The sequence below is a fragment of the Capsicum annuum genome, chromosome 3 (genome assembly GCF_002878395.1).
Source record: "Capsicum annuum cultivar UCD-10X-F1 chromosome 3, UCD10Xv1.1, whole genome shotgun sequence".
NCBI lineage: Eukaryota > Viridiplantae > Streptophyta > Magnoliopsida > Solanales > Solanaceae > Capsicum > Capsicum annuum.
The window spans coordinates 173,970,671-174,042,759 of NC_061113.1; the positions used below are offsets into that span (position 1 = coordinate 173,970,671).

Genomic DNA, 72,089 nt, shown 5'->3' on the forward strand with positions numbered 1-72,089 from the left:
GGGTTATTGAAAGTATTAGAACAGAGACGTCATCGGCAAGAACTTAATTTGAGGGAAACTAGAGTACGACTATGTTTTCTTGCCCACTTTTTATACAAGTTTGAATCCCTCAGCCATGGTTCTATAAGCACAATCATGGTCGAGAAGGATTCAAACAAGTTCAAATACTATTTCATCGCATTCGAGCCTTCCATCCGTGAATATACCTATTTGAGGAATATCATTATCGTTGATGGCGCACATCTTTATGGAAAATACCAGGTAGTTTTTTGTCCATCATAGAATAATACACAAATAACCAAATCTACCTCATTGCATATTGTATGGTGGAAAAGGAGAACGATGCATCTTGGACCTTTATTTTTACAAACTAAAGTCTACTGCATGCATCATCTCCAACTAATATAGAAGCATAGACAATGGGACCTAAAAGTATTATTCCCACACCCACCATGCACTTTTCATGAGGCATCTTAACAAAAATATCCAAGAAAATTATCACGATTCAAATTTTCTTCATGTGTGCTACAACGCAACCAATGCATATAATTTGGAAGAGTTTACCTATCGCTTCACGAAGTTCCAAGATAAATGCCCTGAGGCAGCTACTTTTATCGAGTATGACATTGGATTTGATAAGTAAAGTAGGGAACACCTTTAAACCAATAAATTTAATGTCATGACCATGAACATTGCTTAGTCTCTTAACTCAATATTGAGGGATTGATATGCCCAAATTACAACTTTCTTATGAAAGTGTAAGCAGTTGTCATCAAATATAGAACCCAACTAGATTGGGGTCGAATCCCACAAGGAATACTGTGTTAACCAAGTTATATGACTATTAATAAACTATTGATCAAAGGTTTCCAGATGTAATAGGGGAGACAGTTTCTTGCTGCTCACTTTATTTTAGTAACTAATAGCAGAGATTTCAATATTTCAAATTATGATATGGAAAGACCTGAGTTGTGTTCACTATGAGTATTGACACCTAACTTGAATTAGTTATAGCTTAAGATACACATGACATGTAGGAACAATAGATTATCATTATCAAAGATCTATCTAACTATCTTTCGACCTATTTAGATATTAGATTACCTAATTTTCTCAAACTTAGGGAATCTCTCTACATAACATGATTTCATCTCAAGTTGACTAACCTTGTTAAAGCATGACTCATTAGATGGAACTTAAACAATTCCAAATTCTCGTTGATAATTTACTTCCTTTTAAATTGATTTCTTAGTTCAAGAAAACCAATCATAAGGTACCACCTATTGTTTTCAAACAACAGATAACATTCATAATAGAAGAATTATCAAGACATTCCTACAGTCCTTTAAATCTTAATCAACTAACAACGTTATCGGGCAAAACTCATAGATCCGACAATTTAGGTAATGGAAGTTAAGTCCTCATAATATAAAAAAAAACAACAGATATTAGATTCAACATTCCGAAAGTATTACTTACAAACGATAAGAATTGAAGATTGTTCTTTCTTCTAATCCAAATAAGGATTCCAAAACCAAAATAATAATCTCCAAAAAGACACAAAATCGAAAATTCAGAGAGGACTATTAAAAAGCTGTTGTTTTGCATAAGTTCAAGATGCCTAAGAAAACCTAAGAATTTTCCATTTACACTCCTAGTATTCAGAATTTGAAATTTAAATTCCAGATTATGCACATCATAGCTGACGACCATTCTGACGGCTTATCAGATGATTGACGACTTATCAGACCAAGTCGCCAACCACTCTTCTAAATTTCTGTTTGCTTCCTATGGCTGACGACTTCTTCGGATGGCCCGTCAACAAGTTGACGAATTATCAGATAAGTCGTCAACTTTTCTTCTTCAGTATTTACATTCTCCCAATAGTTGACAGCCTCCTGTGATGACCCGTCGAATGTTTGACGACTTATCAGACTAGTCGTCGCTTGAAATCTTCAAAACTCAATTTCTTAATCTTCTTCACCAAAAATTCATCCTTCTTAACTTAGTAATCGAAGGTTTTCATGAATCTTGAATTTCTTACAATATCATATAAAATATAATAAAAACAACAATAGTTACTTAAGAACTTACAATTATTCCGAGTTAAAAGCCTTAAATGTGCTACCACAAAGCTAGCACATCAGTGATGAAAGGGAGTACCTCGTGGCGACCATCTTCAATGTAATTTCTCAGAGATTTGCCAAAAAATTTAGAGTGTATTATGCAAAGGTGAGAAAGGGTAGTAATACTTTCATGCATATTGCTGAAAGATCATTAGGGAGAACATGACTGAGGGTGGCACATTATATGAGACCAATATAAATGAGACCAATAAAGAATCCACTATTATTGGGTATGTACATACCACCAAAGTCAATCTTTTAGAGAGGTTATCTTTTTGTGAACGTTATGACTTGAATAAAATACCACTCCCTTATGGGATGGAAGCTCTGTAATTGAAGTATTACAATAAGTATGTCTTAAGCATCTACGACGACTACTTGCCGATCTAAGAGAAAGGACCATACCTCCTTGGATACCAATAACCTATTTATGTAGCTCCTATGGAGGATGAGTGGAATATGCACTCCAAACTTTTAAACATGAAGGTTCTTCTACCCGACTACAATATGAAACTAGGGAGAAAAAAGGTTCTTTGTGTCAAGGGCATCTCCAAATCGTTCAAGTCAACTAGGAGTAGGAACAAATGGTCCTTGTGCAAAAAGTTATGCCATAAGAGAACAACATATAGTTTAAATGCAAAATAGGATGCCACTGTATTTTTATATTTTTGAAGCCACTATAATGTTTTGAAACTTTAATGCTAGTTCAGTTTTACTCGACCTCTACAAGTTTCTATTTTTGCATTATATTAATTTTTTAACAAATATGCCCTAGATCTATGCTAAATTGTGTTACATCAATGGTCAATATATAATAGATTGTTGTCATAGTCTATTTCAAAACTCTATACTACGAAAATGCAATGGCTATATTATAATCATAACGCTTGGGTAATTGTGCAAAAAAATACAACGCGACTAACCACTCGACTGAGGCGTCCTTTGATGTCTACACACCACCTCCTCGACTTACACAAACACATACGCGTCGATGAAAAATTAGATGGTAGAATACTCCTTTGGTCAGTTTAAATTACTTAGTAGTCTATTTTACACTCCATCAGCCTCAAAAAGATAATTTCACTTCCAAAATCAAAAACTGACAAGGAGGGTGTACAACTCGAGAAATCTGATGAGGGTGAAGGAAACTAGGAACCACGATCTTCTCCAACTGAGGAATAACTTCAGCTTCCTATTCTAAGTCCTCAAGACCGATTAATGCTAGCTCTAAAGGCATCTTCGATGGATGGCCCATTTTCTGTGGGCCATATTGGAGAGGCTTTGTTTGGATCTCAATGTGCTCATAACCTTCATCATCCCCATAGTTTAAACGTTTATGCATGTTTTATAATATAGTTCATTGTGGAAGCTTTCATGGTAAGTTTTGTGGAATGAAAACTTCCCTTTTTGCTATTTTTGTTGGGTTTTGTCCACCTTTCTTAATGTAGAATGCAATGAACTATCAGTATGAGTTATGAATATAAAAGTTTAAATTTCTCTATCAATTTTTCCTTTTGTTGTTATTTATTCTTTGGATTATTGCACAACGGATAATAGAGCTAAATGATAATATTGCCTAAACCCTAAAAATTTATCATAGACTGAAACATTGTATGTTTAAAAGAAGCGACAATTGAATTAACAAGATCCTATCGGAATATCTTGACAAAGAGGATCTGAAATCCAAATCATTGATTAACATAATCCTCTATACTAAACTATTGCAAAGATAGATAACAAACATTTGGTGTTTATACTAGATTTTGATGTAGGTCTATACCAGATTGTTGGCATGGTATATAATAAATTTGAAGGATCTATTAACAAGGAATATAATGACTACAAAAATAGAAAATTAAATTAAATAAAATTAAAGTAGTGCAATTAACACCCTCCAAACACTGTAAAGAAACTTGATTACATCAATTGTAAGTCCATATCAATTTTAGACATCGTCAAAAAAGTATTAGGATATGCAATGCTCCTAAATCACTAAAATCTGACAAAAAAGTGAAAAATAAATAAAATAAAATTAGTAGAATGAACATCATTCGAGCATCATAAAATAACTAAATCACATCGTATGTAAGTCCATAATAATTAGACACGTGATCATCTGAGTAATAAGAGGAGTGATGGTCGTGAGTGGTGTTAACATAAGTAATGTTTGAGAACAAGAGTTTTTTCTCTAGGCATAAGTTCGTTATGAGTAAGTTTTTCTTACTAGTACTCATATAATCAATGCATATACTTGTTTGATCATGTTTTTACTTAATGTGAATTCTCATATGATGTGATTAAGTTGTTTTAAAATGTTTGAATGGTGCTAATACTTAATAATTTAGTTGAACCTACTTTATTTTAATCTATTTTTTTTTTTCTTTTCTTGTCCATGTAGGTATACCATAAACACATACATCTATAAAAAAACATGGAACTGTATCTAGACACGAAAAAGTCTAAAGTCTTATATCGATCATATGAATTTATAATAAAGGATTGGTTTATGAGTGGTAAAATTTAATTAGATTAAAATAAATTAAACTAGCATAATTAACATAACAAAATAATGTAACAACTTAAGCACATCATATGAGAGTCTATGTTAATTGAAAACATGATAAACGAGTATTAACATTGATCATATAAATATTAGTAAAAATCTAACAACTTAAGCACATCATATGAGAGTCTATGTTAATTGAAAATATGATAAACGAGTATTAACATTGATCATATGAGTATTAATAAAAATCACTTACTCAAAACAAATTTATGCCTTGAGAAATAACTCTTATTCTCAGACAGTACATATCTTAACACTACTTGCAACCATCACTCCTCATTAGAGCTGTCAAAATGGTCTGACCCAACCAAATACAACCCAACCCTAGAGGGCTAGAGAATTAAACGGGTTAGGACGAGCTAGCCCTTTTAACTAAAAGGACTTTAAAATAGAGGCCCAACCCATCCCTAAGTGGACCATGGGTTGGGACGGATTACTCCTTTAGAAAAAATAAAAGCAACCGGAAACATGATAAACAAAAATATTGTAAGTACTAGACTATCACCAACTTCTATGGTTTCACTTTAATATGTCTTCTACTAGTTTTTAGCATGTTATAGGCATTTTACTAATAGCTTTAAGGGTTGTTATATTGGGAAAGAGTTATCCTAGGACAATTAATATCGAAATTAGTTATTTCATTATGTATACAGATAATTTATCTCATTACTATAATGTAAATGGTGTGATAAATAATACCGGTACTAACTAATACCTCTTTATTATATCTTGAATTATTTATCCCTTATACCTCACACCAAATAATCCCTTAGTTGTAGTTAGCTCATGGCATTTACCGTAATAAGCAAAGAAATGATGATTAGATACAAATTTCATAAAAAAATTCTAATATGGTTAAGATAATAAATATAGATCTACACAAAGTATCTACATAAAAGAAGAAAGATTACAACAGAAGAGAGCCTAAATTTAAAGAACAAAATATTGCATTAAGCAAAGGCAACAACTACTAAACCATCACGAGTAAAAGCAACTTTTTGAAGTTCACAACTAAAAACAACTTACCATTCATTTCAAACACACTACAAATTTTCAAAAATTAGGATCAACTAAACAATGGATAATAAAATAAGTAGCTAGTTAGAAAAGATTGACAAAATTTTAATTCCTAATAAATAAATGACCAACTTAAAAATATTTATAATTAATTTTAATGTCCCAGCCCATGGGCTGACCTCTGAGGCCGATGGGCCAGGTGAGGTTGGGGTTATAAACCTCATTTCTAAATGGACTGAAAAAACTTAGTCCAACCCCACTTAACTAAAGGATTGGGTTGGGCCGACCTCACAAGCCAAGCCCATATTGACAGATTTACTCCTCATAATACTCATTGGATCACATGTTCAATTATTGTGAATTTCTGCACCATGTGATTTAGTTACTTTAATGCTTGAAATGATGTTCATTCCACTAATTTTATTTTATTTTATTATTTTTCTACCTTTTTTGTTATATTTTAGTTATTTAGGAGCATTCCATGATTCAAATACTCATTTGATCATGACTTACAATTGTTGTAACAAAGTTATTTTACAATGTTTGGAGAGTGTTAATTACACTACTTTAATTTAATTTTATTTTAATTTTTTATTTTTATAGTTATTATATTCCTTGTTAATAGATTTGTCAAATTTATTATACATCATGACAACAGTTCAATGTAGACCTACGTTCAAACTTATTATTAATACCAAGGATTTATTACTTGTGAGAATGAGAATGGCATTAGTATATTATAAACTATTCGCATAGTCTACGATCAAAGTGCAACAGTCAAAAGTATAAGTCCTAACGGTAACTTTTGACCTTTCTAACCTTTTAATCAGTACAAAGAAAGGATCTACAATAAGAAATTAAGGTCAACTATCAATCATAGTAGACAATAAAACACCATGCAACAGGCAGATGATAAACTATTTACGGTCTATGTTGGAGCTGCAACGTTCAAAAAGTACAATGCTTCAATAATAACATTTTTTGTCAGGTCTTCTATATAAATGGACACCTTTTTGAATACGTTCATATTACTTTCTTAATCTTTCCCTCGATTTTTCTTTTTTTCTTCAACATATACAATGTCTCAGTCATCTCAATTTTCCGAAAGGGCTAACAATTGTTACTGCAAAAGTTTTGTTATCTTGAAGACATTACGAATCGATAAATTTGAATCAAAATTTTTACAATTATGCTATTGGAAAGGTAAGATTTTTATAAAATGTATTTTTATGGATTTTAAATAATAAAATATTCTAATTAGTCATTATATAATTAAAAAAAATAATGGATTTTCTTATTTTAAGTGGATTCCATCCTAATTGGTGGAATCAACCGGTATCTTAGTCTATTAACTCCTTTGCTTGTACCTGCAGAAGTAGATTGATAAATGTTATGGGTTTTATGGAGTGTCCCAACGTCTCCTTCTAGCTCTGGATTTTTAATGTCTTCCGATCGACATAGCTCTGCACACTACTGAGTTAGCTGATTTGTAGCTATAGACTTCAGTTTATCTTCATTAGTCTTTAGCTTTTCTATCTCATTACCCATACTGTCCACTTTCATTGAAAGCGTAGTTAGGGTGTTAAGTATTTTTTCTAGAGTATCTTCCTCTACTATTTCAGTCTGTGTAGCTTTGTCTTGATATGTAATCTGCAATAACATTTTTGTTAGTACTGATCACTTCAATTGTAAATGTGAAATTTAATATATTTAAAACTAGTCTCCGAATCTCTTTTGTTGTAACTGAATTTTGTATTTTCTTTGTTAACCACCAGCGTACCTGTGTATTATCTGTTCGTACAATAAATTTGTTATATACAATATATGGCTCAAATGCTAATAAACACTTATATAATGAACATAATTCTTTCCTATTTATTTCCCATTTTATTTCTGTCTCGTTGAACGTACCTGAGTAGTATCTACAATGATGTTCTATTTTTTCTGCTTCATATCGATATTTGAGTACTCCTCCGTAACTATATTCACTAGCGTTTGCTTCTACTATATATATAAATTTTCTATTTTCATCTGAAAATTATAATTTTGGTAATTCTCTACAAAGTAATTTTATTTTTTGGACTTGTTTTTTATCTTTTTCATCATAGTTATATTCTATATCCTTTTTTAATTTTTTCTGTAGTGGTTTTAAAGTTTCTGCTAATTTTGGAATATATTCTCTTACTTGGTTTACTAGTCCTAAAAATGATTGTAATTTCTTTTTTGTATCTAATTCTTCTTTTGAATTTATTATTTTTTGTACTATATGTTGTTGCATTTTTACTCCACTTTTATCTATTTGTATTCCTAAAAATTCTATCTGATTTTTCATAATTTCAGCTTTCTTTTTGCTTAGACTTATTCCCGATTTTTCTATTATATCTGTAAACTGTTCTAATAATTTTAAATGTTCTTCTTTGGTTTTTGTATATAATAATATATCATCTATGTACACTATACAATTAGATAATTGTTTAAAATAATTATCCATAAAATGTTGATATCTACCTGGTGCATTTTTATATCCAAATGGTAACACGTTCCATTCATAAAATCCTTGTGGTACCGTAAATGCGGTTAATTCTTTAGATTCTTCTTCTAGCTTTAGGTGGTAAAATCCTGATTTACAATCAAATTTGCTAAAATAATTATATCCTTGGATTTGTCGTATTTTTAATATCTTATTTGGTATTGGATAATTATATGTTATAGTTTTTGCATTTAAATTTCTATAGTCAATAACCATCCTACTTTTTCCTCTTTTTTGTTCACTATGTTTATTTACTATAAATGCTGGACTATTATGTTTACTATTACTTTTTTGTATGTATTGTTTTTCTAATAATTCATCTATGTGCATTTTAAATTCTTTTAAATCATCAAAATTATATGTTAATGGTTTTTGGGTTATTATGCTATTTTTATCTATTAATTCAATTTTTATAGTAGTTTTATGTTTTTCCCATCCTTTTAATGGATCTTCACTATATAATTGTTCTAATTTTTTCTGAATTATTTCTATTTTATTTATTGAAAATATAGTTATTTCTGTTTTATTTATTGAAAATACTACTAGTTCTATTGTATCTTCAGTATTTTTTATATTTTCTAACTTTTGTGTATTTTTTCACTTTCTTTTATCCAATCAGTTTTCTTTCTTATTTTATTATTAACTCTTTTTGCTCTTACTTTTTGTTTACATGGTGTTGTAAACCACCAGTCTGTTTTGGTTATTATATGTGGGTATAATTTATCTAAGAATGGCATTCCTAAAAGTATATCTTTTGATGTTAATTCATAATTATAAATTTCTTCTATTGTTAATATCTTATCCCATACTTGTATTTTTACATTCCTAGATTTATAAGTAATTAGGCTTCCTTCATTATTAAATCCTTTAACTATTATTGGTGTTTTTAATTTATCCCATTTGCTTTCTGGTAAGCAATTATATCTACATAAATTAGCTTCTGCTCCTGTATCTATCATTGGCGTATAATATCTACTGCAATATCCTTCTACTACTATCTTCATTAATACATATATCTTCATTTCATGTTAAGGCTCTTTTTAAGAATAACTTTTCTTTGTTATATGTTAAGGTTAATTGTGTATGTTCTATATTATATGGTTTTACTTGTTCTAACTATTTTATTCCTAATATTATATCTGCTTTTTGCATTTCTTCCTTTACTTCTAATTCTATTTTTATTTTTCTAACTCCTATTATTATTTCTTTTTCTGTTATATTTTTATTATTTATTAGACTTCTTGGTAGATCTGGGCATATATCATTGTCGGTCTTTGTTTCTTCATTTTTTACTAGATATTTTGCTATATAATTTTCTTCTTGTCCTGTATTTAAAAGTATTAGATATTCTTTTTCATTATTTAAAAGTAATATTGGTTTAAATTACTTATTGAATTTGTTTCATAACTTGTTCTTTTTGATGAGCTTGATGATTCTGGTTTTTCATTAGCTATTCTTTTCGTTGTACTTATTCTATCATTTACTATTTCTAAATTTTCTTCTGTATCTATGTCTCTATAGGTATAATCATTATAATCTATTGTTTTTACAATTTGTTCGAATGGGCTTTCTATTTGTATTTTGTTAATCTTATTTTTTTTCGTTATTTTATGTTTTGTTGTTAATACATATAAATTTTTGCATCTTGCTGTAAATATTTTACTTCCTGGGGTTAATTCTATTCCTGATATTTTCCAATATAATACTAATGATTTATCTATATTTCTATCTGTTACTGCTATTGAATAATTTGCACTTATTATAAATTTAAATTTTTGATATATTAGATTTCCTTTTACGACAGTTATTATGCTTTTTTCTATAGGTTTTATAATTCTATCATCTGCTAAGTATACTTCTATTGGTGTATCTATTCCTTCTCTAAAACATGCTTTTATTAATATCTCTGTACCTCCAAGGTGTACATATTGTATTGGATCTCCTTTACTTTTTATATCATTTATTTCTTTATTAATTATTCTTTTTGTTACTAGTGGTATACTAGCTTTTCCTTTTGCATATCTGCAGTCTATTACATGTTCTTTTTGGCATACTACATAATATTCATCTTTTTTCCTAGTAAAAATATTTTTTATTGTTGGTATTTTAAATATTTTCTCTACACTTAAATCTAATTCTTTTCCTTTTATTTCATCAAATATGTTACTATCAAATATTATTTTTTGTTCCGTTCCTTCATCATTTAAATATTCTTCCTTTGTTATTATTTTTATATCTTCTTCAGTCATTTGATTCATCTATTTCACTATCTATTTCATTATCTGTTTCATTTTCTGAAATTTCATATATACTATCTTCGCTTTCTAGTTCATAATCTATATAGTCTATCTGCATATATTCGGTATTATCTATTCTTATTTCTGATATTTGTTTATTTTTTGGATTTTTAGGTAATTTACAATCTCTAGCTAAATGTCCTAACTTTCCACAATTATAACAAGTACATTCTTTTATAGATTTCTTCTTTCTATATGGTCTTTTATGTTTATAATTTTTTACATAATATCTTTTTCTTGGTTTCTTATATTTATATTTTGATTTTTTATATTTTTTATATTTCTTATGTCTTTTTCTTTTCTTATAATATCTTTCTTCGCATCCAAATTGGGGTGCTATTTTATTTTTGCAACAAGCTAAATTTCTTATTAATGTTTTTTCCATTTTTAATTCTTCTCTATATTTTTCACATAAGTTTCTATACCATTGTTGTAAATATTTTATTCTTGCTCCTAACGTATCTACTATTTTTGCTTCTTCCCAACTTTTTATTATTTTCGAACTAAATGGCTCGGGTAATTTATTAAAATATAATTTTCTTATTTCTTTACCTTCTTCTATACTATATGCTCCTTTGTAATAATATTCTTTAAATGCGCAAGTATATTCATCTATATAACACATATTACATATTGCTAGTTTTAACATTAAATTCCTATTTGTATCTTTTTCTTCATTTTGTTCTTCTTCGATTGTTGTCGTACTACCAAATTCATCTTTTATAGCTGTTTCATATTTTTTTAATAATTCTATAGGTGTTAGTTTAGTTGTTGATGATGTTCCTTCTATAGGTTTATTAGTTCTTAGTACTTTTTTGCTATTTTCAGTTAAATTTGCAAACCATAGTTTTACTGATCCTATTAGGGTTTTTTCTATATATTCAGGTGCATCTGTTATATTTATATTATTGTCTAATAATTGTTTTATCATATATCCTATCCATAGTTGTATTGTTTTTTCTGTATCTATTACACAGTCTAGATCTAAAAAGTTATAATTTTTATTAATTATTTGTTTTGGTATATCCATTTGTCATATTCATTATATTTTTTAAACTTATTCTTATAATATATAGGTTTTCTTATTTCTGTTGTTTTAGGTATTATATTTTCATTTTCTTTTTTATCAAGAGTATTTATTTCTGTGTGGGTTTTTTTTAAGTTTTCCTCATTAATTTCTTTTTGTTTTTCATTGATTTCTAAATTTTTTGTATTTGTTAATATTTCTGTATATGTTTCACTATCTTCGGAATCATAATTGTCTGTCTCTGTCTCTTCAATATCTATATTATTTATTTCTAATTCTTCGTTTTTTATTTCTAATTTTTCCTTAAATTGATTTATCTCGTTCAATAATTTCTGTTCTCTATCTTTTTCTTCTTTTTCTTTCTGTCGTTGTTCATACAATTCTTTTAATATTTGTAGTTCTTTTTCTAATTCAGCAATCCTACTATTTTTAGTTTCTTCTATTTTTCGTATTTCTTCTGTAGTTTGTTGTTTTATTTTTTCTATTTCTTTTTTCCTATCTATCTCTTCATTTTCTTTTTCTATTCTTACCATTGCTGTCAATTTATCTTCTAATTTTAATTCTTATTTTTCTAACATTAGATATACCGCCAAATTTAAAATACTATAGAAGTTTAGAGAATTAGAAAAAAAGATTTTCTTATCACAATATTTAGAGAATCTGAATACAAGATAGATCATTTGAAAGAACTATTGAAAGATACCGAAACAAAGAGGGATCAATAGAAATTTTAAACTTTCCCATACGCCAAATAAAAATTTAAAAATTATTTTAAACACAAAGAACTTGTTAATTATCTCGTACTCTCAAATAAAATTTTTCAACTATATTTTGTTTTCTTAATTGTTTGGTTAATCATTATGTTATTGTTGATCTTGTCAGTAATATCCTTACCAAGTCCTTGAACCTTTTTCTTCATGTCGTTGTTCTCTTTTGCTGCCTCATCAGCTTTCTTCACTTTCGACGCTTTCTTCTTCTTCTTCTTCTTCTTCTTCTTCTTCTTCTTCTTCTTCTTTATGTTTCCTTGATGCCACTTCTTTTTTCTTCTTTTCTTCTTCTTTGGCCTCTTCCATTATTGCCACTTATTCCTTGTCCTCTCCTTCGCTACCACTTCTTGTTCTTTGACTTCTTCTTTTCTTCCTCTGTCGGCTTACTTTTTTCCTTCTCTATCTCTTCTTTGTTTTCTTATTTCTTTGCTTTCTTTATTCTTCTTTTTCTTCCTTATTTTCTTCTTCATCTTTTTATTCGTATTCTTTTTCTTCTTCATTCTCCTTCTCTTCTTTTTTTCCCTCCTACCTCATCAGTTTTTTATTTTGTATATTCTTCATCGATAATGGGTTTATTGAGGATCATATCCTTATTTATCTTCTCTCCAATAACTGTCTTACTATCCAGATCAACTGTCTGAAAGAGTACTTTTTTTATTTCTTCTCCTTGATGAGTCACTTTCACTGCTGAGTGTTTACTACAGACCTTCAGATCTACATTTACATGAATTCATCATCAAATTAATTTTATTAATAAACTATGAAAAAGTCTATAAAACTTAACATAAATTTTATGATAACAAACTCTTTATTATTTAAAATATAAGGCTTCTATAATAGCCAGATAAAATGTGTATAGACAAATACATATGAACAACAAGTATGTTCAAACATATTACCTTTCTTCTCTTGTTCTTTATTCTTGTTCTTTTTGATCCTCCTCACCCTCTCCTCTTCAACGAACACAATACATCCTTAATTGACTCCTTAAGATTCAACATGCGCTCTATCGAATTTTCGTCGGCCGATATGTGCACCATTGCCCTTGCCTTGTTTGTCGACACACCATGGGTAATATATCTTGACGCAAGATTTTCACCACTCAAATCTTGGTGATTGGTGTCATCCTTACTACCTTTAAAGTTATGAAAATCATGCCATGTAAATTGACCTTCAAGACATTGATAAATGCATCCTTCAAATTTTTTGTGTATTCAACAAGTTTTACATTGTATGTCTTCTTTATTTCATGAACGGTTGGAATGAGGTAAGAGTGCACAATCTATGATAAATAAATATAATTAGTAACAAATTCAGTTTTTTTAACTAGAAAATTAAAAAGAAAATTTCATGCCTTTTTACTCCTTGTTCATAAGGATAACCTTCAATAAGTCTTTCACTTTTTGAAGTGTGCCACCTTAGCAGTCTAAGAATGAGCTGAGGGTGATCCCGAAATTCTCTGTTACCTTTGCCAACTTGGGAAAAGACTTCATAGATCCAAATCTATAATCAAATAAAATATAAATAAATAAATAAAGAACGTTCAATATATAAATAATGCATAAGTAACTGGTTATCTATAATAAACTATTCAAATGATTGATCATACCTACAAAAAATACCCAAGAAAATCCATACAGAGTGTATGATGCACCATTCCTCTTAAGACATATCTCCTTTAGCCGTTAGAAATCTATCATTTTCTTGTGATACTCGAGATCGAATGACTCTTTCCATGGATACTTACAGAAGAATTAGATAAAATTGGTCATCTTGATGATGTCCACCTCAACATTGTTTCTTCATCCCTGGCAAGAAAAATTGTGTACACAAATTAGATCAAATAACACATATATTGTCATCCTTCTCCAACCTATCTCCTCCCAAAAGCTTCACCAACTTCTTTGCACCAATATTTTTTTGGTTACCCTCTTGTAAAAATCTCCACCACTCTCAATTACCCGATTGTACTTTGATTACAGGAATATTTGGAATAATTTAGCTTGCTGATCAATGCAAACTTCTACAAGTCAAAACAAGTTGGATTATCACTGATGCAAATCCATGTCTCTCGTTCTCCTTAGGGTTATCCTTTACTCTATGCAACAAGGTATAGTAAATAAGTTGTTTATTGAACTTAATAAACTTGGACAACTTCTGTAAGAACCCAAAACACAACAGCTTGAACCTAGATTTAAGATTTTGATCATCTAGAACCTTCGTAAATTTACCGTTGAGTGTCATCCTAGACTGAACAAAAATTTTAGCTGAAAAAAAACAACATCATCAGAAATAATGGTGAGGTCGAATCTCTTACCAAAAATGTACCTTACACTATGAAGCATGGAAAACGCCTCCTCATCTAACTCCTCTTTACTCGAACTTTCCTACTCAAAATGTCTCCAACTACATTCCCCAACATTTCCTTTATCAAATAACTACTACCTTTCCGACTCTTCTGCTTTAACTATTTCCCTCTTTGAATCCCTTTAGTATTCTTCTCCTTTTTTAATAATACCCATGTTAAGCAACACACATATACCTTTAGTCATATTTTAGATAAGATCTATAGTAGATCAAATAGTCTATTAAAAGAGCGATAATTTGCAACAGTAACAATGGAAAAATACAGAATCAAAACCGACAAATACCATTATAATGGAGAAGAATCATCAATTCTTGTTGATGTACAAAGGTATGGAATTTTATTTTTAACTTTTCTTGAAGTATTGTTTCATGTTTGTAATTTTATGGTCCAGATTTGCAGATCAAATTCGTTAGAGAATAAATGAAAGGTAGATTTGGTCCTACTAAGTGTGTCAACTTATTTATAACAAATCTTAATGTGCTAAATAATAAATTTTAATTATAATAAAATATGAAGAAATAATAATTTTATTGATAAATAATATATGGGTACAATTCTTGTTTTCTTGATTCTTGTCTCTTGATTTTCTTCATAATTCGAGGGTCGTTGGTAGCGTATTTTCTTGAATGTAGGAAGATTTGAATTTGATATGAATTTTATCAGTAATTCAAGGATCGTTAGTAGCATATTTCTCAAATATATAAAGATTTGGATTTGACCTCCAGAAAGGAGGTTTTTTGGTAGATCTTCTTGAAGTATATGATTATAAAGAATAGAGAGTTTTGATCTCTTTTTGTGAATATTCCATAAGTTTATGGAGTTTTGGAGATACTTGATCTCTTTGTGAATATTCCATGTTGAGTAACAGATCTGTCTTTTCAAGAAAATATTTACCCCTTTATATAAGTATAATTTAGGATTTTAGGTTAGAGTAGCCTCCAAGAACTCCAACAAAAATTAGATTCGTCTTGTAGAGTCCCACATATTCTCTGTAATTAACAAAAAGATAAATTGCTATTCCTCTAGGTGTGTTCTTGAAGTGAAGCATCCTTTTAAGTAATCCAATAGTGTCATGCTATTATTACTTAGTATTCATATGATGAAGGCACATTGATCTTCTTTTTTCCTCTCAAATATCATTTTGACTCCAATTCTATTTTCATTTACATTGTTGGCTTATATAGCTCCCCCTTCCTTTACTTCACTATTTTGTGTGAGTTGAAACTCCTGCCTCTTCTAGTTAACTAAGCTGCTTGCGGAGCGAAGACGAGAGACAGGACACAAGAGTTGAGGTCCGTCATTTTGATTTCTTCTCTGAACTTACAGCGTATGACTTTTCGGTTCATATTTATCCAAAATATTTTCTACACACATAAATTTTGTAATAAGCTCAAAACATTCAAAATAATGATGTAAAAATACAATTATATATGCATAAGATATGAAGCAAAAATGTATTATAAAAATTTACTTATAGCCTAATATAGAGTAATTTCCATGATAGTCATTCATATTCTGAAAATTATCTACAAATATCATTTTTGTTTTTTAGGACAAAAATATCACTCAATTATCTCTATTTTCCTAAAAAAAATACACTATACTTCAAAAACATTTCTTCTCTCCTAGTTGACATACCATGTCATTAAAATTTATTTTTTACATATATAATAAATCTATTTAACTTATCAAATTTATTTAACTAAAGTTTTATTCTATTTTTTTAAAAAATAAACACACATGATATATTTATAATTGAGGAACAATTTAATTATGTACTTTAAATTTTATATTTATTTTGTCTTTCTTAAAAAAAAATATAAATTATATTTATTCTTTATTCGATACGAGAAAAACTATTACTTCACATGATAAAAATGTCAAATAATCACACAACTTAAAGGGAAATAATTTGTCTCGTAATGTTATGCACATTACTCATCAATGAAGTAGTTGATATGTAAAGGTTTGAATTATTTTATTTGGTACTTTTCAAAATTTTTTAATTTATTTATTTCACCACTTAATAATATTTTTAAAACTCAAGGTATTTAAATGAATTGGTACTAATTTAATATTTTTTGATTATTTATTCATATACTAAAGATTCTTAAAATGTAAAAGAAATAAAAATGATGGCTTTCGAATTTTCATATACGTACTAAGTGTACTATTTTTGAAGGAAAGAAAAATTATTTAGTCATGAAACAAATTAATTTTTTTTAAAAAAATATTAACAAAATGATCCAATATTACAAATGGATCTTTAAAATAGTACCCAACCAATTATCACTGGTTTTTTGTCGGTTTAGGGTGAGAAAAGAATATAAATTGGCATTTAATTATATAATAAGACAAAATATAGTATAATAGAAATAAAAATTAATACGAAAAAACTAAATTAAAATAATACATTTTTGTTTTCTAAAGTTTTTTGCCTATATTAACTTTGCGGATTTATTTGATTCGTTTATGAATTTACTTGGAAAAAATTCGCAAGACGAATTCATTTTTTATCAAAAAGATCTTGCTTAAAATTTTGCAGGTGGTCTACGTGCGAATTAAAATTTTTCGGTGATAATTACCTTTAAGATTTTTCGATCAAATTTTGTTTGACAAAAAAAAAACTTAAATTTTCTGCTTCAAATTTTATTTGATAGAAAAATTTGTAGGCTTTTCATCGAATTAGTTTGGTTGAAATACTTTGTAGAGAACTAGGTTATTGGTAAATTCTGTTGCAAATTTTTAATAAAGATTTTTTTGTACGTAATTTAGATTTTTCTTGTAGTTTATAAAACGTAGGTTTGAATAAATGAGCTTGAAGAATTAGACAGGTTTATATTTAAGAAAATAAGATTTTATCAACATGGCATGCCAAGTTGGAGAGAAGAAGATTTTAAAAATGTTAAATATTTTTTGAAGAAAATAAAGATAGTTGGGTGATATTCTTGTGCTAAAAGAAATAAAAATAATATTTACAGTCAATTGTCAAAACATGAGTGACTATATGATAAAGAGTTGTCTTGGGAGATTCACTCCTAAATATAAATTATTAGAGAGATGACATTCTTAATTATCTATTTCGTCTTGAACATATATGTTTAATATGCCGATCTACATTATATTTATTGAATTAGATCTTGAGATATTGTTGCTTTTCGGGCACTAAAACTCAAAAATTACAACTTAGCACGTCTTGATTTGTTATCAAGTTGAATTATTATACGCGTGTCGCACATTATTTTTTTTAAGATATGGTAAATATGGTAGAGTATATATTTCGATATTCTAGAGGATCTACTTTTATTGAAGGTGTTTTATTTATTTCTTTTTGCTTCTTAATGTTTTGTGTATAAATAGGGTTGTATTATCTTGTATTCAAGAATGCACAGAAACATCGATTTTCTTGTTTTTCTGTCTCTTTTTGTAACATGGTATTAGAGCTTCGTCAGATCGTTAAAATTCATATCCACTCTTGTTGATAGCAATTACTGGTTCATCACTTTGTTGGTTCTCTTCTGTCTTTTATTTTTTTGTTGACGTCAATTTATTGAGCGAATATCATGTACAAGAATGATATTTCTCAACCTATTTCCATTATTCTCAATGGATCTAATTATCGTCAGTGATGTGAGGCAATGCGTAGTTTTTTGAAAGGGATAAAGTTGTGGCGATTTATCTCTAGTGATTTAACTTGTCCAAAGAAAAGTGAGACGGATTAAAAGTTTGCTGATCATTTAGAAGATTGAGATAGTCAAAATCATCAGATCATTATATGGTTTTGGAACACTTCTGTTTCAAGTATTCATCTCCAATTTGGACAATTTGACACTGCAGAACAGGTATGGGATCATCTTTCTCAACGGCATACTATTTTTTATCTTTTACATTGACCACGCTCACCTATATCGTTTAAATTAATAGAGGATGATTGTTGTCAATAGCTCAACTTATGTTGAGGTCGAATCCACGATGAGCGAAATTAGCTTTCTAGTCCTATGGGTGTTAATAGTTACTAACAAGATACCCTCAATCTAAACAAAGTAAAATACATAATTTAAAATAGGGTTTGATCTGCCACAAGGATTGATCAATGTCTATTAAAAACAACAAATCTTATTGAAAATTCAAGATGAGCAAGATCTTGGGATTATGTCTACCTAAGGGAAAGTTATGCATGGGTGCATGATGATTTGATGCAAATTCTAGTCATTAATGATATGGTGGGCTAGGTTGAAGGTCCTTGAGGTTAGTTTGTCAACAAAACCTCAAGAATTTCACTCATTGACCCTTTCGAGTACCTAATGAGGGTATCAATTAAACCACCTAATAGGTCAATTGGGTATCCCTATTTCTAGGAAGATGCCCAAGACATAGCAAACTTTCTACTCACCCTTATTTTTAAGATAGCGAAAAGATAGCAACCTACAGCCATTATTGTCCACTATTGCTTCGTCACCCATATCCCTCTTTTAAAGATGATATGGGTTCCAAAGTTCACCTGCATCCCCTTCCAAGGATGATGTGAGCTTCAAGAACTTGGGGCTTTCACCCAAAAATCCATCTTGGGCATTTGGGGTTTTCAGCCACAAACTCCAACTAATTCAGACAAGCAATAGTGACACCCATCATCAACAAACTAGAATTACACAAATACATCACAACCCACATATAATTGCACCTTAGTTCAACATAATTTCAAGACAAGAAAGTTTAGCTACTCATGGAGTTATGAAGAAGAAATATACCAAAAGGCTCATTCAAAACATCCATGACAATAAAAAATTAGAAGGTTCTTCAATCTAACTTCAATTTCACCAACTTTAAATTGGAAAATTCAAACACAAAAATTTCTCAAATTAGTAGGGTTACAAATTCTCCAAAAGTCAATTGTTCAAAGTTTAAGATACCAAATGGGAAAGGGTTTTAGCATTATAAGAGATTTGGGGTCGACTGAAAAAAATAACAGACTTGCCCCTGGGCATAAACCCACCTAGCTACGATTGCCATAGCTTGTCCGCAATCGCAGCTACCACGACCGTAGTCAAATATTTATGGTCGCGGAGGATGACCAATCTTGACTGGCCACGATCGCGGCCCTCAGACTGCAATCCCAGTATCTAAGCCTGATTATGTGCAGGGTCTTCAGTTGTGCTTTTTTCTTCCCCTTTTGATTTCTTTTCAGCTCAAATCTACATCTTTCTATCCCATCACCTGTGTACCTGCAAGCTATAAAAATTAGTGCATTCAACTAACAAATTTGTCTCATTTATACCTTAAAATCATAGTAGTGTGCAAGAATTTTAGATATAAATGAGTGGTAAATTCACGACTCATCAACGCCCTCAACTTAAACCTTTGCTTTTCCTCAAGCAACACTACCTCTTACTCAATGAGACAATGTAAATTTAAGCCCATTTATACAATCCAATGATCACAATGACCTCAAACTTTACTACTACCACATGTAGCTCTTCAAACATATGACAAGCTATTCTCATGACACCCCTTATCATGAAATACAATCTCAAAGATGCAAGGGACTTTAAAGAATAACAATGCAACAATCACTAACACTCTAGAAGTTACTCTCTATTGACCTTAACTCCACTATACTCCTACTGCCTCATTATTCGAAAGATGACAAAATCTCCCACTTTAATTTATTTACATGTCTCCTCACAAGAAGGGAAATCCCTCACACACCAAATTATCAAATATGCAATAATGGATTTAAGTTTGAAACTCTCTCTCACAAGGAATCTCAATGTTAACAAGTACCATACCATAGGCTTGCCCTTATTTTCCATCACCACTATAATGAATAAACTTGGTTGGAGATCTAGAAAGTTTTTTGAGCCTGTATCGTAAGTTCGTTGAAGGGTAGAATATCATTTAGGAACAAAGTGGCTACACCCTCTTTGAACATCTACATCATACTATTCCATCCATCTAACTTTTTGACCATGGATCACTTATTTTATTTTCACACTTTACGCATGATTATTTTAGCTCCCTTGATTTACCCAACTTTCTGAAAACATATTTCATTCGCCTATTTCTTTTGCAATCTATGCCTCATTCTTATTTTCATCATTTCTTTCTTTTTCACTTTTTCATTGTTTACCTCATAGGCATCAATTTACATTACATTGGCCCAAGGTCATCCCTTCCAAATTTACCACCCCTAGCTTAGGCATTTAACCTCAATTTTTATTTTTTATGTTCAAGGAGGGTAGGGTTCAAGACAGGTAAAAAATTTAAATGGATCAAGGCTTGTAACGTGGTTGCCAAAGAAAGGCTTGAAGGCTCGAATTGGGTGACTAGGGGTACTATCCTAAGCATGGGCAGACTATTTAAAGTGGGTTTTCATGTTCACTAAGATGGCCTAGGATCATTTTACCAACCAAGCATACTCAAAATTAGCCTTAAGAGACTAACGGGGTAGTTCTAGATGGAACAAGTATATATAAGATTTAGGCAAATATGCTCACCACACATACCATGCAAACTACTCAAATGGGCTCAATTTTTCTTCCCACTAGAGGCCAAATGGAGTATCTATCAATTTCTACAAGACAAAATTTTAAAGTCACAAAAAGAGGTAAAACATTGTTACGAGGTCACTCACGTCCATGCCCTTTATTTTATTTTTAAAAAAATTTTGGACGGAGGGGGGTGTTTGCTTTGCATTTGCACCACACACAATTTGCTATTTATGGCACCAAACCAAGTCGACGTCTTATATTTAGCTTTCATACGAGAAAATATTATGGCTACTCAATATTTACCATAGATATAAATGTGATACCAAATCCAAAATGTTACAGGTACTTAGATCCCCCTTAAATTTGGCTCAAAACTTAATCACAGTGATTTTCTTTTAAGAATGTCGTCACTCAATCTGTCATAGAAAAAGGTTCCTCTGATGTCACCATAAACAAAATAAAAATAAATTAAAAATCTAAAAATAAAACAAACAACTAATCCATGAAATGTAGACACCATAAGAATGCCCAAATATTACAACCCAGAAAAATAAAAATCATCCAAAATAACATAAAAAATCCAAAAATATCTCAATAATACAGGCCTAAATGAATAAATACGGAGACAGGCACTCCCAACTAAATGGCTTGCAGTGTCCTCACTGCATAAATAATAAAACATAAAGAGAGATAAGGGTGTTCCCTGAAATTGTATCAAGAGCTGCTCTTGCCCTCGGACTCTGTTTCATCTCCAGCATCATCAAAACTGCACCACCACTCAACTGAGGCCTCATTATCTCTCTCCACTCTGGAAGAAGGTAGTCTATCTCAGGGTTTTAAGACCATCCATAGGCCCTTTACCCCTTCCACATCTTGCTAAAGAACTTGTCTCTCTTCTTCTCCTTTTTATTCATCTCCTCATAGGAGTCCCAAAGATCTCTATGAGACTCTGCCAATGATAAGTAGGCCCTCTCAAGCATAGCAATGGTGACTCCCTGTGTCTGCTGATCCGCCTCATAATTTTCATAATTAGAGCGAAACATATAAGAATGGCAGTCATGGAGGGCTTTTTTAGCCCCTGAGGCAATCCCGACACAAGCTCCGTAATGGATCTAAAATCAACACAAATATCCTCAATGGGCCCAGCTGAGGATGGCCTACAAGACTCTAGATCCTCACATGTCGACTTACCTAAGTCTATCTTCTTATTTTCGCTCTTTGCTGGACATCCTTATCCTAAATTTTGAGAGGATAAATCAGGGTGCCAGGATGCACCCAAGTGTCTTTGGGGTATACCTCCACCCTGGCTCTTTTGTAAAGCTCAATAATTAGAGAAGGAAATAAGAGATGCATACCACTATGAATCTTGAAGAACTTCATGTTTGAGACCACAAGCTGACCAACATTGAAAGAAATGTCATCTAGTATACAAGAAACCATCTGGGCCCACAAGTTTGGAGTTGCTGTTATGTGGGTGCAAGGAGAGACTCAGCTACAGATGATGTTCAACCAAATACAAGCCCCAACAGTGAAATCATTCATGTATATATTTCTCTTGGTAGCCTCCCAAGAGACCTCTTTGCCCGAACACAACTGCCCCGCTATCCATCTATCTAGCTCATACCCCTTTGCTTCAAATTCAGCCATATCTACATTCAGGAGCCCATATATGGCATTTATATGTTTGTCCCTAAAGTTTACCTTCTTTCATCAAATCTTGATTACCAAGTACGAGAAAGGCACCATGCTAAGATTAATGTAGAACTCTCTTACCCACTACTCATTTGCCTTACACAAATTTGGGGCAAAATATCTCCACCCTATGGTAATCAGCCTATCATGGAATGCTGAAAGATTTTTTGGCACCTTGTCCAAAAAAATACTCCTCTCTGAAAGTATCTTGAGTTTTGGAAGATCACTATAGTACAGATTATGGCACTCTTAGGAAATAAAATGAACTTGATTGTAGTCTCCCATGATGTAAACCTGAGAAACATGAGAACAACACAACAAATTCATCATCAACATTTTCCATGTACAAACTATGATATGTTGTCCAATAAAGCTCATAGGATGGCTACTTGGTGGTGTTTGGACAATAATTGAAAATGCAGGATTTTTGGCCTAGTTTGAAATTCAGCCTCAAATATGGCAATCATGGTCCACTGTGCCTCAATTGCGATGCCTCGATCATGATCTAGTAGCCGCAATCACGGTATCCGACCCCAGATTAGACCAGATTTTCAACAAAGAAAAATGCCAAATTCTAAGCCAAAAATGTTCCAACACAGGAATTAATATCAATATCATTGAACAAGATTCATAGATACTCGATCATGCCCTTAGAATGTGAAAACAACTAGTTAAGAGTTCTTTTGGGCATTTGATCGAGAACTTGGTGTACACACTATGTTTCTCTCAATTTTGAACGCAATTTGGGTACTCAAGACTTTCCCACATATGTTCACACCATTTATAAAAGCTAACCACTACACAAGTATAAATAATTAACAACTTAGCAATGAAAACCATAAGTTTAGTCCTCCCCTAGTTCATGCATTCTATGACCTATTATAATAATTTAAGCACGAATTCAAAATACTTACTGAAGTAATGATGCAAAATGGATTCTAAGATGCTTTTGGATGCCTAAAATATGACCAGAAGTGAGCACAATTTGAGAGAAAAGTTGACAAGGGGTGTGGGGGAAATGGGGCATTCAGATGGTCATCTAAATAGACTTAACCATGATCGCGGACCGAGGTCTGCGATCGAAAATAAGTGGTGACCGTGATCGTGGAGACATGGGGCCTACAATCGCGGTAACTAAGGGTATTTCTGCACCTTTATTTTCCCATGTTCAGCTTATACTCTCTTTTGACAAACTTTTCCTTGTTCAGTTTAACATGCAAAATTTCACATTTTTCCCTTCTCAACTTAGTCAAAAACACTTCAAAGTGTAACAAATGCATGGATTAATCAATGACAAAAATAAAATCTATGCTACTAAATTAAAAACAAAGGATACGATCCACTTTTATGGCATTTGTGGGTTTCGTCCCACATAGTGCCTTAGTTATCGTCGTGGCACGACGTCCTTTATTTTTCTCAGGTTAGATCCTCAAGGGACCCCTCATTCATTTCCTCTTCTTCAACATCTGTAACCGACACCACTTGAAGCTCCATGGGCTGTTTCTTTATTTCGCATACCCAGAAGGACACTTCACCATCATGGACTCTAAATCTTATTTCCCCAAGCTCCAAATCGACAATGGATCTTTAGGTAGCAAGGAAAGGTCGACCAAGGATAATGGGCACCTCTTTGTCAATCTCATAATCTAGCATCACAAAAATTTCCGGAAGAATGAATTTATCCACTTTCACCAACACGTGTAATAAAACACCAACCAATTTTTTGATAGACCGGTCCGACATTAAAAGCCTCATCGACATTGGAGTAGGGGTACTCAATAAAAGACTCTGATATATTGCAAAAATCCTGAGATTAATACTTGCACCAAGATCACATAAAGCTTTTTCAAACTTATGTGTCCCAATAATGCACAGAATTATAAAAGCCCCGAGTCCTCATTCTTTTCTGCTATTGTGCTACTCATGATAGTGCTACACACATGGGTGACTTGAATGGTGTCACCTTCAACAATATTCTTCTTCGACATCAATTTCTTCATAAGCTTAGCATACCCCAAAATCTCTTCGATAGCCTTGAGTATTGGAGTATTGATACAGAGGTTGCTAAGCTGAGCTATGAATTTCTTGAGCTTGTCATTCTCTTCTTTTCTCTTAACCCTTTGTGGAAACGGAGAAGGGATTTTCATAGTGGGCAATGTATCACTTCGTGGCTTCTCATTTTTTACCTTATTTTTATCAATTTCCACAGGTTCCTTTTCATCCCCTTCTTCTTGAGATTTCGGAGTTTCTTATTTTAGCTCAACCACAACTTTTTCCTTTATATTTTGTTGCTCAATATTGGGCTCTTTTGTACCCACACTTTCTCCCTCAATTTCCCTTAAATTATCCCCGAGGGTTTTCCACTCCTAGTGACTATTGTTAAAACTTGAGCATCATTTTTTAATACACCATAGTGTCACTAGAAAGGCCCCCCTTTGGTTTAGCATTTAATTAAGAAGAGATTTGACCTATTTGCATTTCCAATTGCTTAATAGAAGCAGAATGGGGAACAGTCGTTTGATTGATTTGCAAAAAGTCACCTTTCAATTCACGAACCATCTTGTCTGTTCCTTTCACTTTCATCAAAATTCTTGCCAAGACATCTTCTATTTTTTATTTGTTGGGGTCAACAGTATTTGCTTCTTTGTTATTTTCCCAATCATGAAGGAGCACTAATGATCATTGTCATGGTCTTTATCCCTTCAATCACGATCGTGATCCCTATCTCTGTCGTTCCAACCTTGGTTCTTACCTTGCCTTTGATAGGCGGGGTGGGAACTCCCTGGATAATTGGCCAAATATCGAATCTCTTCATCAAGCTTCTTGGCCTCTTTATCATCATAGGCTTTGGATGCAATGTCATTCACCGCTTTTGTGGGTGCGCCCATCACATGTTTCTTTAAAAGCTCTAATTGTGTCATCATTTTTGCGATGTTTTTCTCCATCTCTTCTTCTCTCTGCCTTTTCTCTTTATCAACAAAGGAGGTAGTTGGGGATCCTTTTGGTACCTAATCTCCACGGGTGTGCCACCCCTAGTTTTGCTTGGTAACTTCCTCAAGAAAATTTGTATCTTTATGATAAGTCAACTTCATTAGAGCCCCCTGTAGCATTGTTAACCACAATTTTTTTGAGTTGATTTAGAGCCTATAAGAAGATTTGGAGAAGCTTCTTCTCCGGGACCTCATGGTTGGGAGATTCCATGAGTTTTCTATTAAATCATTCCTACACCTCGTACAAGGGTTATCCATTTAATTGTCGAAAGTTAGTAATTTTATCACGCAATTTTAGCATCTTGCATGGTGGGAAGTACCAGTCAAGGAAGGCAACAGTGAGTTCATCCCATGAAGTAATTGATCCATCTAGAAGAGATTATAGGCACAATACTACCTCTCCTGTTAGAAAAAATGGGAAGAGGCACAACTTGATGGACTTTTGGGATATGTGTTCAATATCAAAGGTTGTACACACTTCAACTAAATTATTCAAATGCAAATTGGGGTCCTCATGGGCTTTACCCCAAAAAGTCCCTTTATTTGCAGCATATTAAACATGACACTCATGACGTGAAAAACTTCTTTCCCATGAGTAGGCAGGATACAAATGGTACTTGTACACCCAACGTCATGGAGTTGCACCTTGTCATTAACAGGACCGTCGAAGGACACAACATGACTTGCATTTTCACTCATGGCTCTAGGTATACTATGGAGATCACCTAAAAGAAAAAAATAACAATCAAAATAAATACGCACCACTAGGGTATACCCTAAGTAAAAATCAACACCTTACAGCTGAAAACTAAATTTCACTCCCTAGCAGCGGTGCCATTTTGATCACGCTCACCTATACTATTTAAATTGGTAGAGCACGATTATTGTCAATAGCTCAACTTATGTTGAGGTCGAATCCACGAGGAGCGAAATTAGCTTTCCAGTCCTATGGGTGTTAATAATTACTAACAAGATACCCATAATGTAAACAAAGTAAAATACATGATTTAAAATGGGGGTTCATTTGGAACAAGGATTGATCAATGTCTATTCATGTTAACCAACTAAAAACAACAAATGTGATTGAAAATTCAAGATAAGCAAGATCTTGGGATTATGTATACCTAAGGGCAAGTTATGCATGGGTGCTTGATGATTTGATGCAAATTCTAGTCATTAATGTTATGGTGGGCTAGGTTGAAGGTCCTTGAGGTTAGTTTGTCAACAAAACCTCAAGAATGTCACTCATTAACCCTTTTGAGTATCTTACGAGTGTATCAATTAAAATTACCTAATACCGCAATTGGGCATCCTTATTTCTAGGAAGATTCCCAAGATATAACAAACTCTCTACTCACTCTTATTTCTAAGATAGCAAAAAGATAGGAACCTACATCCATTATTGTCCACTATTGCTTCGTTACCCATATTCCCCTTTCAAGGATGATATGGGTTCCTAAAGTTTACCCACATCCCTTTTTCAAGGATGACGTGAGCTTTAAAGAACTTGAGGCTTTCACCCATAAATCCATCTTGAGTATTTGGGGTTCTAACCCATAAACCCCAACTAATTCAGACAAGCAATAGTGAAACTTATCATCAACAAACTAGAATATACACAAATACATCACAACCCACACATAATGACACCTTAGTTCAACATAATCCCAAGACAAGAAAGTTTAGCTACTCATAGAGTTAAGGAGAGGAAATATACCAAAAGGTTTATTCAAAGAATCCATGGAAATGGAAAATTAGAAGGTTCTTCAATCTAACTTGAATTTCACCAACTCCAAATTGGAAAATCCAAAGAAAAAAGTTTCCTCAATTAGTAGGGTTACAAATTCTCCAAAAGTCAATCATTCAAAGTGTAATATACCAAATGAGAAAAGGTTTTAGAATTATAAGGTATTTGGGGTCAGCTACAGTCTTGCTCCTCGGCATAAACCCGCCTAGCCGTGATCGCTGTAACTTGTCTGCGATCGCAGCTACCACGACCATTTTTTATTCTCCTAATCGTGGAGGATGACCCATATTGATAGGCAATGATTATGGCCCTAAGATCGTGATCGCAGTATCTGAGCTTGATTATGTGCAGGGTCTTCAACTATGCACGTTTCTTCTCCTTTTAATTTCCTTTTAGATCAAATCCACATCTTTCTATCTTATCACCTGTATGCCTGCAAGATGTAGAAATTATTGCATTCAACTAACAAACTTGTCTCATTCATACCTTCAAATCATAGTAGTGTGCATGAATTTTGGATGTAAATGAGTGGTAAATTCACCACTCATCGCACATCATTTTCAATTGATGAAGGATATAGCCAGCTTGAAATAAGAAATGAGTGAACCTGTCTATGAATCTCTCCCTAAGATGGATTTCATCTGTAATCAATTGAACTTGACCAAACCAACTCTAAAAATTCTAATGTTGCAAATTTTTTGCTAACCACAATAATGACAAATTGATTCAATTCTTAATGGCCCTTACTAATGATTACGAACCAATTCGGGTTACAATGCATAACCAGTAACCTTTGCCAACTATGGGAGATATTCTTTATCACCTTACATCTAAAGATACTTATTTGGATACTACGCATTTATTGGATAATTCAAGTCTTGCAGCCACTAACAGGATTGGTGTCAAATTTGTCATAATCGTCATCAAACTAGTCATTCTTTTCATGATTGCCCAGTTATTGGATGCAATAAATGTAAGAAAAGGACCATATCTCTAGGAATTGTCCTCTAATATGCAATTATTATAAAAAGAAAGATTACTTGATTGGGAACTATCCTACTCGTACTCAAAACAAAAATTGATCTCATTTGAATCAACCGTTCAATCCAATTTTTAGTAACCAGTAATTTCAAGACTTTGTCAATTGACCTTCAATATCTCCTCAGTAATCTCCTCGCTTCAACTAGTAATAGCCCTGCAGCTCTAATTACTCCTTTAGAGTAATTCACTTTGGTACTTCAATCCAGTACATAGCAATCACATGATGTATTCTTTCAAGATTTTTTATGATCTAGATGCTCTTTCCAGCCCCTCATATTTATAGTGTTGATGGATCCAATATGAATGTTAGTAATAAAGGATACATTTCATCATTAGATCTCTCTTTTCCTGATACATTTATAATTTCATGTTTAAATTTTATTCTTATCTTTTTTGGCCAATTGTGTAATTCTAGATATGATGTAAATTTTTCTTCTCAGGGTTGTTGATTGCAGGACCTTTAGATGGGTCAAATCATTAGGATATGCCGTAAAGTTGGGTATATGTTGTTGGGTGGAGGGTAAAAAATGAGATCACACTTAAAAAGAAAAGTGTACTCAGAAAAAAGAAAAATACACTAATTCTCCCACGTTGGTGGGAGAACTAAACTTTCAAGTGTTGTTATAAAGAAACACATCTCCACATAAACAGTGAGGCAAGAAAAAAAAAGTACCTCGCGCTGTTGGTGTCGTCGCTCGCTCGGCTCGGCTTCGGCTTTGGATTTAGAAAATGATCTATATGATTAATTTTTTAGACAAATTTTATTTGAAACTTGTAAAACAAGTGAAGTTTTAATCCAAAATTCAATGGAATAATTTTCTCCATATGCATGCATATTTCAGCCGTCATGCAAACACATGTGCAATACATCTCGAAAGGAACGCGAACTTTAGATAAAAAGACATTGTTTTGAAAAAAGGGCAACCTGCTATCGCAGGTCAAGTGCAGACTGGCTTAGACTGGTACAGGTTAGGCGCAGAAGCCACTGGAATGGGCAAAACATCACCTACGACCACAGTTTAGGCACAGTTCCAGCATAGACTGAGGGCAGGTGACGTGACTGTTCAGTAATAATGCAGATTTTCTAGAACCAATGCTTCCTTTTCGAAGGAACACCTAATGGATATAAATACCTGACTTATTCTACAGGTAGATACATAATTTTTAGAACTGAAAAACACTTATTGTCTTCTAAAAACTCATTGTGATCATCTCCCATTGAGTGAGTTTGAAGAATCCGATAGTTTGAGGTACCTCTACTATTGAATTGTAAGCCATTTATCCTGGAAGAAAAAATTCCGCAACCTTGGGTACTTGAGGGGAATTAATTCCTTAAGGACACTCCGTGAATTTAGAGGACTTGGCTTTATTTTCGTTTTAAAATATAACACACTTCTTTGATAGTTTATATTGAACTTGTGTTGAAAAACTTCATAAGTATTCTTGAAATAGTCTTGAACATGTGTTGAATTTTAGTGTATAAACATACAGATTGTGTACTCAAAATAACAATCTTAAGAAATTGACTTTCCTAATCTGTATTGTTTGATTTTTGGAGATCAAAGATTTATGCTTTCTACTCTGTTTTATCACAAGTTAAAGGTTATTCGATTAACGATTGGAAGACATAAAAACTTTATCGTTAAACTAGAAACAAGTAGTGTTTATAAGTTTCTACAAACTTGTAATTAGTATATTTTTACACTAAAATTGATTGTCTTTTTGTAACAGGAAAAATGACTACAGATGGTCATATGAATGATGCTAGGACAAGTGTGGCAGCAACGAGTGTTGATAAAAGGTAAAATTACAGAAACTAGCATCCTTAAGATTATAATTACAATAAATAACAACACTTTTTCAAAATTGCAGCTTATAGCAAAAGTAACAATATTTTACCCACTTCATAGTAATAGAAGAATATCTATTTTCCTGTTGTGCATATGTATTTATGAGTAATACATATATATTTGTATATGTATTTATATAGAAACATTTTACTTATATACAAAATACAATTTGCTATTTTTCGTAATTATGAAACTGTTGATATAAAAGTTATAATTAAGGCTACAGAGTTGCTATTTTTGAAATTTTCCCTTGATAAAACTACTCATACGAGTGCTCCGCAGGCAATGGCACCAGTGGAGACACTCGAAAAATTCGTGGGTGTTGATTTTAAAAGGTGGAAACAGAAGATATTCTTCTACCTTACAATCTTGTATCTTTAAAGATTTAAATTTTAAGAAACTCCAGAATTGCCAAAGAAACTTCGAACCAGGAGCGATTTATTATTACGGAAACATTCTGATTTTCTATACAGGAATTCCATTCTGATTTCCTATATAGGAATTACATCCGAAGTGGCCTTACAGACGATCTATTCAACATGTATAGTGGAATGAAGACTTCAAAAGAGTTGTAGAGTGCGTCATAAATAAAATACTCCGCTTAAGATGATGGAGTCAAGAAGTTATATGTTGCAAGATTCCTTGAGTATAAAATGATTGACAACAAGTCTGTCATATCTCAAGTACAGGAATTGTAAGTTGTCATCCACGATCTCCTTATGAAAGGTATGAGTTTGGTGAATACCTTATTTGAATATGTTAAAAATATTCTTAATGTTCATATGAACTTTATTGTAGGTTTGATTGTGAACAAGCCGTTTCAAGTCGCTGCAATAATAGAGAAGTTGTCACCTATGTGGAAGTACTTTAAGAACTACTTGAAACATAAATGAAATGAGATGATAGTCGAAGATCTCATAGTAAGGCTGCTCATTAAAGAAGACAACAAAGCCGCAGAAAGGAGGTTAAAAGGTAATTCTGCAATGAGTAGAGCAAACATTGTAGAAAACAACTACAACAACTCGAAAAAACAGAAAAAAGTTGGACAAGAAAACAATCAACCTAAGAAAAAATTCAAGGGGAAATGCTTTAATTGTGGTAAGATTGGCCACAAGTCAACAGATTGTCGTGCCCCAAAGAAAGGCGAAAAAAAGGACCAAGAAAATATGATTGAATCTAAGAACGAAATGGACGATCTATGTGCCTTGCTGTCTGAATGTAACTTGATGCAAAATCCTTGAGAATAGTGATAGATTCTGGTGTCACCCGCCAGATTTGTGGAAATAAAGAGTTGTTTGTTGCATTTTCTCCAGCTCAAGGTGAAGAGAAGATGTATATGGAAAACTCTGCAATGGCAAAAGTTAAAGAAACAGGAAAAGTCTGCCTGAAAATGATATCTGGCAAAGTGTTGACTCTTAACAATGTCCTATATGTACCGGAGTTAAGGATGAACTTGATTTTTGTATCACTTATTAATAAAAATATATTTAAATGTGTATTTATTTTTGAAAAAATTGTAATTAGCAAAGGGGAAGAGTACATAGAAAAAAGCTACCTTACTGAGGGCCTATTTAAGATGAATGTAGTGACTGTTGAAATCAATAAAAATTCAGTTTCTTCTTACTTTCTTGAGTCTAATGATTAGGACATGTCAATTACAAAACTTTTCAAAAACTGATTAACTTAGAAGTGTTGCCAAACTTTGAATGCAATAAATCAAAATGTCAAATGTGTGTGGAATCAAAGTATGCTAAGCATCCGTATAAGTCCATTGAAAAGAATTTCAGTCCCTTAGACTTAATATACACTGACATTTGTGATATGGATTCAACACCATCTCGTGGTGGAAAAAAATATTTTATAACTTTTATTGATGATTGCACTAAATATTGTTATGTCTATTTGCTAAACAATAAGGATGGAGCAATAGATGCGTTTAGGCAATATAAAATAGAAGTTGAAAATCAGTTAGAGAAAAAGATCAAACAATAAGAAGTGATAGGGGTGGAGAATATAAATCTCCTTTTTGCAGAAATATGTGTAGAGAATGGAATTGTCCATGAAACTACGACCTCTTATTCACCTCAATCTAATGGAATTACAGAAAGAAAAAATCTAACCTTAAAAGAAATGATGATGCGTTACTAATAAGTTCAGGTTTACCACAAAACTTGTGGGGTGGAAGCTATCCTTAGAGCTAAACGAATACTCAATAGAGTGCCCCATAGTAAGACTTATTCAATTCCATATGAAAAATAGAAAGGAAGAAAACCTAACTTTAAATATTTTAAAGTGTGGGGGTGTCTCGCAAATGTCCATATTCCTATGCCTAAAAGGGTAAAAGTAGGACCTAAGACAGTGGACTCCATGTTCATAGGATATGCTAAAAGTAGTAAAGCATGTCGATTTTTGGTTCATAAATCCGAACATTCGAATCAAATAATGTTGAGTTCTTTGTACACATTTATTCGTATAAAATTAGACATGAACAGTCTAGTGGAGGGTCTAAACAACCTCTAGATGAACCAAGTGATGATGTACATAATGATAAAAATTCAAGACATAGTACACGTCAAAGAACATCAACTTTATTTGAATCGAATTTTGTAACATTTCTCATAGAAAATGAGCCTCAAACATTTAAAGAAGCGATGTCGTATTTAGACTCTTCCTTTTGGAAAGAGGCAGTCAATAGTGAGATTGAATCAATCTTGAGCAACCATACATGGGAGTTGGTTGATCTTCCTCTAGGGAATAAAATTTTAGGTTTTAAATGGATCTTCAAAATGAAAATAAAAGCAGATGGTACTATTGAAAAATATATGGCAAGACTTGTAGTAAAAGGCTTCAAACAGAAAGAAGGCCTTGATTTCTTTGATACATGCTTGTAACGAAGATAATGTCAATTCAAATTTTAATTACCTTACAATGGTATATGATCTTGAAATATCCATCAAATGATGTGAAAACAACATTTCTAAATAGAGAATTAGAGGAAGAAATTTACATGAAATAACCTAAGGGTTTTGTCATTCCTGGTAAAGAAAAGAAGGTGTGCAAACTAGTTAAGTCACTTTATGGACTAAAACAAGCACCTAAACAGTGGAATGTGAAGTTTTACAAAACCATGTCGGCAAAAAAGTTTAAGATAAATGAATGTGATAAATGTGTTTACATTAAAGAAACTCCAAATCACAAGGTCATTGTTTGTTTGTATGTGGATGATATGTTGATCATCTATAGGGACATTTCTGACATAAATGCAATGAAAAGAATGCTTGAGAGTAAGTTTGATATGAAAGACCTTGGAGTTGTAGATGTGATCTTAGGAATAAGAATCCATAGAACTCCACAAGGATTGGCATTGTCACAGTCTCATTACATCAAAAAGGTACTTGAAAAATTCAAGTCTTTATAATTTGGTATTGCTAAGACTCCATTGGACGTGAGCTTTGCACTTCAAAAGAATAAAGGTGAAAGTGACTCACAGTTGGACTACGCATGAGTGTTGGGATGTTTAATTATATCATAAATCGTACACAGCTAGACATAGCATGTGCTATTAGTAAGTTGAGCTGGTATACGAGTAATCCCAATAAAACTCATTGGATGGCAATGAAAAGAGTTTTGGGTATCTTAAATACACTCAAGACTATGCTTTGCATTATAATAAATATCCCACAGTACTTGAAGGATATATTGATGCAAATTGGATCATCAAATTGAATGAAGTAATATCTATGAGTGGATATATATTTACTATAGGTGGAGGATCAGTCTCTTGAAAATCGTCCAAGAAAATATGTATTGCTCGCTCCATAATGGAATTTGAGTTTATCACACTAGATAAAGCCAGAGAAGAAGTAAAATGGCTCCAAAATTTCTTGGAAGATATTCCTCATTGGCCCAAACCATTGGCACCAGTATGTATACACTATGATAGTCAAGCGGCAATAGGTAGGGTAGGGAGCATAATGTACAAAGGTAAATCTTGTCACATAAGAGAGAGACATAATACCATTAGAAAACTTTTCTCCAGTGGAATTATCACTGTTGACTATGTGAAGTCAAAGGATAATATGTCGGATCCACTTACAAAAGTCCTATCTAGAGAGGAAGTTGAGATAAAATCCAAGGGAATGGGTTTACGGCCTAGGACAAGTCAGCATGGTGGTAACTCTATTTAGCAGATTGGAGGTCCCGAGAGCTAGGTTTAAGGACATCAAACAAAGTTGTGTCTGACAGGTTCAACATTGTCAATATACCCAATCCATTCTCATTATATAGATAATGTTTAGTAAACAAGGATAAGACTTATGGTGTGAAGTCTTTTAATGATTATCTAAATTTGGAATATGTGACCAAATAGTTTAATCTATAGAATTGAACGTTTAGAAATCACCTATGTGTGTGAGTGGAAGCTTCTTCAAGGATATTGTTAGTAAAGGCCTATTCTTTAAGCTCTCATAAAATCGGAATGTATTCATGGGTGAAACGAATAAAATCGTGAGAACCATAATGGTCAAAAATTAGTTGTATGACATGTGTTGTGTAGGTGTATATTAAAGTTGGATGGTTCAAAGATATCAAATCTACTGATTGAGCAAGTGCATCCGATGCATGTTCACTACTGAAAGTTCAAAGTGAAACCCACTTATCCAGATGCAATCAGTCTTTGCTTGATGATCACATACTTGTCCTTAAAATTTTTACAAAGAGTAGCCATTCTCTATTCATGTGGGAATTTTTGGGTTTAAGTTGAATATGTGAATGGTAAATGGAGAAAGTTGGTGGAGAAAAAAAATAAGATCACACTTAAAAAGTAAAGTGTACTCAAAAAATAAGAAAAGTCTACTAATTCTCCCACATTGGTGGGAGAAAGAAACTTTCATGTGTTTTTATTAAGAAACACATCTCCACATGGATAGTGAGGAAAGAACAATGAGGTAACTTGCATCATTGTCGTCGTCGTCGCTCGGCTCAGCTCAGCTCAAATTTTGATTTGAATTTGGATTTGTCAAATGGTTAACCGATATAATTAATTTTTTAGACAAATTTTATTTGAAAATTATAAAACAAGTGAAGTTTTAATCCCAAAATACAATGGAATAATTTTCTCCATATGCGTGCATATTTTAGATGCCATGCAAATACATGCGCAATGCATCTGGAAAGGAATGTGACCTTTAGATAAAAGGGGCGACCTGTGGATGCTAGCCAGGTGTACAAGCCACTGTAATGAGTGAAACATCACCTACAGCCACAGATCAGGCACAGTTCCAGTACAGACTAGGTGCAGGTGACGTGACTGTTCTGTAATAATGCAACTTTTCCAGAACCAATGCTTCTTTTCTGAAGGGACACCTAATGGCTATAAATACCAGACTTATTCCTTAGGTATATACATAATTTTTAGCACTGAAAAATGCTTTTTATCTTCTAAAAACTCATTGTTATTATCTCCCGTTGAGTGAGTTCGAAGAATCCGATAGTTTGAGGTACCTCTACTATCGGATTGTAATCCATTTTATCCTGAGAGGAAAAATTCTGCAACCTCAGGTATTTGAGGGGAATTAATTCCTTAAGGACACTTTGTGAATTCAAAGGATTCGTCTTTATTTCTATTTCATGTTATATCTTAATTGTAACACACTTCTTTGATAGTTCATATTGAACTTGTGTTGAAGGTGTTGAAAAACTTCATAAGTGTTCTTGAAATAGTCTTTTTCTAGTGTTGAAATTTGGTGTATAAGCATACAGATTGTGTACCCGAAACAACATATGTTTGAACTCACTAGTCTGTATGTTCGTCAATCATCTCCCATGTCTCGATTATGTGTTGTTTCTTCTAGCTTTCCTCTATTATTATGGCATCAACGTCTTTGTCACTGTTCTTTGAGTAAACTTCGTCCTTTAGTTTCTAGCAAGTTATTAGGTTATTTAGTGAGAAAATTTTGGATTTTATTGCATGTAAACAAGACAAACAAACTGATTTATCTTTTAATAATAATTCTTCTTTTTTAAAGGTTCCTTTTGGTTTAATCTATTTCGATGTTCGGGGCCCTTCTCTTTTATTGAGCATCACTAGATCATGATACTTTATCATTTTTGTTGATGACCTTTTCTCGTTCACATGGATATATATTATGAAAAATCATTCAGAATTACTTTAAATCTATATTAATTTTTCCAATATGGTTGAAACTCAACTTGGTAAAATTATTAAAGTATTTTGTCGTGACAATGCTATGGAATATCATGATTCAAAACTTTTGAATTTCTTGTCTGAAAATGGTACACTTTTTGAATTCTCTTTCCTCGGCACCTTCCAACAAAATGAAAGAGTTGAATGCAACCATCGTCATATACTTGATTTTGTTTAGACCATTATTATTTCTTCATTTTCCCTAAGCATTTTTGGGGTGAAGCAGTTCTTACTATAGTATTTACTATCAACAGACTTCCATCATTTGTTCTTGAAAACATGTCTCCTTATGAACGACTTTACAAGGCGGCTCATGACTACAAATTACTTGAAGTACTTAGTTCAGCTTGTTTTGTTCTTCTTCAACCACATGAATACACCAAATTCGATCCTTATGCTCGAGTTTTTTTCTTTTTGGGATATTGGATAAAACATAAAGGTTATTGTTATTACGATCCTATGTCAAATTGTATTCATATTTCTTGACATGCTGTCTTTTAGGAACATATTAAATTTTCCTTAATGTCAAAGTTTGAGTCTATTCCATCAAGATGAGTGCCATTCTTTTCTAATCCTTTTATTGAGTTTTTCAAAGTGATCTTGATGCAGGTTCATCTAGTGAGTCAGACATTACACCCCATGGTTCAACCATTTCCTTTGATGAAGGCCCATTTGATGGTCTAGTTCATGACAATAGTACAACACCCAATTCACATGATAAATCTCCAATTTATGATTCCACACTTGATCCAAATGTTGGTCCTGAGGCACCTTCTTCTTCCAAATAAAACTTCATCTACACATCCAAAAAAAAAAATTCCTCCTAGTTATTTTTGTGATTATCAATGTTATTATTTCATATTTAATTTGCATGAGCATAGTACATACAAAGAGGCATACATTAATCCTTGTTGATATCAAGTTATGAAAGAAAAATTACAGGACTTTGAGAAACTCAGACTTGGGACTTAGTTGATACTTCTTCTGATAAGACTCTTATTGATTGCAAATAAATATACAAGATTAAGACATGATCTAATGGCTCTGTTGAAAAATACAAGGCTCGATTGGTTGCTGGAGGATTCACCTAAGAGTATGAAATTGATTATGAGGAGACCTTCACTCCAGTAGCTCATTTTACCTCTTTCTGTAGCCTTCTTTCTATTATAGCAACTAAATGGTGAGGACTTTCTCAAATATTTCAAAAATGCTCTTCTTAATGGAGATTTAGAGGAGAAGGTTTATATGAAACCACCACTAAGATATAATTGTCTTCTAAATAAAGTATGTCGCCTTCTTTATTTATTATATGGTTTGAAACAAGCTCTACGAGCTTAGTATGCCAATTTTAGTTCAACATTAACCAAACTGGAATTCTCTTCTAGACCATATGGTACTGCTCTTTTTGTATGCAAGACAACACAAGGTATTTGTTATTTTGATTCTTTATTTGGATGATATGATTATTACTGGCGATCATATTATTGGCATTTTAGAGGTTAAAGAATACTTTCGTACAAATTTTAAGATAAAGGATTTGGGGTCTCTCAACTATTTCTTGGGCCTCAAAATTCTCACATCTAATAATCGGATGTATCTATCTCAAGTTAAGTATGCTTCTAATTTATTGTCAAAGGCAGGTATTAGCGATAAAAAACTTAGAGCACACCTTTTGAGCCTAATGTACACTTTTCTCCTACTGATGGAACATTATTGTCTAATACTACCCTTTACCAGACACTTATAGGTAGTTTTATCTATCTTACAATTAGTCATCCAGACGTTGCTTATGTTGTTCATAGAGTTAGTCAATTCATGGCTGGACCTCGTTCTACCCATTATGTTATTGTTCTGTGAATTCTTCGTTATGTTAAAAGCACTAGTTTCATGGACTTGACTTTTCAGATGACTCTTCTCTTGAATTAAAAACATATGCTGATGTTGGTTGGGGACATGACCCCATTGATATACATTTTACTACTAGTTATTGCATTTTTCTTGGAGATTCTCTTATATCATTGAGAAGCAAGAAACAAACCATAACATCCTAATCAAGTATCGAATCAGAATATCAAGTAATTGTCGATACTTCTGCTGAGATATTATGGCTTCATTGGTTATTAGATTACATGAGTGTTCCTCAATCTTTTGCCACTACTCTTTATTGTGATAATCGTAATGCCATTCATATTGCTTATAATGATGTATTTCATGAGCGTACAAAGCATATTGAGATTGATTGTCATTTTACTCATCAGCATATTGATCTTGGTGCCATTTAATTAGCTTCTATAGGGTCTTTAGATCAACCAGCTAACGTTTTCTCCAAGCCTCATCTTCCTACATGTTTCCAAGTTCTAGTTTTCAAACCCAATCTGGTTTTTTCTAAACCATCTTGAGTTTGATGGGGGTGTTAATATGATAGATATTGTAGAGAACACTCCCCTTCTATCACCGACACCCTCCCACCCCTAACTCTCTACCCTAATCTGCGTTCTCCATACCTTTCAATCAAGGGCCATGTCCTCTATAAGTTGTAACTACTCCATATCATGTCTAATCACCTACCTCCAATATTTTTTCGGCCTACCTCTCCCCCACCTAAAATCAATCATAGCCAGTGTCTTAAACCTCCGCACTGGCACATTTGTACTCCTCCTAATCACGTGTCTGAACTAATATAACCCCACTTCTTATATCTTGTCCTCCACCAAAGCCAGTCTCACCTTTTCTTAAATAATCCCATTCCTTACCCTATGCTTCCTGGTATAACCACACATCCATCGCAACATCCTCATCTTTGCCACCTATAACTTTTGGATGTGGGATTTCTTAATTGGACAACACTCCGCTCCATACAACATAGCTGGTCGGACTTCCACTCTGTATAACTTACCTTTAAGCTTTAAGGGAACTTTCTTATCATATAAAACTCCCAAAGAAAGCCTTTATTTCAACCACCCTGCCCCAATACGATGCGTGACATCCTCATTAATCTCACCATCGCCCTGAGTCATAGACCCCAGATACTTAAAACTCTCCCTCTTTTGAATGGACTGAGAATGCAACTTCACAACCATATCATTCTCCTATGATACATCACTGAACTTACACTCCAAGTACTTCATTTTGGTCCTGCTCAACTGAAAAAGGCCTGTCTCTAAATCTCCAACTCATCATTAACTTCTCCCCAAGTCTCATCAATTAATACCACATCATCTGCAAATAACATACACCAAAGCACCCCTCCCTGAATATGTCGCGTCAACACATCCATCACCAAGACAAATAAAAAAGGGCTAAGAGTCGATCCCTGGTGCAATCCTATCAAAATCAGAAAGTGCTTTGAATCTCCACCTACCGTCCTCACATGAGTTTTTGCGCCATCATACATGTCCTGAATTGACCTAATGTACACCACATGCACCCTTCTAGCCTCCAAGCACCTCCACAGAATCTTCCTAGGCAGTCTTTTATATGCCTTCTCGAGATTAATAAACACCATATGCAAGTCCTTTTTCCTTTCCCAAAATTGCTCCACTGATCTCCTCATAAGGTGAATGGCCTCAATAGTAGTTGTGTTTAATTACTTGTCTAATTTATAAAATCATGAAGTCTTTTTAATATATATATATATATATATGTGTGTGTGTGTGTGTGTGTGTGTGTGTATACATATATATATTTTTTAAATAACTGCATAGTGTAGCAGTAGTCAAATTTAAAGTTTCAAAGAATTATTAATAAGGTTAATTTAGTAAATATAATTTAATAAAGAATTTCTTAAGAGGTGTATCATGTAAAGAAGAGACAAAGTAATATGAAATGCATGGAGTAAGAGAGCAGAGAAAGACAAAAATATACGCACATGGATGTACATATATATACACACGCTTAATGCATTTAATATTGAAATAATAGTCATAAAAATAACATTAAAAGTATTATTCTACTTATATTGTTAATGAACTCAAATAAAAGTTATAAATGTATAGATTAAAAAAATAAATTATGTAATATAAAGAGATGACATACATTAATATATTTAATATAATAAGGATAAAATCAACATTTCATAGGATTAAGAAGAAAATTTTATTTATTTAATGTTGAGGAGGGAGCTTGATTTTTAAAGTAAAATTGAAGGCTGAATATAATTTTCGCCTATTATACATTGATATTCCTTAGATCAATTACAATTGCTTACGGTATGGTACAATACACTGTTCATCAGTCCTAACTGTATTCCCAATGGCCTTTTGCCATGACAAAATTATTCATCACAAATTATGAGGCAATGATAGCCACCAATCTAGGTATATCGATGATTACACGTAAGATGTTGGACCCAGTAATATGAAGGTTAATATACTTGGTAATGTGAAACTTATCTATATTATCATCTTAGGGAGCACAACATCAACTCGCAATTAAGATATTCACATTTCCACACATATAATTTTTATAGCACTTATTAGCAGTAAAACTGAGAGACTTTCTTCATCGAAGCTAACTTTCAATGCTACTATTAATTATTGCTTGTTCTTGAACGATTTTTCAAACTAAAATTTAATTTCATCGGTCAGAATAGTTATGTCAACTTGTGTTAAATTCTTAATTTTGATGATTGACAAATTCATAGTTTGAGACTTATTCCCTGGAGCCCTTGTTGTGATGACAAAGGCCTTTTGTACATTAGGGAATAAGTTGGGCTCACTGGTCACTGTCATAGTCAATAGTCCAGCTAACACAAAGTACAAAAGTTGGTGAGAAGTTGCTACCACCTTTTTGCATCAACCAATGAGATTACTTCTAGGTTTTCTTGGGTCAAGATATATAATGCTCATCTTCCTCAACAAGAAAATCAACTCTTTCAAATACTTACAATTAAATATCTTTTTAAAGTGTTGCAGTGCTACAAATCAAAGGTTAGACTATCATAGGGAACTTGTTATTCATCGAGTTCATATTTATTTCCTTATTATAGTTGAGTATTTATAATCTGTACTTAAATGCTTGCCTACATTTGCTGATAATTGTAGTACGTGTTGTGGTGTAATCAACTATTTGTAATCATCTAGAGTTAGATGATTGTCCAAGCTAGAGTTAGCTTGAGGAGTTCAGCTAGAGTTAGCTGGAGGTATTGTCAGCTAGAGTTAGTTGGGATGAGAAACAATAAAGTTACTGCTTAGGTTTCCTTGTAATAGAGTTATTGCTAGGAAACAAAGGATTAGAAGTTTAATCCTTGGATCCTATATTCAAGAGGTTTCTTGAACATAGTAGAGCTTGAAATCCTGGAGGTAGTTTTTCTCCCTTGAGCAAGGAGTTTACACATAAAAATCCTGTCTTTACTTTTTTGTACTCCTGCACTTTTTATTCCATTTATCTCCTAGTTTGTATTGCGTATGTGATTCTATAAAAAGTTTCCTAAGTTGAGAAGCAACTCACCCCAACCCTTCATTTAGTATCAGAGCGAGTCTTCCATAATAAGGCTAACACTTTAAAAGGATCCTGAGAGATAGAGGCTTCACAAGCTACTTACACCTCTGAAGTCAGTGAAATAGCTTACATTGGAAAAAAAGTTCTCAAATCCTTGGAAAAGGCTGAAGCTTTGTAAAGAAAAAAGAAACAGAGAATTGTTGTACATAGTAGCTAGAAAATTGAGGCCGACAAAATTGCCAGTCAGGTACTTGCAGCTTGGTTGAACCATTTATCAAATATTTCAAGTGAGTCTGAGCAAAAGGAAGATATTCATACAATAGATGAAAAGGAGCAAGTCTCTGATGCATTGCTTGCTTTGATGAAAAACATAGATGAAAATAAAAGTAGACCTTCGACTCTCTTAGATATCAAAGAGAATCTAAAGGATTACTCTCTCAACAAGTTATATCTCTTATCTCTACATTGCTTGACTCCTTAAATGATATAGCTAAATATAAAAGGAACTTAAAAAAATTCCTAGAAAAGTGTGAAGAATAAGTTATTTAGTTGAATGTCTAAGTGACAGAACTCACAAGTGAAAAAGATAATTGAAGGATGATGTGAGCACATACGAAAAAGAATTGGCTGAACTAAGTGTGCAGGTTACTGATTATCAAGCAATGTACAAGAATCTCTTATGTAAAAATGATCTCTTGAGTAAATAAGTAAGTGATATTACCAAGTCAATGTCCAAAGAAAACATAAAGGAATGTAGTGTACGATTTCAGTTGGAAAATAAATTAACTGAAGATAAAGTAAATATGGTTGCCTTTCTTGAGAGATACTATATTATTGAAAGAGAACTAACTAGAGTAAAAGCTGAGCTTGCAAATGTACTCACTTGGAATTCTTCACAACAAGCACCTGGAGTATCAACCAGTCAAGAACCAATCAATTGGAGTAGTTCAGAGTCTCCTTACAAAGGTGAAGGCTCTAACTATGCTATTAGTCACACAAAGGGTAAGGATGTTTACACAAGCTCACAGTGTGGAAAAGGTGGGCACTTGAGAGAAATAGGTCCTTTCAAAGAAATAAATCAGATAGAAATAAGAAAACCCATCAATCCTAAAAAGGGGAAAGGGAGACTACTTAGCAGGACCAAGAAAAAGCCGATCCATCCTCTATCCTCCTATTTGGACCTCAGATTGAAATGCAGGAGGTAGTAGACAATGGAGATATAATTAAAAATAGCTGCCCAAAACATATGTCTAAAAGGTTGAAAGAATGCCTTTTGCATCAGGCCCTTAAAGGAGGCAAAGTCTCACTTGTATGCACTTGTGTTCCTCAAGAACGATTATAGGGAATTGTTTGCGAAAGGACTGACAAGATAGAACCTATGTGATCTAGTTGAATGGTGAAAACTTTCAAAAATTTCTCCTTGGTGGCTATGAAATGGTAAGCAGGTATCCTAGCTGGATATTGGCTACATGTTTAATTTAATCTTATATCTCTGCAGATATACACCCATGACAAGAAAGAAAATCTATATAAAGAGTTGTGAGATAGCACAAAGTCTTTGAAAGTTTATCCTGCTACGGAATTAGGTTCCTAATCAGGTTAGTAGCACTCACCATTTCTAGATAATGACTTTTTAAATATTTAAATGATTGTGCCATGTATTTTTCCCATAACTCTCAAAGGAAAATTACCTGTCCTTCGAACTTGAAAGTCTTTTCCATCTATTCAGACACATTCCCTTGGGCTTATCGTAACCTCTAATCTCAATCGTTCTCTCATGTTGAAAAGTGCAAAATCAGATTAACTTCTCTTTCTTCTTAAAAAAATCTCTCACATCAAATTTCATCAAATCCCAAATTAGTCAGAGATTCTGTTCCTCTTGTCACTCTCTGATACCCTTTCTTCATAAATAAAAATAGGAGAGGGATTTCCATTACAGCCATGCGCAAAAAGGTAGGAGCTCCTAACTAGACTAGCTCTAGTACCAAATCTTTGCTTCCACCTGATCTCTATTTATCAGGTAATAGAAGAGGTAGACTGGAAATCTTTGAAGGAAGATAAGTTGTAGAGTAAAAAGATTCTATCAGAATCAACTTAAACTCTATAAGAAAAATAGAATTTTAAGAATTAAAAGACGATCATAAGAGCACTATCAGTGGTGGGAGGGGTAGTAAGATTGTGTGCATTTATATAAGTTTAAGTGATTTTGAGGGTTAGGGATTTGACTCCCATTATGAGAAGTACATTACTGGTGTTAAGAAAAGCAAAAGAAGAAGACGGGATGGAGTTCTACAGAAAAGAAAGAGAAAAAGTTCATGTCATAGTACTAGTAAGGGACCTGGCTGTAACTCAAGTATGTCTAAAAGGGAAAGGAAAGAGGTAGAGACTCTTAAGCATTAGGAAGTGTCAAAAAGAGAACTTTTTGACCCTACAGTTCCATAAATCAGAGAGTTGGTCAGTATGTTAAAGTTTTAAAGTTAGTATCATATGTTCCAGTTTGATGCATCCTATATGTATAAGGAGAAAGTGAAGATGTTTTATCAAAACCTGGAAATATCTGCCAATGGTCAGTATCTAACCTCCCTAGTAAATGGTATGAAAATAGGTTTAGATGGAGAGATTCTCGCTGAAATCCTTTGTGTTCCAATTTTAGGTATCATGTGTATATAGTCTATGATAGGTTCTACTGAGTTTTTAAAATCATGTGGTATACTTGATGGATCACACCCTAAAAGTCTTGATAATAGAGCTATCAAGAGAGACTTTTAATTATTGTGTCAGCTTGTGATAAGTACACTACTTCATAGGCCTGATAAGGAGACCACTCTAACCAATGTCGATCTGTTTCTAATGGAGATGATGTTTAAGTAAAATAAAGTTAATATATCGACCATTTTTATTATACATATGAGAAATTTTATCAATGTCAATGCTGAAAGACATGATCTAACCTACGGGTTTTGGATGGATAGGGTATGTGCTTACTACAACATTGAATGCAGAAAAAGAGTGTTGATTTAGTGAAGGAAATGTATGGAATCTTAGATTATAAGGAAAATGAATGCCCTCTTAGTATGAGTGATAAAATGCCCAAGTCCTCAGTGTTTGATCTTATGAAGGAACAAAATCGGTTGAAGAAAGATATCAAGACTCTGACAGCTTTGCTTTCTCTAAGAGAAGCACAGATAAATATGTTAAAGGCTGCTTTAGTAGATAGAAAGTGAAGCGGAACATCCTTAGGAAAGGACGTATATACTGAAATTGCTACCCTTCAGGAACGGGCAGAGGAGTAAGAAACTAAAAAGATTGGCCTAAAGTTTTTCCCTGAAATCACATCCTACCTAACTCCCCTTTCTTTCACCCTAATTATCTCTCAACTGTTGTTCCCTTTAAATTTCTTGTTGTTTTTTACTCTTATCACTTTTGAGATATAATTGGCCCTGTGCAAACTTTGTTTCTTTATGCCTTTATTTTTGTCTCTGATGAGTGAAAGACACAATTGTTTTAATATTTTTATGGTTATCACTTTTGTGAATGATGTTTGGTACTTCTTGGATGAATTAAATATTTGTCTGTGTTGTCATCTCTCTTTACTATATGCTCCTTTTTTGTTCATGTTAGTGTTGCCTCAATGGATATGAGTTAACATGTATGACTTATCTATGCTTGGTTTATGATAAAGCTCAACTTACACTTCAATTTAGTGCAAGGCGGTCATCGTCAATATATTTACCCAACTTTGGAGTCGGGGTCGAATCCACAGAGAACAATGTGAGTGGCGATTAAACTAGTTTGAAACTAAAGCTACAAGTTAAATTCAAACAAATGATATAAAAAGATAAAATAGTATTTTTTTATGATCAGAAAATTATTGTTGGTCACTTTAGTTTCAGTGTTTGTAAATCAAGAGTTTATAAAATAACCAGAATTATGTTCACTAGGGCTTTTGGTACATGACAGATGCTAAAAGTGGTTCAAGATTCTCACGGTGGGTAGGATAAAAATCTATTTTTATCGATGTTATGCTTAAATGTCTCTCGACCTACTTAAGCGTTTAATTCCCTAATCCTCTCGAACTTGGGGAATTTCTATTTACTGCCTAGATTTTACCTCAGGTTAACCAACCTTGTTACAGCGCTGATTATTAAACGAAGTATTTCTAAGTCCCTGTTAATAATTCACTTCCTACTATATTTGATTTCTTTCTCAAGCAAATCAAAGCAGGTGTGTCTACTATTTGCAACCAAAAGATGTTAATTAAAACCTCAGAATTATCAAGAAATCCTACCACCTTTTGAATCTTGAACACTTAGCACCTTATCAAGACCTAACCCTAGATTCCATAATTCAGGTTAAAGAAATTTAACCGCTCATGATGTAATAATCAAAGCAACTAATTGAATTCATGATTTGAAGGATAAACTTACCACAAGATGAATAGAAACTAGAGATTCTCAGATTAAATCACAATGGAAATCCCAAAATAATGATAATAATCTCTTTAAAGTATTTGCTTTTTTAAGCCAAGAAACTCGAGAGAGAAAATATCGAAGTAAGTCTCTTAAAACTCAAGTGCCAACCCCCTAGAAAAACCCTAAACAATGTTTTTTATAGTTAATCCTAAATAAAGAAATAAAATCACAATGTTCAAAAAATCCTTTGGAATAGATGACGGCATTTGTGACGGCGTGTCAGGGTCCTGACGGCTTATCAGGAATGTCGTCAGACCCTCCATCATTATTGGCATCTTCTGCTTTAACTGACGACAAATATTGATGACTTATCAAATACGTGATGACATAGCAGAAATATCATCACTTCTTCATTCAAAATTTGATTCTCTGCTTACACTTGACGGCAACTCTGACGCTTTATCATAGTTGTGAGGACATGTCAGAAATGTCATCATAGTTTCACTTTAATCCTTCTAACACTGCAATACCTGACATGATTTCTGATAACTTATCACAGGGATAATGACTTATCAGGAATGTCACCAGCCATACTTCTAGTTCTTTTGCATCAGTTTTCAGCCTTTTTGCTTCCATTTTCTTAAATTTCCCTTGCATCATGACTTTTACTGCAATATCAAAGTAAAATAATCAAAAACGACAAAATTTTCTTAACACTTCACAATTATTCTCAGTTAAAAGCCTTAAATGTGTTAGCAACTGCTCATACATCAGTTTACTGCTTAACCTTTTTAATGATATCAAAAGAGGGAAAACATGATATGTCATTGTCTACCCTTATATATTGTATATATATGTAGATATATAGTCTGTCAATTATGGTGTGGTGCTGTACAAATATGTGTAATATGGTGCCAGTATATTGTGTAGATATGTAGTGGTATTGTGCTGATAAAGACATGATTTCTCTCACTTAGGGGAACTTAAATGCTCATTGATAGGGGGATAAGGTGGAGGATGCCTATATTCTTATAGGCATCAATGATAGGGGGAATTAGTTGCACAAACTGGTCTGGTATGTGATCTTGTTTCCTATACTGTGCTGCTGAAGTATATGTTGTACTATTGTAAGACCCCGTAAAATCTTCATTATCTAAGTCCCTTGAAGCATGCCTAAAATAGTAATCTAGCTAAGTGTTAGAACTTAGTCATTTCTAAAGCCTCAAAATTTTAAAGATTTTATTACCAACCTTCCCGATCTTTGATGGTTAATATTTTAGCTAATTCTCGATCAGAGAGGTCAATAAGGGTTTTCGAATAAGTTTTGGATTTTTCGAATCACGTTTAGACCACGTTTGGTGTCCCAAAATAGTAGAACAACGCGATCTTGGTGCGTCGCGTCGCCTATCGCATTGGTCAATATTGTTACAGGAATTGCCAGTCAAAAGTAGTGAGGTTGGCGCTATGTGTCGATTACCGCATCGACAACTGCATCGATGCCCAGTTTTCAACTTTTAAAAATTTGCATCTAAGGGGGGCAATAAAGTCATTTTACCCCATCCTCAATTAGTTATAACAAGAAATTCAAATCTCAAAACACCAAAATATAGCAAATTTCTCAAATTCCCTCAAGAACATCTCCTAGGGTTTCAACCCAAAGTTTAAGACAACTCAAGATTTCACCGTTACTCCTCAAATTTTATTCAAAAATTAGAATCCCCAGGCCAAGAGCTTCATGAATCATCCTTCAAAAGTATAGATAGCATTCCAAAAGCAAGATTTCAACTAAAATTCAAAATCTAAGGTATGTGGGGTTTGAATAAGGATAATTCTTTTGTCCTTGTGCCCAAAGCTTATTTTTAATTACAAAGATACATGATTTTACATGTTTTCCTATGAATTTGAAGTATGAAATTATACCCTATGTTGTATTTCATGAGATTATAAGATTTTCAATATTTTAGAAGTTGAATTATATGAGTATGTTAATATTATTATGCAAAACACTGAAATTTTCAGATTTTAAGATGATTTATGTACGTTATGGTATCAAGCATGAATTTTGAGATGTTTTGACCTAATATTGATATATGGGTCATTAAGCCCTATTTAAGATTGTGATTTTGAGAATTGTTGTGCTACATGCACCCAGTGATTTGAATATTTTGAAATAATTTAGAAAGATTTGACCTTTTTGATCATAATAAAGTTGAAATCAACTTTACAGAATGAGATTACAGATTTTATAGTTGATTTTATTATAAATCACGAGATTACTTTTAAATTGGATTTTCTTGAGATTTTGAGCATAAGACTGGGAGTAGTATTTAGCACCGAGTTGGGTAGGTTACTACGGTTTCATACCCCAGAACTACATACCACCATAGGTTGAGATAATTATTCCCACTCTACGTGGATGACTGAGATAGTGATCACAGAGATAGATTGTTCTATTCTAATAGCAAGGGTAGAACATCCCTAACCTTACGGAGGCTAGTCGTGGGACATCATGGATGCTCACATGGTGTACATGTCGGTTAGAAGAACCTCCTAAATAGAAGTTCTCCACTCTTAAAAAATAGTTTGTTGAGATAAAGTGTTTATTATGCAGAATGATTTTCAAACTTTATTTAGCTTTCAAGGTTTGAGAATAAGAAGAGAATACAGATTTTAGAACTAGGTGTAATGACTCACAAGATATATACTACATGCTTTACTCTTCATGATTTATGATTTTTAGATTTTAGATTACTCAAGCTATGTAAGTCACTTACATTTAGCATGCATGATTTTATAAATGATTATTATAATGATATTGTTTTTTCATATTGCATGCATCCCCATATACTCAGTACATCCTCAAAGTAATGATCCACATGTATCTCTATGTGCTACATTATCTCATAATGTAGGTTCAGGTGCTCAATCTTAGCAGCGAGAGTGACTTTTTAAGTACCTTATCTATATCCCTGCAGTTGATGAGTTCTCATATTTCGGGGACTTATGTTATTCATCTTTCTAGTTTCATTAGTAGATGATTTATCAATTGTTCATTTCAAATAGTTGAGTCAGCTGGGGCATGTCCCAGTGATTCTCTAGATTTAGTTATTAGAGGTTGGTCGAACTACTTAATTCATTCTTAGATTTCAGATGTCACATTCAGATATTTCAGTACTATTTTCATCAGATTTTTAGGATTAGCATTTTGAAATATTCTTAGCCAATTAAGATTGTTTTTTCGTGTTTTGTTATGATTCTACACTCATATCCTTTTCATGCTGAGATTTAGACTAGTAGAAGTGGCCATGGTTAGCTCAGGACTACTTGTAGTTTGGGGCACCGTGTGGTATCCTGAGAACTAGATTTCAGAGTGTTACAATTGTGTAGAGATTGATTGAAGATACTGAGCATGTTTATCTAGTTGAATGATTTTTCATTATCAAATGGGAGAAATTTTTAAGTCCTTAGTTTTGATTATTGACAAATTCATAGTTTGGGACCTGTTCCTTAGAGACGTTGTTGTGATGGCAAAGGCCTTTTACGTATTAAGGAACAACTTGGGCTCAATGGTCACTGTCAAAGCCAACATTCCAGCTGACACAAAGTACAAAAGTTGGTGAAAAGTTGTTGCCACCTTTTTGCCTCAACCAATGAAATTGCTTCTAGGTTTTCTTGTGTCAAGGTATATAATGCTTATATTTCTTACCAAGAAAACTAACACTTCCATATCCTTACAATTAAATATCTTTCTAAAGTATTGCAGTGCTACAAATCAAAGGTTGGAACTATAATGCCGAACTTGTTGTTCATCAAGTTCATCTTTATTTCCTTGTTATAGTTGAGTCTTTGTAATCTGTACTTAAATGCTTGCCTATGTTTGCTGATAATTTTAGTAGGTGTTGTGGTGTAATTAGTTCTTTTTAATCATCTAGATTTAGGTGATTTTCCAAGCTAGAGTTAGCTTGAGGAGTCTAGTTAGAGTTAGCTGGAGTGTTATCAGCTAGAGTTAGCTAGGTTGAGAAGCAGTAGAGTTACTGCTTGGGTTTCCTTGTAATAGAGTTAGGAGTTTAATCCTTGGTGTCTGTATTTAAGAGGTTACTTGAATATAGTGGAGTTTGAAATCTTGGAGACAGGTCATGGTTTTTCTCTCTTAAGCAAGGAGTTTCCACATAAAAATCCTGTGTCTTTACATTTCTATATTCCTGCACAGTTTATTTCATCTATCTTCTAGTTCATATTAATTGTGTGATTCTTGAAACATTTCCCTGAGTCGAGGAGCAACCCAACCCAACCCTTCAGCTTTTCTTTTAATATCATACCAAAGTTGGATGTTTTTTGTCATCAATTAGAGGAAGATCCATATCCATTAAATGATCACTCCATCCTTATTTTGTATTATATCTTCATTGACGGTCTATTATGGTGGGGGCGAGGGTACTACATCTTAAAGATTCATGATACCTCTCAATAATATTTATCCTTCATATAGATTTAGAACCAACAACAAGAGCATTAAGCGCAGACACTCTCATCTGCCTATCATTCACTAAAGATGGAAGAAATTTTCCTCCTAATAGGCCAAGCATTTATTACATAACTAATGTGTACATCACTAGATTTATAATTTAACTGGGAATATTGCACTTTGTTCCATATGGTTTAAAATTCAACATAAGGATAGAAACTATTCGTTAAACAAATGAGTTCAGAAAAAATCAATCGATCATTAGTCATTCAACTACTATATCAGAAATTAGCCCAACTAACAAAAGAATTTGTCAAATTTCTATCTTGTGCTTGAGACTCGTCTCTTATACATCCATAAGAAAAGGTCCTTTTACACAATTAGGAAGATATTGAGCTGAATGATTTATATTGCTAGTGAACTTATTCAGTTCATCATAAATAAACTACAGATTAGAGAGAAGAAAAAGGAAAGAGAAACTTAAAGAAGAGAGAATGAGAGAGAGTTTGTTATTCAATCATTAATCTTCTGTACATGAATGACTTAGTACTCATATTTATAATAAGAGTTAGTTAGTTCAATTTTAACTAACTTGTAACTAACTCTTTACTTAACTACCATCTTAACTAATCTAATTAATTTCCTGAACATTACTTCAATAACACTATAACTAATACCAGTGGTACATGTAGAGTAGCTTAGTAACATTTCCTTCATCAACACTCCCCCTCGAGTTAGGTGCTCGAAATAGACTATGAACTCCTGATACGCCCAAATTACAACTCTTTTACAAGAGTATAAGTAGTCATTGACAAATATAGAACCCAACTTGGTTGGGATTGAATCCCACAGAGAACATGGTGCTAATTTAGTAATATGTAGATTAGTTGACTTTTAATCATTCGTTTCTGCAAAAACATAATGAGGAGGTTCTGATTTAAGTGCGAAGTAATAGTTTTAGTGTAACAGTGAAGCAATAAATGTAATAGTATTTGAATACAGAGAATAACAAGCTAGGGTTATGTCCACCTTGTAGTTTTCAATATTTTCTAACTATGGGTGTTAAGAATTCATACATGCATACACTTATAGAGAAACGTGTTCAATATCTTAATCCAAGCGTTTCTTAGCTATTAAGGATTAATTTACTTTAATTCTCTCGAGTCAAAAGTGTTTACATAATTATACGAATCTCCAGTTGTTAATCCTATTAAGGCATTAATGTGTAAAATAGAGGTTGGAAACCCTATTTTCTTGTCACTACTCTATTTTTCAAACATTAAACTTTCTATCGAACAAGTCATGTTTCAATGGCACATTCCCTATGTTTGCAACCATAAGAATGCAAGAATAACGAAGAGAGCATGATATAAGTGAATCAATGCAAAATGAATTCAAATCCATAGAAATAGATAGTATGCTACAAGGTTTCCATAACTCTAACCAATAAGCTTAGCTACTTATGTACAAAATGAAAATCACAATATACACATTCATCATACCAAAAGATAAAAGATGATCTTGGTGTGTAAACCATGAACAAAGTGAAAGTCGTCCTTTTTTTTTCTCCTCTAAGCTGCTGTTCTCTAATTCAAAAATAATACAAAATAGAATAGAATATGTGAATTGTCAGCATCAACTCTTTTTAGTAATATTTTTCCTCATAATTGCCTTCTAAGTCCCTAAACTAATTTTAAATGACAAATTAGTCTTGAATATAGTTTCTAGGTGCCACGTTTGGTCCATCAAGCTACTTTCTCTTGTGACATCTGCCATCCACATTCCATAGCCCCATCATGTCTCCATCTACCTCATTAACACCTGAAATCATGCTAATCACATAGGTTAGCTCAATTACATAAAAGTGGAGTAAAAACATAAGAAACTAAGCATTTTGCTCTAGAAACTTAGCTAAAATGAGGGTAATTATGGTTCTTAGGCGTATAAATACACCCAATATCACCATCCCACACTTAAAGCTTTGTTCGTCCTTGAACAACTTATCCATTTAGACATACAAAATACTTAACACCCATAAAGGAATTACAAGATGTGGAAATTGGCTCACACAATGAATATAAAAGAAGTAGATTCATGAATCATTACTGAAAACTACCTACCTTTAAGAATAGACTCATTAAGTTGAAAAATTCATGCATACCATTTAAGCAAAGAAATCATATAAATTACCCAACTTTTCATCAAACATGTGCCCGCACAACAAAAGAGTTACCAAATAATCACTCAGAACAATTTAATTTCTAGCACAATGGGTATAAGAATCAAGTTGCGCTCACTCTCACAAATAATTCTTAAATTACAAATGATGATCATATGCTTGCCCTTAGTGTAGTGCTACACTAATATCGGAATGTTAAGATTAGGATCAAATAGGTCTTTACGGGTTGTAATGTAGCTAAGGGATGGGTAGGAACTATTCTGGCCAGTAATAGTGACTATCTTCCCTAAGCGATTTAGTACACTACATAGACAATGAAGACCAATATCTAACAACCAATTTTAACCTCTACTAACTTCACACATCTTTTTCTTTCACTCCATTTCATAAAGCTCACTCACATAACTTATGGCAGGAGCATTTTCCATGTTCACATCATATAATTTTGAACAACTTTTTATGCCTCTTATTTTTTAATAAATATATATATATCTCACTTCCAACCAAACATATCAGATTGACACACCAAAAACTATTACTTTGGGGCTTCATTTTCACCTTTTTCTCCTTCTATTTACAACTCCTTACTCACTAAAATTTTTTACAAAAGCGCTTAGGAGATTTAGATCAAGTTAAGGTTAATCAAGGAAGGATTAGGCTACACATGAGGTTACCAAAGAACAAGCTAAAGGCTCAATGGGACTAGCTAATATTATGCACAAAGGTGGTTCAAAAAAGGGTATGAAAAATGGCTATCAAAGAAGTGCCTAAATCATCTCGTAAACTCACATTCTCTATTTCATTTTGTACACATGCCAGGCAAGTTCTAGCATCAATTGCTATAAGGAAAATGCGAATACCCTCACATACACATGGCACATGCTTAACTCTAACAAAATCATTATAGACACTTAACCAAACAGTCATATGAATTCACTTTAAGCTAATAATCACCACACGAGTCATGAACTAGAACTTAGGTGTCTCAACGGTAAAGATTTATCACATTCTTGTATTGTTGTATGGCCTACTAGAACAACTTACATTCACTTGTTAGGTCCTACACATGACTGATTTTCTCTTAAGACAGTCATCATCCATCCATCATCGAGAAAAACACCTAACTATGACTAAAAAGCAAACTAACATATATACATAAGCAAAATAAATGCACCAAAGAGAAGGAAAAATAGTAAGTAATCTAAAAGCACTTCTAGCCACCCCACACTTTAAGTAAAGCACTGTCCCCAGTGCCAACATATAAGGAACAAAAACCTAGCAAGTAGGACTCTTCTTCCACATCCGGGGTCATGCCACATGTATCAGAATCGCTATCAGAGTCATCCTCACTGGATTCGGCCTCCATGTAGGAATCCAACAGTTGTCGATCCTTATCCATTGGTGAATCATCATCTACTAGTTCCTAGAAAATTGGCCCACTCCACACATAGCTCATGCGTGCTCGTTCAGCGGATAGTTATAATCTAACTGGCATAGGTGCTCAGCAGTAGGTACACGTCCACCACTCATCATAGTGAGCTTTTTTATGCCATAAATATAATGGAAAAATCTTTCATCTCGTGTATGTCATTCACCATTTTAGCAAGAATGTCTTTGATTTCTCTGTTCAAAATCTCCATTTGCCCACTAGTTTATGGGTGGTATGGAATTGCCACCTTATGTTGCTTAACACAGTACTTTGCTAAGGTAGCTTGATATACTTGGTGTCAAAAGTGGGATCCACCGCCGTATATGATGGTGCATGGCATCCCGAATTGACAACAGATGTTTCTTTTAAGGAATGCAACAACTTTCTTCCCTTCATTATCGGCCAAAGCGACAGCCTCAACCCATTTTGATACATAATCAACAGCAAATAGAATGTATTTTATCCCATATAAGCTTATGAATGGACCTATAAAATTGATGCCCCAGACATTAAACAACTCTACTTTCATCATCTTCGGCATTGGCATCTCATGGTGCTTTGAGATTGACCTGTCTCTGATATTGGTCACACCTTTGCACGAACTAATAAGTATCCTTGAATAAAGTCGGCCAATAATAGCCGCTCGGCAATACTTTTCTAGCAGTCCGGTCACCTGCATGGTGAACTCCAATTGGGGAAGCATGACATGCTTCCAAGATACTCAACATATCTACTTCTGGAATACACATCCTTATAATATTATCAGCACATATCCAAAATAGATATGGTTCATCCCAGAAGTAGTGCGTCACATCATGGAGAAACTTCTTTCTTTGGTGAAAAGAAAGATTCTCCAGAATCACCTCGCTCACCATAAAATTTTCAAAATCTGCATACCAAGGTATTTTTTCCAGTACAGCAGCCAAGATTTTCTCATCCAAAAATGCATCATTAATCTCAAATTCATCTTTGATTGTTTGCTTTTCCTCAAGCCTAGACAGGTGGTGTACAACTTGGTTCTCGCAACCTTTCTGGTCTTTTACTTCAAAGTCAAATTCTTGAAGCAGAAGCACCCACCTTATTAACCTTGATTTTGCATCCTTTTTTGCCATCAAGTATCTCAAGGCGGCATGATCTATGTGGACCACCACCTTGGTTCCTAACAAATAAGCTCAAAACTTCTTAAAGGTATAGACGACTGTAAGAAGTTCCTGTTATGTAATGGTGTAGTTCTTTTGAGCCTTATTTAGTGCTTTTCTTGAATAATAGATAGGATGAAACAACTTATCCCACTTTTGGCCAAGCACAGCTCCAAGTGCAACACCGCTTGCATCACACATAATTTTAAATGGCTTTGACCAATCCTATGAAACAATAATAGAGATATCAACTAATTTCTCTTTAAGGCATTCAAATACCTTCATACAATCATCATCAAAAGATAACTTAGCCTTCTTCTCCAAAAGTTCGCAAAGCGAATTTGCAATTTTTGAGAAGTCCTTTATAAATCTCCGATAGAAGCCAGTGTGACAAAGAAAACTATGCACTCCCTTTACTGAAATGGGTGGTGGGAGCTTCTCAATAACCTTGACCTTAGATCAGTTGACCTTAATTTCCTAGGATAAAATTTTGTGATCAAGAACAATTCCCTCTTTCACCATGAAATGGCACTTTTCCCGGTTAAGCACAAGGTTAAACTCCTCACACCACTGCGAGGCTCTACTCAGATTCACCAAACAAACCTCGAATGAATCACTTACCACTAAAAAGTCATCTATAAACACCTCCAAGGTGTATTCAACAATATTGGAAAAGATAGACATCATGCACAGTTGAAAGGTAGTGGGTAACATCCGCTTGAAAGTAAAATTATCATACGGGCAAGTGAATGTCGTCTTTTCCTGATCCTCCAGGGCTATAAAAATCTGATTATATCTAGAATACCTATCCAAAAAATAATACCAATCTCTTCCCACCAATCGATTGAGCATCTAATCCATAAAAGGCATTAGGAAGTGGCCCTTTAGAGTCCATAAGTTGAGCTTACGATAATCTATACAAACTCTCCACCCAGTCATAGGTCTAGGAAAAATCAACTCATTCTTCTCGTTCGCTACAACAGTCATGCCCCCTTTCTTAGGCATAAATTGGATAGGCCTTACCCACTTACTAGCAGAAATGGGATATACAACTCCTGCATTAAGCCATTTGATAATCTCTTTCTTAACCACCTCTTGCATAGGTAGATTAAGACGGCGTTGATGCTCAATTATAGGTGTGAAATCCTCCTTAAGCTAAATTTTGTGCCTGGAGGAATACTAATAATATTTGCAATAGTCCGGTGTATTACCCTTTTGTACCTCCGAAGCACTGAGATAAGTGCCTCCACCTATTGATTACCTAAATCTGCTACTATAATCATAGGTAGAGTGTTCCCACTACCTAGAAACACATACCAAAGATGGCCTGGCAGCTTCTTCAATTTCAACACCGGTGGCTCTTCAATAGATGGCTTAGCCGGTAGTGTCGGGCGGTTTTTAAGATCAAGATCCAGCTTTTTGGGAGCATAAGTATATCATCCCATTCCTATCAAAGCACAAAAATTCTCCTCATACTTTTCAATGTCTTAACTATCAAAATTTATCAACACCGCAGCCAAGGGCTCAACAACAAATTTCTCCTCTATTAGAACTTCTTGGTCATCTTCATAATAAACATCAACAATAGAGAACACACTCATTTCCTTGTGTTGCTTCATAGACAGGCACACATCAAATCAAACTACTTCATCATTAAGCTTGAATAAGATCTCATTAGTTCACAAGTCAATCAGCATGCTTCCAGTTGCAAGGAAAGGTCGATCCAAGATTATGGGCACCTCAAAATCCACCTCGCAATCCAAAATAATAAAATTAGTAGGGAATATAAAACTAGCCACCTTAACTAGAACATCATACAATATTCCCACAGGCCGCTTCACTAATCTATCTGCTATCACGAGTCGTATGTTTTGGGTGGAAGGATCCCCCAAACCCAATTTCTTATACACAACTAGCGACATCAGATTAATGCTTTCTCCCAGATCACAAAGCCTTAGCAAAGTCAAGAGACCCAATAGTGCAAGGGATGGTGTATGCTCCTGGGTCTACTTTCTTTTACACCAGAGACCTTGTTGAAATATCTCCACAATGGTGAAGATTATCCACCGGTTCATAGCTTACCATTCTCTTCTTTATTACAAGGTCTTTCATAAACTTAGCATATCCAGGTATCTGCTCAAGTGCCTCTACTAAAGGCACATTCACTGTCAATTGTTTCAGCTTCACCATAAATTTTCTAAATTTTGTATCATTAGCTTTCTTCTTCAATCTATGAGGAAAGGAAGGTGGTGCTTTTGGGAGAGTAGTAACCACTATTTCCTTTTCTTTTTCTTTTACTTTTTCTAACTCATTAACCTGCTTATGGTTAGAGAAAATGTTACTACCATCAATTTTCTCTGACTCCTCTAGATAACTCCCGTCATTCTTGCCATCCTCTTTAATCACATTTTCAATCATATCTTTTCCCACAGAAGGGCCTGGTAATACCTTACCACTATGGGTGGTAACTGCCATGCAAGAGCTGTCATTATAAAGATTTTGTATAGTATTACTTGGCAATGTTCCACTCTTTCTTTGATTAAATTTTGCTGATAGTTGGCTCATCTGCTACTCCAACTACTTGATAGAGGTTAAAGGTGAATTTACTAGCTGACTCATGAAAGATAAGTCACTTTTCATAGTTGTCACTCCAGAATTTATTGCCTCAACTCCTTTCAATAGTGTCTCCATCATGTCCTCTATGGACATTTTGCTTGAGCTGGTGGCACCATTATCATGACTACCAGGAGGTACATACTGTCCACTCCTATCATTTTTATTTTTACAACTCCCTTTATCCTTATCTTTGTAACCAGCTTTGTCATAGTAGTTCCGACCTTGGTTTCCTTGGCTATTGCCTCAAAAACCACCCTGGTTGTTCAAATAAATAGCTTCTTATTCAGAGTTAATATCAATTTCACCTGGGGATCCAATAGCTTTTACCTTTTTTTTCTTTCCAGATAGCAAATGCTTAGTCAACAAATCCATCTGTGTTTTCAAGTGAGCCATATCTTAATCACACTTCTTATCTTTTCTGTATTTCTCTATAGTCATACCACTAGACATAGTAGGGCTTGCTACCTCAGAATCCTTGGTATACCAAAAAGGTAAGATCCACAAATCATCTACCTGTAGTATTATCTATAAATGGCTTTGTAATAGAGTTGAGGGCCCTCTAGAGAGTCTTCATCAATTGGATATCAGCCATATTATGATTCGAGTACTGCATTGGCTTCTTTTTAAACCTCTCTCATGTCTCATGAAGAGCTTCAGTTGGAAGCTGCTGAAAGTTATTGATCTCATCCCTTAACTGTACTCTCCTAGAAGGTGGAAAGAACCTTTCTAGGAAAGCCTCTTTCAACTGCCTCCAGTTGGTTATAAAATCGGGAGTCAGTCTATTGAGCCATAGTGTCACCTCTCCAGATAGACATAAAAGAAATAAATGCAAGTGGATGGCATTCTGTCCCCCTCCCGAGTTATCAAAGGACTTGTAAATAATGAAAAAGTTCACTAAATACATATTGGGATCATCACCCAGGAGCCCACCGAACAACCGTTTTAGATGGAGGAGTTGAATCATTGTGCTCGTAATATTAAACTTAGCTATAGGTGCCAATGGTGGAGGAATAATATGTCCAGTTGCTCCAGCTCCATCCATTCCTTTATCATCATCATTAAGATAAAATTCCACATCTTGGAAATTAGTTCTCACTCTGAAAGGATGATTGATGTTCACATTTCTATTCACTGGTGCAGCTATATCCTCTGCACACCTTCGATTACCCATCCCCAACAAATCATGGTCTCCCAGGTCATCTTTATCTGGATTAGGTACCCGGCCTGGGTTATCTGCATTCTGTTGATTTAATTGAGCATTATCCAAAGTGGCTAATCTTTCATCTTCTTGTTGATTAGCCATTCTTTCAATTAGATAAGGTTCAAGATTGAAGGGTAATAATGGTCCTCCTGAACTTCTGGTTTGTGGCATAAACAAAAATGAGCCTGTAACATCAAAACCAACAAATAAACATAAAATTAGGAAATTTGACTAACAATCAATTAACACACATAAACTTAATTGAAAACCGTATTCCCTGGAAGCAATGCCAAAATTTGATACGCCTAAATTACAACTCTTTTATAAGAGTGTAAATGATCATTGTCAAATATAGAACCTAACTAGGTTGGGGTCGAATCCTATGGGGAATATGCTGTTAATTTAGTAATATGTAGATTAGTTGACTTTTAATCATTCATTTTTGCAAAGACATAATAAGGGGGTTTTGATTTAAGTATGAAGTAATACTTTTAGTGTAATAGTGAAGAAATATATGTAATACTATTTGAATACAGAGAATAACAAGCTAGGGTTATGTCCACCTTGTAGTTCTTAATACTTTCTAACTAAGGGTATTAAGAATTCATTCACGCATACACTTATAGAGAAACGTGTTCAATATCTCAATCCAAGCATTTCTCAACCATCAAGGATTAATTCACTTTAGTTCTCTCAAATCAAAAGTGTTTACATAATTATACTAATCTCCAAGTTATTAATCCTATTAAGGCATTAATGTGTGAAATAGAGGTTGGAATCCCTATTTTCTTATCACTACTCTCTTTTTCAAACATTAACCTTTTTCTTTAACAAGTCATATTTCAATGGCACCTTCCCTATGTTTGCAACCATGAGAATGCAAAAATAATGAAGAGAGCATGATATAAGGAAATCAATGCATAATGAATTCAAAACCCATAGAAATAGATAGTATGCTATAAGGTTTCCATAACCCTAACCAATAAGCTTAGCTACTCATGGAAAAAATGAAAATCACAATAGACATATTCATCATACCAAAAGATAAAAGATGATCTTGATGTGTAAACCGTGAACAAAGTGAAAGTTGTCCTTTTTTTCCTCCTCTAAGCCGTTCTCCTCTAATTCAAAAATAATACAGAATAGAATAAAATATGTGAATTGTCAGCATCAAGTATTTTTAGTAATGTTTTTCCTCATAATTGCCTTCTAAGTCCCTAAACTAATTTTAAATGATAAATTAGTCTTGGACATAGTTTCTAGGCGCCATATTTGGTCCAGTAAGCTACTTTCTCTTGTGTCATCTACCATCCACATTCCATATTCCCATCATGTCTCCATCTACTTCATTAACACCTAAAATCATTCTAATCACATAGGTTAGCTCAATTACATAAAAGTGGAGTAAAAACATAAGAAACTAAGCATTTTGCTCTTGAAACTTAGCTAAAATATGGGGAAGTTATGGTGCTTAGGCATATAAATACACCCAAGATAAAATCCTAACTTAGAATTAAGATACTGATGTTGATATTTATATAATCCCTTTGTAAGTAGATTATTAGGATGATCATTAGTAAATATGTACTGAGCCTTGACTTTGCCTTGTTGGATTTTTCTCTCTAGTGAAGTCAAAGTCAATCTCTACGTGTTTTGTTCTCTCATAAAACACTGGGTTGGCAGAAATTTGTAATGCCTACTTGTTTTCACTGAATACATCAATTGGTAGATTAACTTTGACATCTAATTCTACTAGTACACCAAGTAACCAAGTGAGCTCAGACACAGTAGATGCTAGGCTTTTATATTCTGCTTTAATTGAGCTTCTGGATATAGTAGTTTGTTTATTTGATTTCCAAGACACCATTGAGTCTCCTAGTTTGATTAGGAACCCTGTAACTGACCTTCTTATGTAAGCACAAGATGCCCAATTAGCATCGCAGTATGCAGTCACCTTCTGTATAGGTTTACAGGACTTTAGTACATCTTGTCCAGGTTCGGACTTGATGTACTTTACTACTCTCAAAGTTTCTACCATGTGAGATTTCTTAGGCTGTTGTAGATATTGACTTAGTGTTTGAATACTATAAGTAATATCAGGTCTAGTAATTGTTAGATGTAAGAGTTTTCCTATCAATTTTTGATAGGAGCTTGCATCAATCAGTAGTGGATCCTTCTCTGTGTTGTATCCTGAGTACTCATTATATTTCTTTATAGTCAGTGTGATATTTGTGTCTATAGGAGTAGCAATAAGTTTTGATCCTTCTTGTCCAAGTTCAAATATTAGTTCAAGAGAGTACTTTCTTTGATTCATTAGAATCCCTTCTTTGGATATAACAAATTCAATTCCTAGGATGTACTTTAGTTCTTCCAGATCCTTCATCTTGAACAATTATTAAAGTGACTGCTTAGTTTCTTCAATTTGCTTTAGACTATCTCATGTAACTAACATGTCATCCACCTATATTAATATCATCACAGTTCTATGCTCAGCCCTTTTGATGTAAAGTGAATGATCATACTGGCTTTTTTGAAGTTGAGCCTTAGTAGTGCTTCTAATAGCTTGGCATTCCATTGTCTTGGAGCCTGTTTCAACCCATACAAGGATTTAATGAGTCTGCAAATAGGTTTATGCTTCCCCTGACTCAGAAATTCATTTGGAAGTTCCATATAGATCTCATCAGTGATATCACCTTGCAAGAAGGCATTGTACACATCCATTTGATAGATGTTCCAGTGACTTGATGTAACTAAGGTTAGTATTTTCCTGACTGTGACCATCTTGACTACAAGAGAGAAATTTTCCTGATAGTCAATGCCCTTTTGTTGGTTGTATCCTTTATCTACAAGCCTAGCCTTGAATTATTCTATTTCTCCGGATCATTTGTACTTAATCTTGAAGATCCACTTGCAACCAGTAGGTCTCTTTCCTTCAGGTAAAAATACTGGATCCCAAGTGTGATTGATTTCTAGTGTAGATATCTGATACGCTCAAATTACAACTTTCTTATGAAAGTGTAAGTGGTCGTTGTCAATTATAGAACCCATCAAAGGTTGGGGTCGAATCCCATAGGGAATACTTTTGCAACTAAGTAAGCTGATTCTTAATGGACTGTTGATCTAAGGTTTTGGATTAAAGGGGGTTTTAATGAGTTAATAATATTTTTTCATTCTTGTATCACAAGAAGATCCAGCTAATGAGAGTTAATGCAAGTACAATTCCAATGAGAATGGGGTAACTAGAGTTATGCTTACCAAGATGTTCAAACAGTTGGGGTTGTGAATTTGTGTTTGATTTCTAACTTCTAAATTTGATTGTAAGAAATATAGAATTCTAAAGATTACCCACTTATTTCTTAACCTAATGGGTATTTCACCCTTTGTTTCTTTTGAAGTTAAAGGATTTATGTATTATCCAATAGAGTTCTCATGAAGGTTGATCCCATTAGGGCATTAACCTTTAACCCAAAGGGTAAATCTGTGGATTTCATGTGAATCACCTCTTTTCCCAACATTCACTTTATTGTTCAGACAAGTGATGCTCATGGGCTCACTTCTCAAGTTTGCAACCAAGAGATTTCATTATAATGAAGAGAGATTCATGCAATTTAGATAGACGTTAGAAATCAAATGGATTCAAAACCCCAAATAGCTCTCTTCATCATGGCTCCCATAAACCTAGTTATGGGAGTTTAGCCACTCATCTCCATATAAGATATTAAAGACATATTGATGTTCATAAATAGCTTCAAGAGAGTACTTTCAAAAGTTATAATATTGTTCTTCTCAATCTTCAATGGAAAATATGCAAATAATAATCAGATCTCAAGTTCTAGCTTCAAATCTAAAAAAAAAGTGTTACAATGCTCTCAATAGAGGAGAAAGTATGATACTACTATCAAATGTCATGAAATAAAACCTAATACTTAGTCTTTATATGATTCTAGGACTAGGGATTTAAAATATAAACTCGAAATTGCCGCGTCATACTCGACGAGACAGGCGACGGTTTGTTACTGAGGTGACGGTTCATTGCTTGGACCGTCACTGGAGTTCCAATGATACTACATTATTTTTATTTGTGACGGTTGGGCCGACGGTTTGTCGCAGGGTCGATGGTCTACCACCTGGACCATTGCGGGACTTCCAGTGACACTGCCTTCTATTTTTGAGCAACGGTTAGGCTGACGGTTTATCATAGGGTCGACGGTCCATCGCCTGGACCATCGCGGGACTTCCAGTAACACTGCCTTCTTCTTTTGGGTGATGGTTAGGCCGATAGTTTGTCGCAGAATTGACGGTCTATCACCTAAGTCATTGCTTGTCATTTTTCTCTTGTTTTTCCCAGTTTACCCAAGTTATTCTTCACCCTCAGTTCTTATCCTAAAAACACTAAATTCCAATGTTAAATAAATAAGAATTGCTTGAAAGCACACCATTAACCTAAGAAAAAGGCCCAAAATGTTCCGTCAAAAGCCGAAACATCAACACCCTCAACTTAAGGCAATTACTTATCCTCAAGCAACTTAACACCAAGATGAATATATGAATGACATCATGATGGACATTTCGCAGTCAAACCAACACGATCATACAATTATTCAACTTCCCATTCGGCTATGTGATCTCAACACATATGGATCTATTACTGGCATTAACTACAAATCAGCATATTCAAAGCCACAGATACAATACCCCAAAGAAATAAGTAGACCAGGTATAACTTAACGTGCCCTCATAGTCAAAGAATTCCACCTCATATTATACAATCAAGTCGTGGATAAAACTAAGACTCGAACTCTCAGAAAAGAAGTTACAAACATAGTGCACACCTAAAAGGTTGCCCTTATCATCTAACGTTCTCTCATGATTGACTCACCAAGATCAAGAAAGACTTGCTAAGGGCTGTAATAAGGTTTTAAGCTCGGTGAAGTTTGATCATTTGTACAAGTGACTTAAAGTATAAAACTTCACTCTCTTTACCCTTTTTGGTAGCTACTCACTAGGATTATAGTTTCTTTAGCTCATGCATAATTTTTATTATCCATCTGAGCATTTGCCATAACCTAGTTTTTATTTATTTATTTATTTATTTAGAAGAATAGTAGCATCAACCACCCTCAATTATGTTAATGCAGTTAGTTGAGGTAAACAATATCTATTTAGATATCTAGCTAGACCAGGGCCTGATGCTATCTCTCAAATAAACTTCAACTCACCTCCTAGGCCGCCAATAATCTAATAGTAGCCACCCTTAACTTAGGCAATTTGCCTAACTTGAAGTGTATAATGTCCAAAATTGAACTAGGACGAAAGCTAAGTGTTAACACCTTCTAGAGAATGAATCAAGCTTATTTGGATAGAACAAACACTAACAAATCTCAATAGGGCTTACAAAGGAAACAAAATGTTTTTGGTGGGTCATTATTTTGGCTAAGTGGACTAACAAAACAAGGAGGCCTACTATCCTATCTTATTGGGTCAAACACACGACAACATCCAATGAATCGGGCAAGTTCTAATGGTAACACTTATGCCAGAACTATACAAATACTTACACACACAGACACTGAGTTAATTCCTATCCTACTAACTCTTGGGATTAATATGACATAGTTATGCTTTGCTTCACTTTACATATACCAGTTTCAGAGTCACAAATGGTTGTACAACACTTTACCACATGGTAAGAAGAAATAATGATACAAAAATTTAAAATACTTTGCCACAATCACTTAACATCCATATATACACAATGATGCCAACAGAACAGAAAATTACTTATATAAATAATCACTTGACGATATTTACAGCACATCATATGAAAATAAAAATGCAATCTAGACGTGCCAGTTTTCCTATATAAAACATGAGAGAAAAGAACATCAGCAACAAAAACCCCCATGGTATAAGTATCCTCCCCTATAAAATGATGCAATATCCTCAATGCATGCAAAGTAATAACAAAGGGAGAAAAAATATTGTATAGCCTCTCAGTCAGATGAGGCGTAGTCAAATGGTCTGAGGATTCTTTGGCCTCGTTTTCAGCAACATTAAACCCTATGGTGGTAGGGGTCATTATATCAACATCCTCCAAAATTGAAGGGATCTCACGGTGAATAGAGTCTGAAATTGTCCTCTTGGCTGGGGCTGAACTGGTAGAAACACCAGCAGCTTCATCCTGCAGTCTTTTCTTCCGCTTTTTCTCTGTTCTCTTTGACCTCTTAAGAGATTTCTACATTTCATAATCTTTCTTCTCTTTCGGTGACATGGCTTCAAGTCTTCTTTTTTTAGCTGCTCTCTTTACTGCTTTCTCGAATTTTTCATCTGTCTCTGCTACTTTCTTACCCTTGTCTTTGATAGGTCTCCCCATTAAGTCAATAAGACCTTTGTCCTCATCACCTACAATCTGGGCTGGATCAAATATGGACTGCTGCTGCTGTCGTTTCAACTCTTCTATATCTGCCTGAGCCTGTCTAAACTCTACTATAAATTTGGCAAAATTTAGGAAGGAAATGGAATCCAGCTTTTTATTGATTCGCTCCTCCATATCGTCCATTCTTAGCTGAATATTCCTAAAAGGATGTACTGCTTCCTCTATAATTCTTTCAATAAAGGGTTTGAAATTTGCCTCCCATATAGCTAACCATTTTTCAAACCTTTTTTGGGCTTGACTGACTTTGCAAAGTTCTTCTGATTCAGCCTGTATTCAAAATATTAGGTTAGGACTGATGCAGAATCTGCAGTCCCACCCATATGCATCAAAGCTAAATCTGCAAATGTGGTAGGAGGTACATACGTAGCAAGAGGTAATGGCATACCTGAAGCAACCTTTGTTGAATTAGGAACTGGTGCCAACTGAGTCTGATGGGATAGAGGTTTGTTAACTCTCATATCGAACCTTAAGGCATCCCTTGTCTTCTCAATATCTTGTTTATTCATTGCCTGGACCTTATTATCAATTCCACTGATTAAAGAGACATTTTCTTGCTTGCACAAATCTATGATAAGACATAGAAATGGTAGTACAGCGGTGGTTCTGTGAGCGTGGGTAAATAATTCATCAGCAATAATGTGGCTGAAATCCACAGTCAATCCTTCAATCAATACAACAACAATCACATCTCTATTGATTTCTAAGCGATCATCACCGCCTGTTCACATTAGCCTCAGTCTTACAATTGCCCTCTAAAACTTGGCCCTAAAGCTTAGTGACGAGTTAGATATCCTTTCTCGGGGGTTTTGTAACCACACAGGCTCACCTTCCTCTGTCAATATTCTGGCCAGCCAAGTCCTTTGGTTTGTCACCGTGAATAATCGATGCTCCAAATCTGGTATTGCACCCGATATCTAATATTCAGGCCCAACAAGAATCCATTCAATGTACGCTCTAAGATATCTATGTTGACTCTACGCATAGGAACTCTGTCTAGATTATTTATGTCACTGAATGATGTACCTCGGTGACAGTCCTTCTCCAGCAATGCCAAGTAGTTTGTGAAAAACTCATAAACTAGATTCGTTTGATAGGTTCTGAGTGGTCTACTCATCCATGCCAACTCATATTCATTGAATCGGTGCTCAAGTTCTGGATAGTCATCTAGAGTTGTAGTCACAATTTGATGTTCCTCAAAAATAGGTCTCTTACCTTAAAACCTGGCCGTTTTCTTGAGCCCTCTATAGAAATGATTCCGAGCACCTTCAACCTGCCACCTGATAGCCTCCCGCAGTTGTGGGTCCTTGCTTTGAACCATGTTTGGGTCCTCTTATTCTGGAACCTCCTCTTGGTTGGGGTTAGATACTTCAACCCCTTCCTTAACCTAAATCAAGCTTGAGCTACTACTGCTACTACTGTTACCCTCCTCTTCAAATAGGGAGGATAAAGAAATTACCTGGCGTCTTTGCCGAGTATTGTGAGTTGGTGCATCCAAAACCTGTGATGGCTCTTGCCTGGCTCTTTGGCCTCTACCCCTACCTCTGGATAGTGGAATTTTTTTTCCATATTACCTGTAAACAAAGAATTTATCAATTTATGAACTCAAACATGAAGATAGAAAAATTTTTGACCAGCGATGGGTAGGGCGATGATCCGTTGGGTCTACGATGGTCCATCAATCCCAACCATTGGGTCGATTCTAGTAACTTCAATTTTGGGAAAGTTGTGATAGCTTCAGGTGATGGGTCATCGAATGTTCGACGGTCCGTCGCACAAGTCATCGCTTGCACTTTTCAAATTTGAGCCTCATTTTGGCATTTGGTCGAACACCTTGCGTATACTTCATTTTAAACACAATTTTCATGGCATTTATATCAATAATACATCACAAATTTTGCCATTTTTGGTCCATAGGCTACTCAGACTTTACCTAGGGCAGTTTTTATCAGGGTTCAACTTAATTCAGACCTACACAGTATCAATAAGATAAGAGAGAATTGTTTTAACATTATTGCCTTCACCTACTTCATTTGTTTCTCATGTTGAATAAAATAGAGAGTGATGAAGAGATCATACTTGAGTAATGTAGTACTTGGTTACTACTCTAACTTGCACACTAAACACAGAACAACAAATGGACTTTTGTTATTGAGAAAGACTTTGTTTTACTTGTGATGGAAAGATAAAAGGATAAATGGAGTTTAAATAGATGGGAAAGGGAAGAGAAGAAGTTTTAGAAGAGAATGAAAAAACTCAGGTACGTTGAATGCATGGAAAATAAATAGTCTCAGGCACTTAAATAGTTGGAGCGTTGATTAACCACTATATATTATCCATTAAAAAATGTTTGGGTCGGATAAGGATAAAACATTAAGTAATTGAAAATGATCCGAATCGACCCGCTAAACTAGGGTTAAGTGCGACGGTCCATCGCAGGTGTGACATTTAATCGAATGACCAATCACCTCTTTCCAGTGCCCTCATTTTGTAGCTATTTGGCGACAGTTAGACCGATGATCCGTCGAGCTTGCGATGGGCCGTTGGTCAACCCATTGCCCCTTTCCAGTAACCTGATTTGTTGTAACGATTCCCAACGATGGCCCATCAAGGCAGCGATGGTTTGTCAGTTGGTCCGTCAGTTACCCCCAACTCTTTCAGCTTCTGGTTTCCTACACTGTCATACCTGCGCACTTACACAAACCCTTCATCTTGCAAGAAAAAACAAATAACTTAAACTAATGCTTTACAACAACACAATGTGGGTTGTCTCCCATTAGCACCTGATTTATTGTTGTGACACGACTCAGTTATCTCGATTACTCAGACTTCATCAAGATAGATGGTAGTAATACTCCATTAGACTGATATACAGTTTCACACGCTGCCTATTAACCTTGAAGACACTTCCGTCTTCATTTTCAAGTTCCACTACTCTAGACGAGTAGACTTGGTTAACTTTAAATGGGCCAGACCGTTTAGATTTAAGTTTACTTAGAAACAGCTTGAGTCTGGAGTTAAATAGGAGGACCAAGTCACTTTTCTGTAAATCACTCTTTTCAATTCTGTGGTCATGGTACATCTTCATTCTTTCCTTGTATATATCAACTCTTTCATAAGCTCTGAGGTGGAACTTATCCATTTTATTCAGCTGCCACAGTCTCATATCAGCTGCCTCATTATAGTTCAGGTTAAGCCACTTTAATGCCCACAACGCTTTATGCTCCAGCTCAATCGACAAATGACACGCCTTGCCATAAACCAATTGGTATAGTGAATTTCCAATAGGTGTCTTGAAAGCTGTTCGATAATCCCATAAGGCATCATCCGACTTCCTACACCAATCTTTCCTGCTAGCATTTACAGTCTTGGCAAGGATAGCATTGATTTCTCGATTAGAGATTTCCACTTGCCCACTGATCTGTGGGTGGTAGGGGGTAGCCACCTTATGCTGTTTAACTTCATATTTTGCCAAGGCGACTTTGAATATTTTGTTGTAAAAGTGCGATCCTCCATCGCTTATGATGGTATGTGGTACCCCAAAGCGAGAGAATATGTTTCTCTTTAAGAATGCAACAATCCGCTTTCCTTCATTATCTGCCAAAGCCACTGCCTCAGCCCACTTTGACACATAGTCAATAGCGACCAATATGTAATTCATCCCAAATGAGCTCATGAAGGGCCCCATGCCCCAGACATCGAATAACTCTACCTCCAATAGTTTATACATTGGCATCTCATGGTGCTTTGAGATAGACCCTTGCCTTTGACATTGGTCGCAACTCTTCACAAACTCATAAGCATCCTTGAATAAGGTGGGCCAATAGTAGCCGCTCTGAAGCAATTTTCTTGCAGTCCGATCACCTGCATGGTGACCTCCAACTAGGGAATCATGACTCACTTTCAATATACTCAACATATCTGCTTCTGGGATGCACCGCCAAATAATGTCATCCGCACACCGTCAAAACAGATACGGCTCATCCCAAAAATAATGTGTCACATTATGCAGAAAATTTTTCCTTTGATGAAAGGAAAGATTCTCTGGCATTACTTCACTTACCACATAGTTTCCAAAGTCATCATACCAATATAATTTTTTGATCACTGCAACCAAAATTTACTCATTCGAAAAGGAATCATCAATCTGTAGCCTGTCCTTGACTGCCTACTCGCCTTCAAGTCTGGATTGGTGATTTGCTACCTAATTCTCACATCCCTTTCGATCTTTGACTTCGAAGTCAAATTCCTGAAGTAGCAATACCCACTAGGTCAACCTTGGCTTAGCATCCTTCTTCACCATTAAGTACCTCAAGGCAGAGTGGTCAGTGTGCACCACTACCTTGGTGCCTAACAAATATGCCCGAAACTTCTCAAAAGCATACACAACTGCTAAAAGCTTCTATTCAGTCACAGTATAGTTCTTTTGAGCCCCATTTAGGGACTTGCTTACATAATATATCAAATGGAATAACTTCTCTTTCTTTTGGACAAGAATATCTAAAAGTGCCACTCCACTGGTATCACACATTATCTCGAACGACTTCATCCAATCAGGAGCAAATATAATTGGAGCCTCCACTAGTTTTAGCTTAGGCATTCAAAGGCCTTACAACAGTCATCATCAAAAGTAAACTTAGCCTCCTTTTCCAAAAGTTTGCAAAGAAGGCTTGCAATCTTTGAGAAGTCTTTTATGAATCTATGGTATAACCCAGTATGACCGAGAAAGTTATGTACCCCTTTAACTGAGATAGGGGCAGGTCATTTCTCAATCACTTCAACCTTTGCCTTATCTACCTCAATGCCTTTAGCAAAAATTTTGTGACTAAGAACAATGCCCTACTTCACCATGAAGTGGCATTTTTCCCAGTTAAGAACAAGGTTGAACTCTTCACATCGCTGCAACGCCCACAAAAGATTAAGCAAGCAGAGCTTAAAAGAATCATCGACCACCGAGAAGTCATCCATAAACTCCTCCAAGGTATCTTTAACCATATCAAAAAATATCGACATCATGCACCGCTGAAAGGTGGCAGGTGCATTACACAAACCAAAAGGCATCCGCTTAAAAGAAAACATACCATATGGGCACGTGAATGTCGTCCTTTCTTGATCTTCAAGAGTAATCAAAATCTGGTTGTAACCAGAGTACCCATCTAAGAAATAGTACCAACCCCTTCCCACTAGCCGATTAAGCATCTGATCCATGAAAGGTAGTGGGAAGTGGTCCTTCGGTGTCCATGAGTTCAGCTTTCTGTAATCCATACACACCCTCTACCCAGTAATAGGCCTAAGTGGGATCAACTTATTTTTCTCATTAGCCATAACTATTATGCCCACTTTCTTGGGCACGCACTAAACGGGACTTACCCATTTACTGTTTGAAATGGGTATACCACCACTGCATCTGCATCTATCCACTTGATGATTTCTTTATTCACCACCTCTTGCATAGGTGGGTTTAGACGATGCTGGTGTTCAATAGTTAAGACACAATCCTCTTCTAGCTGAATCTTATATGTATATATACCAGGAGGGATGCCGATGATATCTGCAATAATCCAACCAATAGCCCTCTTATATCTCTTGAGAACAGAGGTAAGGGCTTCTACTTATTGCTCACCCAAATCAGCCCCAATAATAATAGGTAGTGTATTCCCACTAACAAAGAACACATACCTCAAATGGTCGGGAAACTCGTTTATCTCCAAGGTAGGTGGCCCTTCTACAGAAGGCTTAGCAGGTGGACTTGGGCGATTTTTCAAGTCCAAATCCAACTTCTTGGGTGCATATGAATAAAACCCCATACCCTTTAAGGCACACACAGTCTCTTCATAATCTTCGATACCGTCATGATCAAAATTCATCAATACAGCGGCTAAAGTATCCACAACAATTTTTTCTTCTATAGGTACTTCCTGCTCCTCCTCATAATATACATCCATAATAGAGAATATGCTCATATCTTTATGCTATTTCATGGACTGGCATACACTGAATTGAACTACCTCACATTCAGCCTGAATAGTAGCTCATTTGCCCTTAAATCAATAAGTACACTCCCG

At 34.1% G+C, this 72,089-nt stretch overlaps 1 long non-coding RNA gene across 4 annotated transcripts; it reads left to right on the plus strand.

Moving 5' to 3' along the window:
* Positions 1–13,485: 13,485 nt before the first annotated feature.
* Positions 13,486–32,129, plus strand: LOC107852602. 4 transcript variants are annotated; one of them, XR_007053112.1, is made up of 4 exons: positions 13,486–18,540; positions 30,388–30,457; positions 30,789–31,232; positions 31,305–32,129. It is a non-coding gene; the product is annotated as an uncharacterized LOC107852602 (long non-coding RNA). The 4 variants fall into 4 exon arrangements; XR_001669497.2 differs by having other exon boundaries at positions 30,980–31,232; XR_007053111.1 differs by having other exon boundaries at positions 13,486–30,457.
* The last annotated feature ends 39,960 nt before the right edge of the window (positions 32,130–72,089 follow it).